Source organism: Adiantum capillus-veneris, chromosome 3 (genome assembly GCF_014529385.1).
Source record: "Adiantum capillus-veneris isolate H3 chromosome 3, ASM1452938v2, whole genome shotgun sequence".
In the NCBI taxonomy this organism is placed as follows: domain Eukaryota; kingdom Viridiplantae; phylum Streptophyta; class Polypodiopsida; order Polypodiales; family Pteridaceae; genus Adiantum; species Adiantum capillus-veneris.
The window spans coordinates 131,817,463-131,889,551 of NC_140933.1; positions in this window are offsets into that span (position 1 = coordinate 131,817,463).

Genomic DNA, 72,089 nt, shown 5'->3' on the forward strand with positions numbered 1-72,089 from the left:
TGATTTTTGATGGAGGAGATTTTGGCTTTGAACAGATTTCTAGGTTCGCCCGGGTAATATCCTTCAGCTCTAGAGAGGATGGGCTATAATAGATTCTTTCCTCTGAAATGAACCATCCTTTTTGATCTATCACTGGACGTACTTCTATGAGCTGGTATGTGGGCTGTTCAAACACTAGTTGATCCTTTTTGTACAGTTTCCCTTTTTGGTCTACATAGTGTGCATAAGAATTATGTGTACCATACAAAGCTAGCAGCATTCTGTTTGATGTGTCCCTTAGAGTCGTGAATGATTGCACACTTGTGTCAGTGGGTGCAAAATCATTTGCAAATTTAACAGTCTTTTCAACCTTTGGTGATATCTCGATACCTTGACTAAATTCATGCAAGAATTTGTTGTTCAAAGAATCAATTTTAAGCTTTTCAGGTGCTTGTGCATCTTTATGTTGATTTTGAACTTGCAATTCTTTCATTGGTGCTTCTAATGTTAATGCAGAATCATCTGATTGCATTAAAAGCGACGAGTTAAATGCATTTACATCGAGATTCTCATTTCCAATTTGCTTTGTACCTTGCTTGTTGGCATTTGATGTGTCCCTGTTGTCTGGATTTCTTGAAAAATCTTCAAAAAAATGTCCACCTTTTCGTCCACAATCTGAGCAATACACCATGATTGGTGGTATTCCAATTGGCTTTGTCATGTTGAGCTCTTCCTGAGAAGTTTCTGCTTCTATGCTTGCCTAGTTGTCAGCATCTTCTTTTAAAACACTGAGCATCAAGCTATAGAATGCTCCATCTAGACCTTTGTACCCTCTTTGGTTTGGTTCTCCAATTAGAATGGCTTCTATTGGCTGATCTATTGGATCTTCCATTACTAGCTCTCGACTATAGATCTGACCATTGTAATCCATGTACAATGACCTGATTGCATATGCACTAAATGGATGCTTGGCAGATTTGTGATTTTTGGATAAACACTTGGGTTGACTTTTTGAACTTCTATCTGCACCTCACCTTTGAGCTTGCAATACCTGGCTCCACTGAAGTCAGTGAACATCTGGGAGTTCTCTGAATCTGGCTTTACCCTGATCAATAGAATCTTGGCTCGTGTGTTGCTTTTACTTCTCACCAAGTATCAATGGCCTTCTGAATTTGTGTACAAGACTTTGTCTCCATTGTAGCCATATAGTTGTAAAATCTGGTCCGTCGTAGTTGCACTTGTGCTGCCACTGCTATTGGCTTGTCCAGCTGTACTTGAACTCTCAGATCGATTTGAGTCCATGTTGACTGGTTTGTAAAAATTGTCTCTTATCAGATTTTGGTATCAATTAGTAGAATTTTTGCTGCTCATACTAGCTTAATCTGCATTCACATGTGACTTGTCCCTGTTCGTCCAATTAGAAGCTAATTTGCAATGCAATTGCTTGCACTAGCCAAATTCTAGCATGCAAAATTTTTGAAATCTATTTGATGCTCTATTGCTTCGAATTGGTCGTTTTGCTTGCTTTTTTGGCTGATCAGATCTGCTTTGCACGGTGCGCTCAGTTTGCTGTGTTTGCTCGATGTGCGATACACTTTTCGGCTTTGCCTTTTCTATTTGTTCGCTTCTGTGCGGTTTGCCCAACGTGTGACTTTTTTTAACAGTGCTATATTTACTTTTTGACCTCGTTCTGGCTTTTTTTTGACTCTTTCTGATTTTTTTTGCACTTTCGATGACTTTCTTTTTATTTTTCCTAATTTTTAATGAAAATTTGAATTTTCTAAACTTTTTATATTTTTATGATTTTTATTATTATTATTTTATTTTTTTGGAAAACTTTTGATTTTTTTAAATTTTCTTAATAATTTACTTATTTTTATGGAATTTTTATGAACTGTTTATGATTTGTTAAAATTTTCCCTATCAATTTTAGACTTTTTTAGGAATTTTTGTGAGTCTTTTTTTAGTTTTTTTCTATTTTTGTAAATTTTTAAATGAATTTATGTTTTTTTATGTGTTTTTTTGTTATTTTTTTTAACTCTTTTTTTTTAATGAGTTTTCTATTTTTTATAATTTTCTAACTCTTTTTTTGACGTTTTATTGGGTTTTTGAACATTTTTATTGTTTTTAATGTTTTTTTTTGTGATTTTTTTTTACTAATATACAAATTAATGAAATGAAAGTGAGAAAAAAATGAAATTGAAATGAAATTTAAAGGGAAAGAAAATGAAATGAAATGAATTAAAATGAAGTTGAAACAAAATGAAATGAATCAATACAAAAGTCAATGACACAAAAAAAGCCAAAAAGACGAAAGGCTAAAGACAAAAGGCTCCACAGTTGAGGAAAGAGAGGAAGAAGACAAGTAGCTCCCTTTTCTTTTTTTCAAAAATTTATAATGTCTTTTTGTAGCTTGTGTGTTGTGTGTGTAAGGGTGGGTTCACACGTCACGAAGCACAACAACGACGATGGAAGAGAAAGAAGAAAGAAGAAGAAGATTATTTTAACGTCGTAGGAAAGTATCCCAAGAGATGTAAAGCTCTATCTGACGAGGAAAGTCCATGCGTTGAAAGGCACGCTCGGGAACAAAAAAAAAAAGCCGAATTTAGGTCAAAAATTAGCCAAAACGCGTAAAATCACTCGAAAATCCAAAAAATTGCCAAAAATTTATAAACATTATCCGAAAAATATCCAAAAAATTTCTACAAATTCTCCACACATTGAGGAATAGTGCAGCCAAATGAATTGCAAAAATCTCATCAATTCAATTGCCCAAGAATTTAATCAATAAAATCAGATTAGGCAATTAAACCGGCAAAATTAGGTCAAAATTCGACGCAATTGGAGTGTGTAAATCACTGTTTTGAGCACAAAAATGCAGCATCTAATCATAACACACATCCAATTTGCAATCAAAATTTGAATCAATCATGCAAATTAAACACTTTTTTAGGCACACACACTAAAAAATTGGCAATTTTTACCAATCTTTAGGTGCGCACACAAAAGAGTTAAACTTGTCTGATTTGCAATGTGATTTCACAAATCATTAGTTGGGCATGAGCACAACACACATCAATCATGACAACTGAAAAATCATAACGCACACATTGATTTCTAGGTGCTCAAACATGGGCAAAATAGTGCACACACACCTAAAATTAAGCATACACACACTCAATTAGAATGCACACACACTTGATTTTAGTGCACACACACTTGCAATTGACCATCCAAGCATGTAATTAACTCAATTAGACACCCAATTAGCAACCTACAATCACCAATTAGCAATTGAAACTTGTCAAATCATACGCCACTAATTCTTAAAAATTTTGGCATTACGACGACGTGAAAATGAATAATCGCAAAATTTTCAATCCACATTGCATCAACATAGCATAGCATTACATTGCATCATCACGGTGGGATCCCTACACAATTCTACATATCTCTAGATTGTAGGGAGGTTGAGAATACCACCTTGATTACCTTTCCATTGAAGATCAATTGAATGGTCGAATGCTCCAATCCTTAGTAAGTTACTAAAAATTAGTCAAATTAGAAAGGGGTTAGTGAGAAAGTAGAGTGTGCAAACACACAATTGGCAAGATATGGTCACACATTAGGGAACTATGAACACAATACTTCATGCACACACATTCAAAATCCACAAAACATAAACACACAAGTGAAATTAGCAGTGAAATTAGTGAGGGAACGCATTCGTTTATGCCACAATTACACTAGCGTAGGCCATCGTCCCCGGCAGCGGCGCCAAATGTTGGGGGTCCCATCCTTGCAATAGCTCCAATGACTATCAATCCGGAGGGATGAGCTACCCGGCTAGGGCTACTCACACGATTAGTGAGCTAATCGTGGCAACACAAATGGTTAACTCTATGAGGTGAGCTTCTCGGCATATGGAGGAGCTAAGCCTCAATGAAGGGCAATCTCCATATCCACTTCTCTTCACCTCTAATCAACCCAATCACACATACTAAGATTGCAAGATGCACACAACACTAATCCTATCATGCAACACACTAATCGCAAGTACACACACATAGATCTATCGAGCACCACACTCCAATCAAACCTACATGCATACACTATCAAAAAAGGGAAATCACACAAGATTAGAGAGGGATTAACCACTAATTAGTTAAGATCTAGTTAATCGAAGCATCACATTAGGAAAAGTTTAGACTCAAAAATGGGCCTTGTAAGAATTCTTGATGTGGCATAGCTTTCAAAAAGTGGGGATCGGTAAATTTTTTGCAAATAAGATCCAAACTTGTCGGAGGTTGGATATTTAGAAATCTACTCTTCAAATGCTATCTATTGATATATAGCATGCATGTATCGGACATTGCTTTCATGTAGATCTAGAAAAAGGTGATTTTAGATTACCGTAACGGTAACAAAACCTGGCTGATTGAAAAAAAATGGCATAACTTTCATAGAAGTCATCCAAACTTTTTGGACCTTGGCTCTTTAAAATCCATTTTTCAAGAACTTTCCAATGATAGGTCATATCATGGGGTTCTAAGCAATATTTAGAGGGGTAAAAAGGCCCAAAAATGAGTTCAAATTTTCCTAAAGTAGGCAATCATAAAAAGTAAGAGAGAGGCGTAGTGAGAGAGAATGAATCATTGATTAGTGTTAATCAAGTCTCATGAGCAAGGAGAAGCTCAAGGACTCCATAGCCACACACCTCAAGAGCTCTCACCAAAGAGTGCTCTCAACAAATGAGCTTGAGAACCCTAATTTCTTTTACACATTGCCTTATAAACCTAGGTTAAAAATGCGCAATGTCTGGGTGCCCAAGGCCTTTAGGACTCCACCACTTACTGAATCTGCTACCTAAGCACAATAACTGACCTATTCTTTATAGCTTGGAACTCCCATTCAACCCATAACACATTAAAATATTACAATGGCTTGAAATAAATTAGGAATTTACAATACGTGACCATTTTGGGAAAACGTGAAAAATGTGTAACTCTAATCTTTACTGCTTCTTTGCATTCATCCTCGATCTGCATTCGTACATCTTCGGTCTTTAGCAACTTCTGTTAACTGACGTTGACTCAGCTAACACTCCATGAATCCCTGCTACAACCATAGAACCTATTTTACAAAGAAATATCCACTTATGATAAACAAACCAGGTGGAGCATAAGTATGTCAACCTATTGGACAAAATGGTGGCATCCAAAGACCAAAACAATGAAAGAGGCCTAAATCTGAAGAACCTATGGAATTGGGTTTCTGCATGGACCAGGTACATCTAAGTCTCCAGTAAAAATACATGGCATAAGAGTCAAATTTGGGCAGTTAAACCACTAAATGAGCAAGGTGTTAGTCCCAAAGCTTCATGAAATATTCTATGTGGTCTAAGAGTCTTAGCTATTCTTAGTGTTGCTCAAGCTGGAACAGTTGAGCATAATTATGTTGTGTCGCTGATGCTAGTATAGGTGAGCATAAACTCGAGCATAAGAGTCGAAGTCTATGTGTTTCAAGTCTGGTGAAGTGCAGGAGGAAGTCCAAAAGATACTCACGTACAGAGCATAGTGATCTATGAATGGAGAATCTTCTACTTCAAAAACCCTTCTTGAAAACGTGGAAGCTATTGCAACGTCCTTTGATGTCACATGTCCTACATTTGTTCCTTGAAGCACCCCTGCATTCTTTTGTTTGATAAAATTCTCATATGTATATAGAGTGTCCCATAATTGACACTTGCATTAGACACTCTTCCTTTGTTTCTCTTAAGCACTCACCTTGCATGAACAATTACTCAAAGTCCAACTGATAAAATCCAATAAGAGCATATACCAAAGGCGCTTTTTTTCCCACCAGATTTTTTTCCTTTGGTCATCCAGGTTTTAGACCTTAATCTAGAAACACTCATCACTATCCTCTTGTATATATTCCTTCTATGTCAGTAATAAGGATATTGCTACCCATATCATTCATTAAAGATCAGAGTAACATCTGAAAATCTCCACATGTTTGTCTAGAGCAACTCTTAGCTTCATGGACAATAGAAGAGCTCCATCAAAAAATGGCAACTCAAAGAACAACATACAAAAACAATTGACAAGCAATAACAAATTTAGCAAGAGATCTATCAACAACAATCCTTAGGAGCTCACATAATGCTTCAATGTTGGTGAAATATTGCAGAGGACTTGCATTGGGGTGAACCCGATGACAAGATCCATCATAAAGTCACCAATAGCCATCTTCACTACCAAAAGTGACCAAGAAAAGGAGAATGTGCAACAACATGCAAAATTGCCTCAACAATAGAAACCAACTCACATATCAACCAGAACACATCATATATAAATCACTCAAGGAAGGGGGGAGCTTCATCAACTAGAAAGAAATTTCAAGCTAAAAAACAACCTTAAAGACAAAGCTGAAGACAACCCTAATAACAAGACTACACATGGTCGTTTCAAAGGACGGCATGAGCTAGGAAGGGGGGATTTTTGTCGGATTCAACATACGGGCGTCTACCTAGCCAAACACCACATTTTTAACATATATGTACTTTGCTATTTTTTCGAGATGGTGTAGCTACACTATGTGTAAATATGATCCCATAGTAGCAGGTTGATTCCTTGAGTTTTAATTTTGTCATGATATGTGTAAACGCCCATGTGAGCTGGCCACTAGCCATTTATAAAGACCTAGGTATAAAAGATATTAACTTTAATGTGAAAAGGAGGCTCATCTTTTGGAGAGAAGAGAGCTATGTGTATGTACGCTCAAGAGGCCAAGAAACTCCAACTTGTAATCAACATATCTTGTGATTGGATAATCCAATTTTGATTCAAAAACTTGCATTGTGTTCCTCTTCTTTTCTCTTTTAATCAAGTTAAGCACATCAAGTTTTTTTGTGGTTTTCAAACATGCGTTCGTTGGCGAGTCTAATCTTTAGTTTTGAATGCTTAAATCACTATTTTTAACGTTTTGAACATAGGAGAGTGTTATCAGACCTTAGGGTGACGTCTATGGCCTGTTCTATTATAATTTTTGTGACTTCGGTAATGATGGATCACAATCCATGTACCTCGATAGAATGCGGCCAGACTTTGTAGACTTTTCCCTTTAGGCCTAATGAAGATTGAATTATAGCTTTGTGATGATTTGAGCCCGTTTAGTCAACAAAATGGTGTGATGGCCGAGAGTGGTGAGAAAGGACATAGTCAAAAAAAATTTATCATTGAGTGGTGATTTGTTTGTTGAGTTGATATGTTTGCTTGGTAGGTTTACTTCTTGAGGACTAACATCCAAGTCACTTCCATGAGTATTGAAATTATGTTAGTGCCAAATAGCTATGCTACAGACGTTTGATTGCGGCGACACGCTCCCATCTACTCCACCACATTATGGGCAAAAGGGACTCATTGAGGGAGAGGGAGGATTTGTGAACCTTGAAATGTCTCCTCGTATTAGCCACTCCAAGTCAAGGTACCAATGGAAAGATTGTGCTTCCTAAAGCCCCATGGATTTCAACCAAAGATGAGCTTGATCGAGTGAAGGTATCCATTGTCTCTATTTGCACACCAATAGGATACATGAGATTACTAAAGGGGGCTTTCACAAAGGTAAAGAAAGGTGAAAGTGTTCAATTGTATGTGCTGACGTCTCACGATTTGCATAAGATGTTACAAGTAATTCTTAAATGTTTATGTTGTCCTCATTTAGTTTAGATCTTGAATTTTCTGTATCACTAAAACAATTTATTGTCTTAATCCTTTGACATTGTAGTTCATTTTGCTTGTGAGTATGTGTGGGTTAAGGGACAAGAAAGTGAGGGAACCTATTTTCAAACTCGGTGAGTTAGTAAGGTACATCACATCTCAATTCCACTAGAATATTCTATATGCACTACATGCACTTAGTATAATCTTCTAGATTTGTAAGCTCTAAAGAAATAGAAATAGATGCCATTCTACGATTTTCATGGAAATAGTGTGTACTTGATCCGTTCTTGTTAGTCTCTTGGTTTATGTGGTTGAGGATATAGCTATATGTGGAGTAGTACATGCATAATGGATGTTCCATTTTGAGATGAGATTTTCTGCGACTATGGGCCCATTCAAAGGCATGCATGGCCAAATGGTGGACCATGCAAGAGGCATTTGTATAGATCTCATAGTATTTGGTTTCTATTAATCCCTTTATACCTCATATGTGTTTCGATGAGGAGGATGCAAGGATGAATTCACATTTGTCAAGTGGAAAGTAAAAATTAATTTAGCATGGACATGGATCTATGCCAAGTTATCAACAATTTTTGCATCCTCACTGCAAAGATTATGAACAAGTGGGTGGACTTGCTTTAAATGGCAAAGGAAATGTGTTTACAAGAGAAGGAAGCATGGAAGCAAGCTCATGGAGACAGGAGGATACCCCCAGTTCTTCGACACCTTGCATGTTTTGCATATCTCATCAATCCCAAGTGGATCCATGAGAGATTGATTGAAGAAAAGGCCCATGGAGAGGACATCACCAAAAAAGAATGGGAGTTCGCACAAGGTTGTGTGCCAAAGGTAGAGTATTTATACACATAAACCATATCATAGTTTTTATTCGATTTTATCTTTGTAATTGATCGTATACTTTTTGTTATTCTATAGTGTCTTTCCTTTAACTCTATGTAGTCAAAGGGTCGACATTTTCCTACACATCACATTGACAAATGTCGAACCACCATGGATTGTGGCATCTTGGGCAACTTTGACACAGATAGTGATGAGGTTAGGTAATGTGGGACTATTGAAAGTATACTAAAGGTTGATTTTAGAATCTTTCATACCTACAGCTTTGAGTGCAAGTGGTTTGCAAACATATCTAAACGACATGATAATGGAATCTACATGGTGGACTCTAGTGTGGATCACACAGGGAGGTATGAAAACTTAGTTATTCCAGGCAATTGTGAGTAAGTGAGTGATTACCAAGTTTACCTTTATTTGTTGTACCATATTACCAATGTGAGTGACTTTGAACTTCTCTTCTACAATTCATCTATGTCCCATCAATCCACCAACCAAAATTTTGGTTTGTAGCTCTAGTAACACCTCAAGGAAGAATCATTTTTTCCTCCAATGAAGTGGAGACCATCGTTGACCCTCTCCCACCTACTACTGTGGATGAGGAGGAGATCGAGGAGGACGAGACCAATGAATCAAGTCCCACCATCAATCTTAGTGAGGGGGGTGATTTTCATGATGATGATGATGAGATGGAAGATGACGAACTTGAAGGTGATGAAGCCAACACATATACAAATGACAATTTAGTTTCTCTCTTTGCTGGTTTAGGAGACATGGGTTTAGATCTAGATGATGCCACTTGCAGAGATCTTTTTGAAGATGAATCATAAACATTTTATATATTTTATTCTATGAGAATTTTTTGCCGTGTCGCCCCCTTCCTGCTCTCTCTCTCTCTCTCATTGTATTGAGTATGCTAATTTATAATAATCATATTTATGTGATTGATTTAATGATCAAATGTCTTACCACTTTCTTTGTCCATTTTTAATGAAAAATATCTTGCTCTATATTTTTTTTCGTAAAATAGAAAGAAATATCCAAATTTGAATATTTTAGCTTGAAAGCATTGCATGGTAATGCTAGAGGTAATAATGGTAGTTATAACCTCTCTCTCTCTCTCTCTCTCTCACACACACACACACACACACACACACACACACACACACACACACAAAACACACATACACATACACATCCACCTTCATACATTTTTTCAATTGTGTTTCTAAAGAGTTATGGCTACAAGTGGAGGCAACATTTTGTGTTGTGCACAATGGGAGAGTGTGCTTGCTACTATAGAGTGCTTTGAAGAAGTGTTCGTTTATTGTGCTCCTTGCTCAACATCTCTTCACAACAAGAGAGACTCACCACAACTGTATAAAGCCTTTCAAAATATGTGATGAATGCAAGGGTGTAGTCGCTCAGGTGAAATATGTGTGGTGTTTGAAAATAGAGTGTGAGCCTCTTGTGTTCTATGCAAGGTTTTCCACATCGGGCCACAATGCTTGTCCTACTTACAAGGCATCATTGGTGACAAAACAACTAGATGCCTCACGTAACGTAATCTATCCAAACAACCATTGTTTCTACCTCAATACCATTTTCTTTGTCCTTTTTTATGAAAAATATCATGCTCTATAATTTTCTTGTAAAATAGAAAGAAGTATCCAAATTTGAATATTTTATCTTAAAACATTGGGCAATGATGGTAAAGGTAATAATAGTAATTAAAAACATGGTAATAACAACTATAACATGTGCGATAATGTTTAATCTACAAAGAAAATCCTTCTTGTCCCCCTCTCTCCTCTTTGGCCACCCCATTTTGGACTCTCTCACTCCAAAATGTGGTAAATGGCCACGATAAAATTTGAGAAAGTTCTACAATGTGGGCAAGGCTTGGGTAGGGAGGAATGAGCCCATATTGCAGGGCAGAGAGACTTAGTCTAGCAAGAGCTATATAAGTGTAGGTTCTTTGAGAAGCGTTATGCTATAATCCATGTCCTCACATTGGTATCACAAATATGGTAGAGAAAGGAGGATAATGTCTCTCTTTGTACTCTACAGTTTATCTCTAAATGCTAATCAAGTGTTTTCTACTTTCGAAATATCTACGCATGCCAAAAGCTGATTTTGAACAGTCTAGACATTTAGTTTATCAAAATCATTGTGGTCTCCAACTTTGTAGAACAAAGTTTCTTCAAATTCACACAAGGTTCAAATTATTATGCATATACTTATAGGTGGTCAAAAAATGCAGTTTTACCCTTTTACAATTTTGACAAAGAAAATTGATGTTTCCATAGCTACATGCAACTGCATGAGATTTCCATAGGCCATAGATGCATGCAATTGCATGATATTTCCATAGTCCATATAAGTGTGTGCTACCAAGTGGAGGAATTATTTTCTGTCCTGAAGAACTTCATGTGGTATGCAATTCCAGGTTGACAAAAAGTTTTCAATACATATATTTGTTACCCAAACTATGCTACAATATGCGTACTTCTCTTTTGCTACTATGACATGACTGATGCAATCTCTATAAGGTATCTTGATGTTTTGAATTGTTCTTATGAAAAAAAATTAATTTTACAAAAAATAAATAAATTTCTATTCAAGACAATCATATTGTTAGATCGGCAAAGTTGAGGTTTTTGAGATTGTGACCTTTTGACAAGGACAATCGATGATCCTCTACGTATATGTAAAGTGCATTCTAGTCGTTAGGCATTTCCTAGCTTCTTTTTGAAAAGGTTTCTAAAAATCAAGCAAAGATCTTTAGCTACTACAAATCATTATGCATTGTCTATCACTATAGTCGGTCGTTGCTACATCGACTACAGATGCATGCAAGGCATGCAAATGGAGTGGAGTAAAAGTCCACACAAGAATACAAGGCTTTTTCTACACTTTGATAACTACATATACCACTCTATCAAGGACATCATTTTCCAAGAAAATAGAGTTTCTAGGGAGTAAGCCTATTATCTTTGCAATGGTATGAGACATGGTCCAGAGACTACCAGTCACAAGGTATCATAACTTTACTATACAATACTAATTATTTTTGCAATGGTATGAGACATGGTCTAGTGACTATCAGTCACAAGAAATCATAGCTTTACTATACAATAGTAATTTGTGAAGTAATATCTCTATGAGAGACTTCATTTCAACAAGGATTGCCTCATTATAGATACAAACCCTAACAAGTTCATGCTTGAGCATACAATCTCTATGGTATTTACCAAGTACATGTTCTAATCATGTTAATATACCAATTGATTTTAGCATGAAGGGGTTTCTTTATTTTTGAAAAATTAAGCAATGTAAGAGATAAAAATTAACAAGAGCCATTTTGGGAGAAACCTTGTTAACTCATAAAAAAGGAGGCATCAATCTATTCATGTCAACATTTCAATAGAGGGATTTCTTAAGTACCCTATGAATGCATGTTATATAGGGGGGGTTTTAATAGTGGACACCCCATGGTTTTGTTCTTGATGGAAAACTACCTCATAACTATCAACAAGCACATTGTAGTCTTTAATGGATTGCAATCTCTTATTTGTAATCTCTCTAGGAAGCATGAGGGTAGACGGTCAAGAGTCTATATGTTTATGCACTAAGGTGAACATATGTTTTCTGGTTCATGAGAGCATAAGTGCTCTATAAAGACTTGCGCGGCATGCACAAGGGTGCATAGGTATACATGCATAGTATAGTCCTCAAGCATAACTATCTCCATGCACACACCTCCAAGAACTTTGGAATGGATTTGTGCATGAGGGTGCACATATGTTACATGCATGGCATGTTTGCAAAGAGACAAACATGGATATTTGAGTTATCAACATCAATATATGAGACATACTTCACATGTGGAGTATGACTTCTTATGGATTGTGATACTGGCATGATGTTTTATATGTGTCATGATGGGTCCTATGGTGTTAATCACTCTAGTTCTATGAGGATAATGGAAAAACTCTCTATTTAGAAAATTACATGACCAAGGTTGTCTATCAGGATATGATTATGATTTTTCTTGCAAAAGTGGCAAGATAAGAAAGGATGACAACCTTAGAGTGGTTGTATGGTAGAATCTATAGATGACTTTATGTCATATTGTATTATAGTTTTCTTTACAGCTATGGTTGTTCTTTGAGAATATAATTACCATTGAAAATATTTGTAATATTTACCTATTGTTCTTTTTAACAGGTGCATCAATACATTTAACTTAGGATGTGTTTATGCAAGGAACATTTTGATTTACTCTTGCATGGTTACATCTTCTCAAACATGGCTATTTGTGGCAAATGTGATTTTATGATGTTTATAGAGTTTTTTGGTCAAGTGGAACACACCATGAGGACGGTCCATGTGTGGCTTCCTTGGAACCTATATAAGCTAATTCACCAAACCAAAAGCGTGACTCAAATCTGGCCATGAGATTGTCATGTATAAGTTGTCAACAATTTTTTGATACATGATAGCATCCTCCAGTGATTGCCCTTATCAACTCAAAGCATAAAATTCCAATCAAAGGGTGTGGAAATAGGCTTACTGTCATGCCAAGGGCATACCCAGGGGAGGTCACGGACCTGGGTCAGTAAGTGGCCGGTTGCCAGTGTGGAATAGGGGATTCAGTAGCCAAGGGCTATATAAGGGAGGTTGGGCGGTGAATCCAAGCCAGGCAGTTCCCTGGGCAATTACACTGGTATCAGAGCTCAGGGGAGGAGGAGGCATGGAGGAGGGGAAGAAGCATGGTTGTCCATAAGAGCTAGGCATTTCACTTGTGTGGATCTCCTGCTCTCTCTATAGCACTACAAGTGTCTATGGAAGCAAAATTTTGGGGTAAGACCCAGCAGGTGATTACTAAATCACTCCATCGGCATTCATGATCACATTTTGATCTATCACAGTTGCACTTTCAAGGAAAGATGTCCGCAATCTACCACGGGGTAGTGGAAAAATCCAATTATTTTTGTACACGATCGACTATGTTAGTTACCGTTAACTGCTACTTGTTCAGTTTCTCTCACAGGTCAAGCCAAGGGGTCTAACTACAGAGATTCTAACCAACGAGTTTGGATTGCAAAGGTAACACCCAGGGTTTCCATTGCAATGTTGCTTATTTTTCATTTTTCCATTAGTGCTCCTATGCATTTGAACACGGGTAAGTGAACTTTAAGTTCAACCTTCAGGTACGCATCTAATTTGTTTTTGTTTCTTTTTTGTTTGTTTTTTTCACATCGGATGCGCACACTATGTTATCATCTAATTTTGCTCTCCAATCCATTTGGGTCGTACTGTCCAAAATCAGTTTCTGTATTATGCAGCTATAGACCCACTTGTAGGGTTTATTTGGCACATGTTGTCACATGGGATACAACATGGTCTAGGGACTCACGGAGTTCGGTTTAGCCAGTGTGGACCAAGGTTAATGAGGGTCCCTCTTACTCTTGTCGTAGAGTGTTTGCAGTTACCTCCACACACAAGTACATCTTGTACTTGTAGGATGTTCTTTTTTCAGACATCCTTAGTTGAGATATATTTCACATGTGGCGAATATGAGTCTTTGGGACTGACATCGGTGCCCATTATTTCAAGTATGTGTCACGACAAAGTCCCTAGGTGCTAGTCAAATCTATTTTCTAGACCATTTTTAGCACAATGTATCAGGAGCACTTTCAGTGGCGGCCAGAAATTGTCAGATACTTAGAAAGACTTGTTAAGGTACAAGTACTGCTAAACAACATAAACGGATGGTTGTTAATACATATAGCAAGGCTATGAGTTGTTAATGAAAAAGTTTCATTGTTTGTACCTAGAAGTGATAACTGTTTCACCTTCTTTTATTGTCTTGGCGTTTCAGCAAGGCTTGAAAATGATTGCAACGGACAATATTTATTTTCTTTTTAGAACTCTTTACATTCCTCTTTAATGTGTGCTAGGTGCATCACATTCTCCATAAGTATTGGCAAGGATGATCATGGATATACAGGTTTGGATCCGTTTTTTGCTAATTGCATGCACACTAGGTGTTATGGGCCCTAGTGTTTTAGCAAAGGCTGATTTGGAGCGGCATGCATATTCATCACATTAGTTGCTTATGAAGCATTTTGCACTATATGTGCAATATCTCTATGCCATTCCTTTTGGGATCTACCAATCACCCACAGAGGTCATGGCTCAGTTTGGGTGCTTGTGGATCTTTCAAGAAGGTGACCACGATGGTTATTTAGAACATTGTTGATTTGACAGCACTATTGTATGATATTGTGACCTCCATTACGGTGGGGGAAACACACCTCAGTATTGTTAGTTATCCAAGGGGATAGGTAGATTACATAGTGTAATCTTGTGCTAAAGGCTATGCATCAAAATTATTAGCCTTCTTCCATATACAATTACTCTTGTAAATCACCATGGAAGAAGGCTTTCTTTACATCCATTTGATGTAAAAACCAGCCCTTTGTAGCAACCAATGCAACAAATGTTCTAATTGTTTTCATATTGGAAATGTTGGTAAATGTTTCCTCATAATCAATCTTATATGTGCATATCCATTGACTACAAGTCGAGGCATGTACGTGTTCACATCGCCATCATATTGTGCTTAATTTTGAAGACCCATCTATATCCAAACTGAATAGACTTCTTGATTTTAGTCAATGACACTAACTCTCGTGTTTCATTTCCATGTAATACATCCATCACCTCATTCATTGCCTCTTACCATGTTATATTTTCATATATCTCGTCAAAACATGTAGGCACATGTATAACTATTATATGACAATCTTTGCACATGATTCCTATTACTTCGATATATGGCCCTAAACTTACTAACAAATGCCCTATTTTTAGCATGTAACCTTCTCATAATGGAGCCCTAATTGAGGGTATACCAAGCTCCTGATTAAGACTATGTTTGTTTGACCAACTAGATTCACCGTCTATATCCTCATGCCTTGCAACCTTATCTTTACCATTCATGGATACATGTGCGGGATTGTAGGACTCACATTTTCATGAAATCTTTCACTCCATGGATTTACAAATGTGGTTGATACCTTGTGAACCTTGCGGTCCACTCATCACCTGTGGCTATGCATCAAAATTATTAGCAATCACATTCTTGTTTACATCAGCCCCTATATGGTCATGTTGAAGAAAATTAGTAGAATCATAATTCACAACTATTACCATGTTGTGTGTGAAGTGTTGTGAGCTCCAATAATTTTTCATAGCTTTCATAAATCCCTAGACACTACTAGCGGCTCTTCAGACTATCAATACAAAAAGAGCAAGGCTTTTTGGACTTTCCCTCAACGTCGATATATGTGTTGATATTTGCATCAATATGCACATTGCAAACATCAAGTGTGATATTGATGCAAATACTGACTGTGATATCGATGCTCTATAAAGCCAACAAATTTTGAACTAGGCCACGAGCTCATTTTGAGCTATTTGTGATAAGAAGGAGATTCAACTTCTTTGAGTTTGCTGTAGGTTAGCTTCATCTCTCTCTCTCTCTCTCTCTCTCTCTCTCTCTCTCTCTCTCTCTCTCTCTCTCTCTCTCTCTCTCTCTCTCTCTTCATACATCTGTGTGTGTGTCTGTGTGTGCACGCGCGCGTTTGTGTGTGTGTGTGTGTGTGTGTGTCTTTGCTATGGGGTATGCACAAAGAAGGACGCACACACGCATTGCAAATCTGCAGACATAATGTAGATTTGCATACATAGAATCGAATATAAGCATGTACACACACAAAACATAGATAAATTTAAAGAAAACTAGTTTTTATAATTAATTATTAGATAAGTAAAATAAATTATTAGATTAGTGAAACCAATTAAATTTTCAAATATTTCAAAATTATTTGTTAATTAATTATAGTCATTTTGAGTATCAATGTAAGATTGAAGATTTAATTCAAATTTAAGTCATAAATTTTAAATTAAGGATTACTTTTATGTTTAAAATTTAGGATTTAAATTTTCATTTTGTTATCAATTTTTGTTAAGTTCAAAGATTCAATTTAAATTTTGAGTTTATATTCAAATTTAAATTCAAGTGTTAATTCACATTTTTGAATTTAATTTAAATAGAAATTGTAAATTCATATCTAAAATTTAAAGTTAAGTTTAACTTATAAATTTAAGTTTATATTTAGTGTTAAGTTTAAGTTTAGAGTTTAGATTTTATGATTTGTTAATTGTAATTATGTTTATATTTAGTTTAGAGTTAACATTTTGGTTAGGTTTAGGTTTTAAGTCAAGAATTTAAATTTAGAGGTTAGGATTTAGGTTTAGATATGTGCTTAGCACAACCGACAAGATGAAAAGTTGTTTTTGAAGTTCTTTTAAAAACACAAAGGAACTTCAAAAACAACTTGCCCTCTTGATATTTTCTCTATCAAGGATGCATGTGGCTTGTTCAAACCATCAATGCTCAAGTGGACAAGCCGTATACCAAGTAGCAAGCACACATGGCAAGTATGCAAGCGGATGGACTTCAAAAATGCCTTGCACACTTGGCATTTGTGCTTGCCACTTTGCATATGGTTAGCCCTTGTGCCTATTGATACTTTGGAAAAGATGGCAAACAGAAATGGCAAGTGCGCAAGCCATCTCTAAAGTATGTTTGCATTTAGGGGAGAAAAATGCATGGACTTTAGAAACGGCTTGCACACTTGCCATTTGTGCTTTTTTCTTTACATATGGCTTTCCCACTTGTCCAGTGATGGTTTGGGCAAGCCATATGCAAAGCGGTTAGCACAAACGGCAAGATGGCAAGCCATTTCTAAAGTCTGATTGTGTTTTTTCTTAAAAACGTAAATGAACTTCAAAAAAGGTTTTAACACAGTAACAATAGCATTATTGCACAAAGTAGATTGCCACTAACTATTGTTTGGAGGTGACTTATATACTTGTTTGAATCCAGAGAGTATATGTTTTGTGAGAGCAGTGTGTTGCAAGTCAAAAACCTTTAAGGGGGGAGATCCCTTAGCATTGTCATTGACCTCAAGTGAAAAGCGTATCACACACAAAATGGTTGGGCCACAATTATCTAAATTTCTTGTATGTCAATGCTCTCTAGCAAGATTTGATTTTTTTCTCTTGAGATGCAGCCAAAGCCCTAAGATTTCTACTTGCAACCCAAATTTTCTCCTTTATATAGATCTGTTGTGTTAGTTTGTGGTTGAGTAATGGATTGAGAGGTGTATTCTAGTTAGGGTCAGGTATGTTCTTTTCATTCTAAGGTTTGTTCTTGTTATTTGGGACAACATCCTCCATATTTGCATTGCAACATGATAAGAGTTAAGACCCACATCTTCTTGCAAAGAGACACACTTGATTTTAAAGACCCAACTTGAAATAAGTTAAAGATCCAACTTGAAATAGATTAAAGAACCAACTTGAAATATCATTACAAACCAGAAAAGGCTCTAAATAATGTTTCTTTATTTAATCATTAGTAGGCCGCAAGCCAAAATCAGGTACACTAGCATAACTGACATTATGGGCTCCATTAAAAAATAATAATCAAATCCCATATTTTAGGCCTACCTAAGGGATTTTTTAAGTTTCCATGGATAAGGTGCTTGTTTAGATTTCACAAAAACTCTCTCTTAGCATACATGCAATCAAGCATTTTAAGGATGTAGAATAGGCTATATATATCAAAGACTTTGGAAAAAGGAGGTGGGTTTATGCTAATGTTTTTGAGAGCCATCCATAGATAATCTCGCTTGAACTGAGCTTTGGTTTTAGGGTTGAGGTTTGGGAGATTCAAAAAATTTTGCAAGTGTTCAAGGCTCTACTTTATCCCCAATCTGAAATCCCGACATACACTCCTTGCTTGTCAAAATGCAGTAGAATACTCCTGGTATGCAAGTCAATGTAAATGAACTTGTGGTTGTACAAGAACTTCATGGTCTATAAAAGAGCATTATAGATTGGTAGAATGTTTTCTACAAGCTACTGTACAGTCCCAAACATGTGCTAAAACGCTCTAATATTAGTAGGTTTGCTTCCATCATGATGGCAAGCTTGTAATCATTGCTCAAGATGGCCTCCATTCCAAATTTTGAAGATAAGCATCTACCTTTTTCTATGTCATACAAGGGCATGGGCCATAATCATGCCACGATGCTGCATTGTGATGGTTGTTTCTTCTTCTAGTGTTATCTATAAAATTGGTTTGCTTCATGGCTGGTCCTTGAAAATCTTTGCTGCTGCGGCGGTCCGGGGCGGGCAGCAAGAGAGTCGACCTCTAAAAACCCCTCAAGGCTCCCGTGCTGCTCAATTGGGGCTAGGGCAACCACAAGTAAGAAACAACAACAACAAACCCACACCCAAATAAGTGAAGGGGCAGCACCTAGTTATGGGATGCAAACTAAGATGCAGAGAGATTTTGTCACGATCAAGAGGAGGTGCAACAAAACACACACAAACAATATCACACCAAGACACACACGAAACTGTGCAAGAGAGTGTCAGAGAAAAGGGAAGAAAGAGAAAGAGCAATGGAGTTTGTGCAAATACCTAATTGACAACTTACAAGGTAAGGTTGTATACTATCATAATATCATGGAGCTTGCATAAACTAAACCAAAAATTAGTGAATGGTAAACATTTCTAGCGCGCACACACACTATCTTAGGGTGTGGGAAACATCTTACAACAAAACCCTCTTACAACAATGTACAAGAAACTTGGCAATGAAAACACAATAACCACTTTCTCAAACAAGCTCAAATGATGGAACTTAAAAAATATGCGTCACCTTGCATTCACCAAACCATACGCCACAAGTAAAATGATGAAAATTCTAGAACCAAGACCAGCCTTTGAAGCACCAAAACCTTAGATTGTTGAAAATGAAAAAGTATATACAATAGTGGTTTTAGATCAGGCACTCACACTCTCTCATTTTGCAATGTGTAGCATCAAAGCTTCTTTTCATAGCGTATGAAGCTCACAAGGTGATGACTACACCTAAATCTCTCCTCACCTCTATAGTGTTGGGGTGTTATGTGAGAGCTTGGGGATGATTTTACAGGAAGGAGAGGACCCTGTTTATAGGTTGGAGACCCCTCATTACGATAATTGAAAATCCTAATTTACAAGCTAACAAATTAGGATGATTATTTTTTTGAATAACAAAACATTGCGGGTCTTCTTTGTCTGCTTGAGTCAAGGATGTGGGTTCAAAAGAGAGCATTATTGATGGTAGATGAGGTGAAAGTAGAGTTTTAAGGAAGGAAGGGGAGAGAGAGAGAGAGAGAGAGAGAGAGAGAGAGAGAGAGAGAGAGAGTTTTTAATATGTACATTTCTTGAGGTGAGGTGTCTTTTATGGTAAGGTCAATGAATATTTTGTGTTAGTATGTTAGTGGTTAGCGTTAGTAATCACTAAAAAATTAATGATATATCAAAAATGGGTAGAATGTGGTGGATGGTTGAAGTAAGATGGTTGAATGAAGTGAGGGAATCCTTGTGATGGTGAAGCTTGAAGAAGTTGTGGACTTACTTGTGTAGGTTCTCAAAAATGAATGCCGATCCCCTTCTTCTTCTTCTCTTCTTACGTCGTCTCCGCAAAGGTTGAACCCCATGATGAAAATACCGATGTTGGTTGATAAGAATCTCCAATTAGAAAGATTAAGGATGGTTTTACATGCTGAATTTTATGTATGTAGAGAATACGTAAGAAGGAAATATAATTTGGAGGTAGTAGAGAGAGACATAGAGATGGTGTATGTACATGTAGAGTTCATATGAGAGCTTTGGAGGGAAGAGGGGAGGTTAATGGTGAAGAGGGTGAGAGAAACCATCAGGTTTGAGTGAGGGATGGAGAGGAATGTATGTGTGTGTGTGTGTGTGTGTGTGTGAAGTGTGAAGGGAGGTAAGAGAAGACTAGGGTGACTTGTGAAAAAAAATGGGCAGACTGGGGTCCACCATAAAATTCATATCTCACCGATGGTAGCTTCAAAAATTATGCAAAAAATTGAGGTGATTATGTAGCTTGTGTTCTACATTTTGTTTGTTGGTTACTTCTTCAAATTCCGAGTAGAGATAGGTATCAAAAATCTCACCAAAAGGCCTATTTTTTATGCCTACAAAAGTCTTCTAGTGGCCCATTCCTTTGTTGAATTTGCACAATGCATCCAAGAGTGAGCCCCTTTATGAGTCACATCATGATACAAAGCATCCGAGTTATCTTTACACATGCAAGGAGGAGGATCATTCGTGAATAAAGAAATATATACATGGTGGGACTAATGTATGGACTATTTATGGAATTTACCTTAAAGAGCACATGGTATTTGAATTATGAGTACATAATAAAAAATAATGGAATAATTATGGATATGGAAAAAGATATTCGTATCATATGATATGGTCTCTCTTTTGTATTATTTTGGGTGAAAGAGGAAAAAGTATGCAAGTAAATAAAAATTATATAATAAAAGTGACTAAGAAAGTAGAAGCCAATTTTTTTGTTTTCACAAGGGTGAGGATAAAAATGTGGGGGTGATTTGTATGAAAGAAAATATTTATGAGATTAGAGGATGTACACATTGGTAATAAAAACATACTTATGGTGCAAGAGGGTGAAAGAAGGCATAATGCATAGGTGTAATAAAACACATACATAGGTAAAAATATTTAAATAAAAATCAAAATAATTGTAAAAATCTCTATATTTAGGCCCTATATACACTGAAATATTTACACCCAAATGGGCCATAATATATATTTTTTATTTTTTTGCTCAACTAGCCCAATGACTAGCTAGCTGAGGGTTTTAAAGAGATATGGGAAAAGTCTCCTATCTCACAGATGCCTATGTACAACGAAAAGGTAGGGATATCCACAATATTTGGGTGATTTTGGTAGGGTGAGGTACCTCACTATGGCAATTCTAGATAGCCAAAAAACGCTTATCATTAGCCCTTCCCCAAGATGATGATACATCAAAAGGCATCTTTTCCAATGAAAGTGGTTTCAATATCCGGTGATCTTTGTTGTCTCATTGTGATCTTGTTTTGTATCCTATCATCATATTTTCTTGAGCTGCACACATGCGTTGATTGACAATATTTACATGATGGTGTAGATCTTTGATCATGGTTTTGGTCCGATAGTAGAATGAGACTCAAGTAGGGCTTTAGTCAGTACCCATTCACCTTCTTAGGATGCTCCTTGCTATCTAAATCCATGAGATGATAGTAAATTGAATTAAATGATTTTATGACCACATACGGACCTTGCCATCTGGTGTTGAATTTGGCATCAAACCTATTGTCAAGCCGATTGTCATACCTTAACACTATCCCATCTTCCTTGATACCCTTGTCCTTGACCTTCTTATCAAGATTCTCCTTTGCTTGCATAGCTTTCCTCTTGTAGCACTCGTAAGCTGCTTCTATTTTCCTCTCAAGTTCGACTAAGGTAAGAATTTGATCTACCCATGTTTCTTGGTCATCTTGTGCCCCTTTGCCGTGAAGCCGCATGGTTGGAATGTTAAGCTCAATAGGCTGCAAGGCCTCTTGACCATAGACCAAGTGAAATGGTGTGAAGTAGATGGATTCCCTCTATGTGGTTTGATGCGCCCACAAGGCACCATCCAAGAAGTCATCCCACAACTTTGTCTTGTTTTGCACCATCTTTTTAATGATGCGTACAATAACACCATTAGCCTTTTCCACCAAACCATTTGAATTTGGGTAGCAGGGTGTGCTATGATGATGTAGAATGTGAAGCTCTTCACAAACTTCCGTGAGTAAACCCTTCCTGAACCCTGGACTATCAAAAAAAATCTCAAAAGGTGTGCCAAATCTACAACAAATATTACTATAGACAAACCTGCTCAACTGTTTTCTCATTTACCTTTGCCACACTTTGTGCTTCTACCCACCTAGTCATGTAATCTACAACCACTAGAATGTAGAGTTTACCATTTTTTGTTCTAGGTAGAGGACCCATAGCATCAATGCCCCACTTTTCAAAGGGTCCATTTGCAAGCACGATTTGCCTTGGACCACATACCAATCTTCTATTCCCATTTACCTGACAGTTGTGAAAACTTTTACACCAATGTTGGACATCCACATGCAGAATTGGCCAAACATACCCCCCTATGTGGCATTTAACCTCGCATGTCATACAGTTTCTTCAAACCTTCTTCTACCTTTTGTAGATGCAATGATTTAGAGCTATATATGCAAAAATCATCAATGAACACCCTAATTGACTTTTGAAAGAATGCTTGAAACACCACGTTCATGAAGCGCTGGAAAATTGCAGGTGCATTTGTCAAGCGAAATGGCATGACTCTGAAAGCATAACAACCCTACGGAGTGATGAAGGTTGTTTCAATTGATCCTCTTGAAAGTAGCCCAAGTAGCCATCATACACAGTGTACCTCTCATGACCACCTACCTCATTTATTATCTCATCTTGAAATGGGAGGGAAAAGTGATCTCTTTTTGTTGCCTCATTAAGTGGACGGTAATCCACACACACACACTCCACTTACTATTCTTCTTGGACGTGACAACAACAGGAGAGACCCACTCTGAATTCTCCATTGGATAAATGAAACCTGCTTCCAATAGATTTCTTACCTCCTTGAGTAGAGCTTGATCCTTGATAACTCCTAGCCTTCGTAGCTTCTGAGCTTTAGGTGTGGCCTCGGGCTTTCACTCAATCTTGTGTTGAACAGAATCTACTCCATGTACATCGGTGTAGTCTTTAGAAAAAATCCTAGGAAATTTCCTTAGCACACATTTGAACTCCTCTCTTTCTTCCTTTGTAAGTGTTGTTGATAGCATACCTTCTATCATCCCTTCATCTTGCAAATTTTGGTTCTCTTGAGAACCTACCTCTTCCAAACCTTGACAAGAGGTCTCTTGGTTGTTTTGCTTAAACCTCACCCCCATCTCTTCAATGGAAGACTTATTCTTCCATAGTGCTACTGCTACTTTGCTCCTCTGAGGTGTTATCAATCCAATCTTCCTCCATCTCACTTTGAGATGATTCTTTGTGGAGCTCATCTTGACATTTCTCCTTCATGTCAAAGACAATCTTCTTATGATTTTCATTCCTACAAATCAACTTTCTACTTTTCCAATCCTGCAAAGATCGCATTTTCATTAGCCATGGTCTTGCTAGGATAAATGGATAGCCACTTTCCTTGGTCGACATGACACAAAAATACACTGTCTTCTTAATGCCAAAGGCCTCTGCATTTTTTTTTTTACAAATGCCTAAGCACCCAGCCTTGCTATTGTTTTCCATTTTTACTTTGATTTCAAGTGTCTTATGGATGTGCATTCCTAGTCTTTGCATGAGTCCTTCTATCATGATACAAATTTGTGCACCCCCATCTACTAGACCTTTCCTAACCAACCTTCCTTTGATGTAGCAATCTAGCACAAGTGTAATATACTCATTCATTTCAGCTTGTGCAATTTTTACAACAGACACACTCTCTTTTACCTTTCTCCTAGTGCTAACTACCTTCATCGAATTCCTCCTAACTTGTAGACATAATCCAAGAAATTGAGGCCATGAGATATCAGGACCCTTACCTTTTGTATTCCAACAAGTTGTATTGAGCCATACCATGTCCAAGAGGTAAGTCTTGGAGGTTAATATGACATCTAGTCCTCTTGGCTTCCTTGGTCTCCTTTGCCTTCTTGCCTCATCCATGGTTACTTTATGATGTGACTCCTTCTTTCTCCTTATCTTTTCCACGACCATGCTTAATGCCATTTGATTCCATGTCTACCTCATTTGAATTTGTCACCTCTACAACATGCACATTTGGATCTGGCAAAGTTGAAGCTCCCTCCACTCCTCGTGGAGGTGGTCTTGCCCCATTCGGTCTTTGTAGAAGCCTTGGTTGTTGACTAGTTCCTTCTCTTGCATTCATCACTGGGTAATTCAAGTTAGGTCTCCTTGGCTCCCCACGGGGCCAAGGACAATTATCCCATGTTTAGACTCTCCGCAATTCCAACATTATAGAAGTCTCCTAGGTCATGGCTCTTGCTCCTCATCTTTCTTTGTTTGTCCCTTGGGACCTACATTTTGTGCAAAATGAATTGACAAGTTGCTTAAGGATTCATTTAAATTTTCAATTACCTCAAATGTTACCTTAGGAATCTCTCTAGATGTTGATGCTTGCAATTTTTCCTTGGGTCTCGGACCCTCTATTAGAACCTCTCCCCTTAGATACTTGAGTTTTCTATACTTCTCAACAGCCCTAGTTTCAGCTGCATCAAAGGTAGTAGGTGCACCCACCTCAACTTTTATCTTGAGTTTGGAAAAGAGATCAGCTATGAACCTCTCCTTCTTTAGGAACTCTGCACCATCACTAGGGTTAACAACATTTCTCACCCATACGGCCAAAAGACATAAAAACTCTTGTTTGTACATGTAGTAGTTATTTAAGTCTTTTTTGTTTGTGAGAAACGATGCCTTGCCATAGCTTTTGAGTGTTTTGGGGGTCAAATAAGTATTTCTTGAAATGATCAATGACTTCCTTATAGTTTCCCTTAACCTCATGAGATAGAGAATCAAACTAAGTGCTAGCATCCTTCCTCAGAACTACCTCAAACATTTCTAAGCATGTCTCATCTCCTATCACTCTTTTTATGTAGCCAGGCTCTCCAAAAAAAGAGAGGATATCCTGACATTTGGCGTTGGGCCTCCATTGAATCAATTTCAAAGTGACAACACGTTTCTCTTTTTCTTTCTTAAAAAGACTTACACTTGAATGATGTTTTCTAAATTGCAATTTATTCTACAGCAAAATCAAAATATGAACATCAAATTATCTATGATAGTCAACAAGAGGTTGGATGACAGGGTTTGGAGACGCGATAATTTCTCCTACTCTTTGGGCACCAAACATGAACACCATACGTCGTTGAAAATAGATCCTTCTACTAACTGCAACGTTTACTCTAATGTGAGGAGTGAAATGGAAGGAAAAACCTCTATTCGTGGGCCATTATCCATGGTCTATACATGACCTAATGCTTAAAACAAAAAAAAAAAATAGACGCCCAAACTAAGGTTGTAGCATTTATCTCAGCCATCCTAAGAGGGCCCAAAATTCTACGAATTACTCGTTGAAATTTTAATTATGTGCTTACAATGATATGCAGCTTTTGCCTTGCAATGAGAACAAATGGGTCATACAAATTTTTGTGATTCATGCAAGCTACTTGATTACTCTAAATGTTGAGTATTCACAACAACATGCACAAGTCCTCCTCAGTAGGAGCACAAAAATTGAGACGGTCCGGGACAGTCAACAAGAGAGGTGACCTCTAAACACCCCTCAAGGCTCCCCTGTTGCTCAATTGGGGCTGAAGGGGCACCACCTAAATATGGGATGCGAACTAGGATGCAGAGAGATATTGTCACGATCAAAATGAGGTGCAAAAAAACACACACAAACAATATGACACCAAGACACACACCAAATGGTGCAAGAGAGTGTCAAAGAAAAGGGAAGAAAGAGAGAGAGCAATGGAGTTTGTGCAAATATCTGATTAACAACTTGCAACGTAAGGCTGTATACTATCACACTATCATGAAGCTTGCATAAACTAAACCAAAAATTAGTGAATGGTAAACATTGCTAGCACACACACATTGTCTTAGGGTGTGGGAAACCTCTCACCACAAAACCCTCTTACAATGAGCAAGAAACTTGGCAATGAAAACACACTTACCAGTTTCTCAAACAAGCTCAAATGATGGAACTTAAAAGATACGAGTCACCTTGCATTCACAAAACCACATGGCACAAGTGAAAGAACGATGATTCTAGAACCAAGACACGTCTTGAAGCACCAAAACCTTGAATTGTTGAAAATGGAAGAGTATATACAATAATGGTTTTAGATCGGGCTCTCACACTCTCTCACTTTGCAATGTGTATCATCAAAGCTTCTCTCACACCAAGTGTGAAGCTCACAAGGTGATAATGACACATAAATCTCTCCTCACGCCGCCTATAGTGTTGGGGTGCTATGTGAGAGCTTGGGGATGATTTCATGAGAAGGAGAGGGGCCTATTTATAGGTTTAAGACCCCTCATTAAAATAATTGGAAATCCTAATTTACAAGCTAACAAATCAAGATTATGATTTTTCTGAATATCAAAACATTGTGGGCCTTCTTTGTTTGCTTGAGTCATGGATGTGGCTACAAAAGAGAGCATTATTGATGCTAGATAAGGTAAAAGTAGAGTTTTAAGGAAGAGAGAGATAGATAGATAGAGAGAGAGAGAGTTTTTACTATGAACATATCTTGAGGTGAGGTGTCTTTTATGGTTAGGTCAATGGCTATTTTGTGTTAGTATGTTAGTGGTTAGTGTTAGTAGTATCACTAAAAAGTTAATGATATACTTATAATGGGTAGAATGAAGTGGATGGTTCAAGTAAGATGGTTGAATGAAGTGAGGGAATACTTGTGATGGTGAAGCTTGAATAAGTTTTGGACTTACTTGTGTAGATTCTCAAAAATGACTCCCGATCCTCTTCTTCTTATTCTCTTCTTATGTCATCGCCGCAAAGGTTGAACCCCATGATGAAAATGCCAATGTTGGTTCATGAGAATCTTCAATTAGTAGAGATTAAGGATGGTTTTTATGTATATAGAGAAGACATAAGAAGGAATTGTTTGGAGGTAGTAGAGAGAGGAATAGAGATGGTGTATGTACATATAGAGTTCATATGTCAGAGAGCTTTGGAGGTGAGAGGGGAGGTTAATGGTGAAGAGGGTGAGAGAAACCATGGAGGTTACAGGTTTGAGTGAGGGATGGAAAGGAATTAGAGTGTGTGTGTGTGTGTGTGTGTGTGTGCGGAAGTGTGAAGGGAGGTAAGAGAAGACTAGGGTGACTTGTGAGAAAAAAATGGGCAGACTAGGTTCAGCCATAAAATTCATATCTCACCAATGGTAGATTAAAAAATTATGCAAAAAATTGAGGCTGATTATGTAGCTTGTATGCTATATTTTGTTTGTTGGTTACTTCTTCAAATTCCAAGTGAAGACAGACGTCAAAAATCTTACCAAAAATCCTGTTTTTTATGCATGTAAAAGTCTTCTAGTGGCCCCCTCCTTTGTTGAATTTGCACAATGCATCCAAGAGTGAGCCCCTCCATGAGTCATATCATGATACAAAGCATCCAAGTTATCTTTACATATGCATGAAGGAGGTTCATTTACGAATAAAGAAATATATACATGGTGGGACTAATGTATGGACTATTCATGGACTTCAACTTAAAGAGCACATGGTGTTTGAATTATGAGTACATAATAAAAAAATATGAAATAATTATAAAGATATTGGAATCATATAATATGGTCCCTCTTTTGTATTATTTTGGGTGAAAGAGGAAAAAGTATGCAAGTAAATAAAAATTATATAATAAAAGTGACTAAGGAAGTAGAAGCCGGTTTTTGTGTTTTCACAAGGGTGAGGATAAAAATGTGGGGTGATTTTTATAAAATAAAATATTTATGAGACAAGAGGATATACACATTGGTAATAAAAATATACTTATGGTGTAAGAACGTGAAAAAAGACATAATATACAGGTCTAATAAAACACACATCTAGGTAAAAATATTTAAATAAATATCAAAATAAGTATAAAAATCCTATATTTAGGCCCTATATACACTAAAATATTTACACCCAAATGGGTCATAATATAATTTTTTTGTTTTTATTTTTTATTTTGTTGGCTCAACTACCCCAATGACTAGCTAGTTGAGGGTTTTAAGGAGATATGGGAAAAGTCCCCTAACTCAACATGCTTATGTACAATGAAAAGGTAGGGATAGCCACAGTATTTGGGTGATTTTGGTAGTATGAGTATGGCAATTCCGGATAGCCAAAAAACGGCTATCACTGCATAGATTAGATCTTTGAAAAGAGGACAGCCATTGAGACTTGTTGTACATTGTCATAGCACTGTTCACAAAGTTAAGATGCATGCAGGTGAAATGTGGAGAGCTCACCAAGCAAGTGCAAGATATGAGGGTAGGTAGTTGCATCCAAAGGCACAACCTCTAAAGTTCGCATTGAGGGCTAAACAATTGATGAAGTATCTACATCCTCTTCAGTCTTAAGGCATTTAGATTATCCTTCTCCTTTATCTTTGCTCTTCAACTTTGAATGTAGCTATGAAACAAGCTGCATACGCTCATTGATTCCTAGCTTGGTTTTGATTTTTGGATGAATCGTACTCTCAAGACTTCTTAGACTTGGCTTAACAATTGCTTCATTGTGTTGTGCATAATATTGTTCGTGCAAAGTGTTGGGTCAAATGCTGAGGAAAATGCAACACACAACCTTGCAAGGTAGTGCTCCACAAGCTCAATCACAAAATCATCAAACTTTGACTAAAGTGGATCAAAGATACAACAGGTACAATCCTTTGAAGTGAGATAGAGGTAGAGAATAAGAACATCACAAATGATCTTGTGATGTTGATCTAATATCTTCATCTCTAACATGGCTAAAAATGTACGAAAGAAGAATCAAATAAAATATATGTAAAAAGTATATAGATTTAACTAATATGGCTATAAGTGCATAAATATAAGAACGAATAATGATGTAATATGCTTATTCACGATTGTAAAACAATGATAGCCGTCTCTGTAGTGCAATATGGTGGTTAGCAACAATTAGGGAGAAAAACAATTATTTGACCTATAACTCCTCTCTGCAATGTGAGGTGGTGGTCAGCAATAGCCAGGGAAAAGGAATCTATTAAACCTAATCCCCCCTATAGTGCAACACGATGGTAAGACATAGCCAGGGATGAGGAATCTACAGCATGCTAGCCACTTCCTATAATGAAATTCAAAGGTCAACAATAGCCAAGGATGAGGAATCTAGAACATCCTAAGCAACTCCCTGCGGTGTGACACGAAGGTCGGCAACAACAACCACAAACAAGTAATCTATTACACCTAACCCCTTCCTATAGTGAAAAACAGTGGCTAGAAATAGAGAGTTACAGGGATCTATTAGGCCTGACCTCCCCTGTAGTGTGACATGGTGGTCAGTAGTAGCTAGGAGTGAGTAACCTAGCTATATTCCCTAAGCCACTCCCTACAATGCGACGTGAAGGTTAGCATAAGCTAGGGATGAAGCATCTATGTTCTACCCCCCTTGCAGTGCGACCCAAAGGTTCACATAGACACGGGCAAGTGTCTAAGCCCTATCACTCCCTAAAGTGTGACGCACAGGTCAACACATCCAAGGACGGTAATCAAACCTGGAAACTGACTCTGAGGTGCAAGCAATGATCTACAACAAATGGGCTAGGCAAAACTGTTAGATAAAAAAACATACTTGAAGCTTGAGTGTAATGTACCCAATATTTTTCAATAAAACTATTTCATTTACTTTGCAAATATTTAAGGTTTGAATTTTGTTAAGTCATAAAGCATTATGATCGGATCGAAAATCGGATTCTTGAACTATTAATGGTCCTTACTCACTTGCAAAAAAAAGATTGATATGGAAAACTTAAGCCTCAAGTCTATTTCAAAAGATAAGAGTTGACCCTCAAAAAGAATGAGTATTTTTAAGAAAGAGAGAGGAAAGGAAGAGTATGTTTTAAAGAAAAAGAGTAGAAGGAGTATTTTTAGGAAAGGAGGAGTAATTTTAGAAAACTAAGAGGAAGGAGTCAAGTTTAGAGTTCTTGTCTTGGAAGCTAAGCTTCTTTTAAAATTAGAGAATCAAAATCGCATATTGAAATGCTTCATTCCAAATATATATATATATATATATATATATATATATATAGATATAGATATAGATATATATATATATACATATATATATATATATATACATATATATATATATATATATATATATATACATATATATATATATATAGATATATAGATATAGAGAGAGAGAGCCGTGAACATGTGCCAACTTATCTTTCTGCTTTTTGCTATTCTTAGCATTGTGCTTTTGGCTCTTGAAAGCCTATATAAAGGGCTCTCTTCCCTCACTTTCAATACACAGAAACACAAAAGTTCTAAGAAGCGGAAGCTCTCTTGCCATAACATTGGAGCTACCCTCTCTCGCAAAACCTCTCACCTTCAACCCATCTCCATCTCCAACTCCCTCTCTACCATCATCGTGTTGCCCTTCGGATTCTTGAGTTTTATTCACTCTTTTTCTCTTCTCTATCTCGATATGATGGGCCCAAAACGGATGACTCGAAGCTCGAAGGATGCTCCATCTCCAAGGAAGGTGCAAAAGAAGGTATCATCCACTCTAATCATAACTCAAGCGGAGGTATTGACTCCACAAGAAGTTGAAGCCGGCCAACCTCCAACAACAGAGGAGGTAATCAAACATGTCGCTAATCTGGTAAGACAAATTTAAAATTTTGTGTTGCTATTCATGTTGACTTGGGAATCTAAGCATAGCGATTCCCTTAAACCCTCCAAGAAACGTGATTCTATCAAAAGAAACAAACATATGTTTTCATAGACTAGTGAAATAACTATTTGATACATTATCACTGTTTGCTAAATTATTAGTGTTTGATAAGTTGTTACTAGTTGATATGAAGAGTTCGTTGATCATGTTTGAAGAATCATTTAAAGAGAAGAATTATTGAAAGAATATCTTTTGTTCCTTGCAGGTAGTGAGATGCCTTGCAGTTAGTGAGATGCCTCACGGTTAACGAGATGATCCCGCAGTAATGGAGATTAAGATAAGGTTATCCGCTCTCTTTTTATTCCTTGCGGTTAGCGAGATGCCTCTCGGTTAGCAAGATGCCTCGTGGTGGTTAGCGAGATGCCTCATGGTTAGCGAGATGAAAATGTTGCACGATTCGCTAACCCAGTAAATAAATCCTTTGCAAAAGCTCTGTTGGTTAGACAGAGAAAGTCCGTGGGTAGCGACAAACTCATAAGAAATTGGATTTTTTTTTTTTGTTGGAATATAGAATTGTCTTCATTACGCCTTCTTTGAATTGTTTTGGTGTTGTTTGAAGGGCTATATAAAAGAACCTATGTCTGGAATTCATAAAGGAACATTGTTTGTATATGTAAAATAGTGTGATAGTAATTAGAAAACAAGCTAAAAAGCGTGAGTGTGGGGTGGAAAGTGGGGGATGGCTCAGGTTGCCAGTCAAGGATGGGTGGTCTCGATTAATCGAGAAAGTCTCCACTTCCTCTTATTAAGAGAAGAAAAATTAGAGACTCATTGTGCAAGAGTCGAGAAATCATAAATATACATACCCTTGAAAGCTATGGACCAGATTAGTCGAGTACTTTTCACAAGATTATTAGTTAGTTAAGTATAAGTCTCATAACAAACCTATGATTTATGTATGGCGGTCATGTCTCTTAAACGTGGGAAAAAAAGCATTGTTTATGGATTCTAAATATGTTAATGGGATTTCATCTTTATGTTATAGAAAATAGCTTCCATTTGAATCCTTGATTTATCAACCTGGCGGCCTGTGGAGTATGCCCCTTACAACCACAATCACTATGAATAGAAGACTTCCTCTCTTCTATTGCTCGTATCTCTACTTCATGGAAACAGAGTAGAGTCTTGTCAATGGAGCTTGAGAATAAAAGAAGGCCATCTATCAAGTCGCCCCAATCTTTTGGGGTTGGGGACCTCACAACTGGTATCAGAGCCTACGTTAATATTTAATTGGCTACTTCAAGCTTTCACGTATGTATGGTTTTCTATACCTATTACCCAACTCACAGAGATATTACAACATGTCAGTTGATGTGTATCATGGTGGGGGTTGAAACTTATATTGTATTCTCTTATTGAGAGATTTTTCTAGATACTTATATGACATTTTGATGTCTTTATGAATAAAAAGATTGAATTGTTTTTCTTCAAAAGAAAACTATATGACTGGTTAAGTCATGTAAGTGACTTTTTGGTAGATTGGATAAGCCATGACTGGTTAAGTCATCTGATTGAGATAATCATGACTGGTTAAATCATGTGCTTGAGTTTTGATGGACTGAATAAGTCAAGATTGGTTAAGTCAGGTGATTGAGTTTTAATGGATTGGTTAAGTCATACGATTGAGCTTTTACTGGATTGGTTAAGTCTAAGTTTGAAAAATACTCTATTGATTTGAGTTATTATAAACATTAATGTAGACTCAAGAAAATCATCAAATTACTTTGACATTGGAAATCCCTCAAAATGATGCTATTTACACGGAAATTTAAGAAAAAAATTGTTGCTCAAACAAATACAACCACCTTCTTTTAGAGGAGAGGGTGTTGATATTGATAAAGATGGAGAAGTATGGATTAAAGCTATGGATGTCTGCTGCAAAGACACCACCCTTTTGGATGTAACGATGGTCAAGCTAGTATTAAGAGTAGGAGTACCCTCACTTTTCCTCAAGATGAGGAGATCTCGAATCCCTAAGTTGGGGAGATTGTAATGTACACAATATTTTTTAATAAAACTATTTCTTTAAATATTTAAGGTTTGAATTTTTTCAAGTCATAAAACATTAGAATCGTATCAAAAATCGGACTCTTGAACTATTATTTATGATCTTTATTCACTTGGGAACAATAGGTTGATATGGAAAACTTAAGATTCAAAAGACCATATTAGGTAAAGTGGGAAAATCCCAATTCCCAAGTTGGACAACTTTCAATATATCATGTACAAAATATAGAGATTTTGTCAAAAATTTGAGTTTTCTTAAGGTCTCATTCCACTTTATGCACATACAATACACAATGAAAACAACTAAAATACCATGGTTTCAATCAATTGGATTATTAGGAGATGAGTATATTGCATCCATTATCGTTGTCTATGTTCTATTGTCCTACCTACAACTTATCTCAACATGGAGAGCTTGGTTTCTAGGTCCACCACTTGTCCAAGTTAATGTAAAAGTGACTCAAGGTTCACAACTTGTGAAAGCAAGGATCCATTGAGGAATACAATCCACTTGGCTATTTTTCCTTAATTTATTGCATGTGACATTCAAGCAAGGTCCACTTCTAATCTATAAATTCTTAATTTGAGGCATGGGGCATACATAAAATATGTAGCATATGCTCTATTGTCTCATAGGAAGGTTGGTTTCAAGGTGCACTTATCCATGCTAGCCTATCTTGGAGAAATGATGGAGCTTGCTTCTCTCCTTGTTTCAATGGAGACTAGCTTGGACAAGTGGTGGACCTTTGCTTCTCTCTATGTTTCAATAGAGTTAGCTTGGACAAGTGGTGATCTTAGAACAAAACCCCCATGCAAAACATATCATGGGTATTCCAAGTGATTAGAAAGATTACCATTTAAGATATGACCTTATAGGTTGGACAATTGGAGCTTGGCTTGGAGAAATGGTGGACTTTTGATTCTCTCCATGTTTCAATGGAGCCTATCTTGGAGAAATGGTGGAGCTTGCTTCTGTCCATGTTTCAATGGAGCCTAGATTGAACAATTGGTGGACCTTTGCTTCTCTCTATGTTTCAATAGAGTTAGCTTAGACATGTGGTGGCTCTTCAAACTAAACCAACTACTATCAATGTTTCCTAGCTTGGACAAGTGGTGGAGTGTTTTTCTACTCCATGTTTCAATGGAGCTTAGCTTGGACAAGTGTTGGACCTTAAAACAAAAACCCCATGTACAACATAGCATGGATTTTCTAGATTTCAATGGAGTCTATATTTAACAAATGGTGGAGCTTGTCTTCATCCATGTTTCAATGAAACTAGCTTGGACAAGTGGTCGACCTTGTAACAAACCCCCCCATGTAGAACATATCATTGGGTTTCTAAGTGATGGGAAGGAATACCATTCAAGATATAAACTTATAGCTTGGATAAGTAGTTGACTTTAAAACCAAATTCATCATAATACAATGAAATACAGGTCAGCCAATTCCTAACTTGAGACCAAACCTCCCATGCTATTAGAGATAATATATTGGATAAGTGGTGGAACTTCTATTATTTTCCCATGCCTAGTTTAGACAACTGGTACACTTTGCAGCTATAAAGGTTGGACGAGTTGTGGAGCCTTGTTTCTATCCATGTTTTAATGGATCCTAGCTTGGACAAGTGGTGGACCTTGAAAAAAAGCTTCCATGTACAACATATATGAGGTTTTCCATGTTTTAATGGAACCTAACTTGGACAAATGGTGAAGCTTGCTTGTCTCCATGTTGATTTTGGAACTACCTTAGACAAGTGGTGGAGCTTTGCTTTTCTACTCTTCATAATACAATGAAGTATAGGTTGGTTACATGGTGAATCTTAAGGCCAAACCTCCCATTTTACTAGAGATGATAGGTTGGACAAGTGGATCAACCTTCTATCATTTCTCCATGACTATATTGGACAATTAGTAGACCTAACATCTCTCTATGTTGTCTAGAGATGAGCTTGGACAAGTGATGGACCCTGCTTCTCTCTTCCCTTGGTTTACTAGTTTGAAGACTCAGTATATATACTTTCTTAGATCTAGCTTGAACAAGTGGTGGACCTTGTATCCACAATCTTAATTCATTACAAAAAAGTATATGAAAAAATAACATAGGAATCTTGCTTTGAAGGTCAAGCAATTAGGTTACAAATGCACATAATAATATATTTTCCACCCATAATAAAAGAAAGTTAAATATGTTATTACCAAATTGACAAAGGTAACGTCCAAGAATTCTAGCTTTGCATCTTGTCAGATCTAATCTTCATCAAGGCGACATGCATGTATACATCAACTTTCAATCCATTCAAGAATACATGCACTTAGATTCCATAGTTTTGTTTTCAAAGTCTTTTAGGTTCTAAAACTCTTTCACATAAAGTATGTAATGACAAAATTCTTGAAGCAAACATTTGTGCCCAAGAAAAAGATCCCTCTCACATATTTAAAGTCCATGAATTCTCTGATCCACACTTACAAGTTTTATTTTGATATCAAAGATCAATTCTCTCATAGTTACAAATAAATGCAACCTCGATATGAATTGACAAAAAATGAATTTCTTTTACTTTATGACCCAACATAGGCCCCAATCAAATAAAAAATGAGTCCCCAAAAATTTGGGTGCACTCTAGCAATACATCAGAGTCCCCTTACAATAGGATGCACTCCAATAGTACATTGAAGTCCCCTTAGAGTAGGGTGCACTCCATTCAAGTCTTCATAAAATTGACACACCTTTGTTTTTTTTTTTTTCAAATACTATATCAAATTATACAAATGTTGAAAGATACACATTAGAATAAAAAAGGCATCTTATGGCCATATTTATTCAATGCTTTCGTGTTGACAAGTACACACAAAGGACATAATTTGTCTCAGAATCACTATACTGATTTACAATTGTGTTGTATGTATAGACTCTCTTATCTCTTACATACAACCATCCTACCAACCATGGAATTATGGTTCTCTGCAAGAAGTTTTGAAGTTGCTCGGAAGTTTGCCTCCACATCTTTGGAAATATAAGATATGTCCCTGGCATGTTCCACATCACCCTATATGGAGTGTCATAAAAAATTAAGGTATTGTTTGCATCCAAATCCTCAAATATTACTCAAATTTTTGTGATGATATTTGGATTTTGGCAATTTTTGTTACTCATAAACACCTTGAACTTGGTATACTGCTCAGGAAAACATTTTTGTGTGATGCGTTGCACCCTTGTTAAGTTATAGAAACTCCATATCCATAGCTCAAAGTATTCAGCACAAAAATCCAAAAAACTTTGTGCGTCTGGTCGCACCACATGATAAACTTTATCTTTATCCTCCACAAGTCGCATGTGTTGAACCCAAGATGGCATAGAATCTCCATGTTTCATTTCAATTGTCTTGAGAAGTAACCCCTCTAGATCCAAGATTAGTACTCTTTTGATGTCCTTGAAAGCAAGTGGTAGGTGATAAGGAGGTGATTCATTCCTTGAACAAGGTCTTGGAGGAGGTTTGATGGGTAATTCAATAGTTTTCTTCAATTTATGCCAGCATATAGCCAATCCATTTTTCTGTAATGGTTCTGAAATTAAAGAACAAGAACACTTAATGCAAACACAACAATAGACATGAGTTTTACATTGTCTACCCTAAGGTTTTATTAGATACCAAAATCCATCTATGATCTACTCATTAATAGAAAGAAAGTCAAATTAAAATCCTGACTCTTTTTTATGCTACACTCTCTCTTAGTCTCAATACCATGGAGTTCAACTAGACTTAAGTCACTAATAACTACTACTTGTTGTTAAAGGTATGCTTGAAGTGCATAAGGCTTAACCAATGCTCTAGTGTAGAATGGGTATTTAGGTCTCAAGGTCTACCACTTATCCAAGCAAAGATCCATTTAGATATGGAAACCCAATTTTTCTTAAGATAATGATATAGAGTGGACAAGTGGTGAATCCTGTGACCAAACCACTCATGCTACTAGGGATAATAGGTTGGAAAAGTGGTGGACCTTGAATGTAAACCCCCCATGTACAAAGTATCAGGGGTTTTGGGTATTTCAATGGACTCTAGCATCTTGGAGACATGGTGGAGCTTACTTCTCTCCATGTTTCAATGGAGTCTATCTTTGAAAAATGGTGGCACATCATTCTCTCCATGTTTCAATGGAGCCTAGCTTGGACAACTGGTGGACGTTTGTTTCTCTCTATGTTTGAACAGATTTAACTTGGACAAGTGGTGGACCTTGGAACAAAATCCCCATGTAAAACATATCATGGACATTACAAGTGGTGAGAAAAAATACCATTCAATATATAACCTTATAGGTTGGACAAGCGGTGGACCTTAGCACCCAATTATTATTAATATAATGACATAGAGTGGACAAGTGGTGAATCTTGCGACCAAACCTACTAGGAAAAGTAGGTTGGACAAGTGGTGGACCTTGAATGCAAACCCCCCATATACAAAATATCACTCATGCTACTAAGAATAATTTGGTATTAAGGTCCATGTTTCAATGGAGCATAGCTTGGAAAGGTGGTGGACCTTTGTTTCTCTCTATGTTTCAATAGAATTAGCTTGGACAAGTGGTGAACCTTGGAACAAAACCCCCATGTAAAGCATATCATGGGCATTACAAGTGGTGAGAAAAAATACCATTCACGGTATAACCTTATAGGCTGGACAAGTGGTGGACCTTAGCACCCAATTCCTCTTATTATAATGACATAGCGTGAAAAAGTGGTGAATCGTGAGACCAAACCTACTAGGGATAATAGGTTGGACAAATGGTTGACCGTGAATGTAAATGACCCATGTACAAAATATCATGGGTTTTGCGTATTTCAATGGAGCCTAGCATCTTGGAGACATGGTGGAACTTACTTCTCTCCATGTTTTAATGGAGCCTATCTAGGAGAAATGGTGGAGGTTCCTTCTCTCCATGTTTCAATGGAGCCTAGCTTGGACAAGTCGTGGACCTTTGTTTCTCTCTATGTTTGAATATGGTTAGCTTGGACAAGTGGTGGATCTTGGAATGAAATTCCCATGTAAAACATATCATGGGAATTTCAAGTGGCGAGACAGGATACCATTTAAGATATAACCTTATAGGTTGGACAAGTTGTGGACCTTAACACATTGTTCTTCTTAATATAATGACATAGAGTGTACAAGTGGTGAATCTTGAAACCAAACCACTCATGGTACTAGGGATAATAGGTTAAACAAGTGGTGGGCCTTGAAATAAAACCCCCTAGAGTGTTTCAATGGAGCCTAGCTTGGAAACATGGTAAAGCTTTCTTCTCTCCATGTTTCAATGCAGCCTATCTTGGATAAATGGTGGAGCATCATTCTCTCCATGTTTCAATGGAGCTTAGCGTGGACAAGTGGTGGACCTTTGTTTCTCTCTATGTTTGAATAGAGTTATCTTGGAAAAGTGGTGGACCTTGGAACAAAACCCCCATGTAAAACATATCATGGGCATTACAAGTGGTGAGAAAAAATACCATTCAATATATAACCTTATAGGCTGGACAAGTGGTGGACCTTTGTTTCTCTCTATGTTTCAATAGATTTAGCTTGGACAAGTGGTGGACCTTGAAACAAAACCCCCATGTAAATCATGTCATGGGCATTACAAGTGGTGAGAAAAAATACCATTCAAGCTATAACATTATAGGTTGGACAAGTGGTGGACCTTAACACCAAATTCCTCTTAATATAATGACATAGAGTGGACAAGTGGTGAATCATGAGACCAAACCTACTAGGGATAATAGGTTGGACAAGTGGTGAACCTTGAATGTAAACCCCCCATGTACAAAATATTATGGGTATTGGGTATTTCAATGGAGCCTAGCAACTTGGAGACATGGTGGAGCTTATTTCTCTCCATGTTTCAATGGAGCCTATCTAAGACAAACAGTGGAGGTTCCTTCTCTCCATGTTTCAATGAGCCTAGCTTGGACAAGTGGTGACCTTTCTTTCTCTATATGTTTTAATAGAGTTAGCTTGGACAAGTGGTGGACCTTGGAATGAAGCCCCCATGTAAAACATATCATGGGCATTACAAGTGGTGAGAAAGGACACCATTTAAAATATGACCTTATAGGTTGGACAAGTGGTGGACCTTAACACATAGTTATTCTTAATATAATGACATAGAGTGTACAAGTGGTGAATCTTGAGACCAAACCACTCGTGCTACTAGGGATAATAGGTTAGATTGGGGGCGGACCTTGAATGTAAACCCCCCATGTTCAAAATTATGGATTTAGGGTATTTCAATGAGGCCTAGCTTGGAGACATGGTGGAGATTGCTTCTCTCAATGTTTCAATGGAACCTATCTTGGAGAAATGGTGGAGCATCCTTCTCTCCATGTCTCAATGGAGCCTATCTTGGAAAAGTGGTGGACCTTTGCTTCTCTCTATGTTTCAATAGAGTTAGCCTTGACAAGTTGTGGGTCTTGGAACAAAACCCCTTTGTAAAACATAGCATGGACATTACAAGTGATGAGGAAAAATATCATTCAAGATAAAACCTTATAGGTTGGAAAAGTGGTGATGGACCTTGACAAGTGGTGAAGGATACCATTTAAGATATACCCTTATAGGTTGGACAAGTGGTGGACCTTAACACCCAGTTATTCTTAATATAATGACATAGAGTGGATATGTGGTGAATCTTAAGACCAAACCACTCATGCTACTAGGTTTAATACATTAGAGAAGTGGTATACCCTGAATGTAAACACCACATGTACAAAATATCATGGTTTTAGGGTGTTTCAATGGAGCCTAGCATCTTGGAGACATGGTAGATCTTGATTCTTTCCATGTTTGAATGACACCTATCTTGGAAAAATGATGGAGTTTATTTCTCTCCATGCTTCAACGGAGCCTAGCTTTCACAAGTGGTGAACCTTTGCTTCTGTCTATCTCTGAATAGAGTTAGCTTGGACAAGTGGTGGACCTTTGCTTCTCTCTATGTTTGAATAGAGTTAGCTTGGACAAGTGGTGGACCTTGGAATGAAACCCCCATGTAAAACATATCATAGGCATTTCAAGTGGTGAGAAAGGATACCATTTAAGATATAACCTTATAGGTTGGACAAGTGGTGGACCTTAATACATAGTTCTTCTTAATATAATGACATAGAGTGTACAAGTGGTGTATCTTGAGACCAAACCACTCGTGCTACTAGGGATAATAGGTTAGACAAGTGGTGGGCTTTGAAATAAAACCTCCCATGTACAAAATAAAATGGGTTTAGGGTATTTAAATGGATCCTAGCTTGGAGACATGGTGGAGCTTGCTTCTCTCCATGTTTCAATGAAGCCTATCTTGGAGAAATGGTGGAGCATCCTTCTTTCCATGTTTCAATATAGCCTAGCTTGGACAAGTGGTGGACCTTTGGTTCTCTCTATGTTTCAATAGAGTTAGCTTGGACAAGTGGCGGACATTGAAACAAAACTCCCATGTAAAACATATCATGGGCATTTCAAGTGGCGAGAAAGGATACCATTTAAGATATAACCTTATAGGTTGGACAAGTGGTGGACCTTAACACATTGTTCTTCTTAATATAATGACATAGAGTGTACTAGTGGTGAATCTTGAAACCAAACCACTCATTCTACTAGGGATAATAGGTTAAACAAGTGGTGGGCCTTGAAATAAAACCCCCTAGAGTGTTTCAATGGAGCCTAGCTTGAAAACATGGTAAAGCTTGCTTCTCTCCATGTTTCAATGCAGCCTATCTTGGATAAATGGTGGAGCATCATTCTCTCCATGTTTCAATGGAGCCTAGCGTGGACAAGTGGTGGACCTTTGTTTCTCTCTATGTTAGAATAGAGTTATCTTGGAAAAGTGGTGGACCTTGGAACAAAACCCCCATGTAAAACATATCATGGGCATTACAAGTGGTGAGAAAAAATACCATTCAATATATAACCTTATAGGTTGGACAAGTGGTGGACCTTAACACCCAATTATTCTTAATATAATGACATAGGGTGGATAAGTGGTGAACTTGAGACCAAACCTACTAGGGAAAATAGGTTGGACAAGTGGTGGACCTTGAATGTAAACCCCTCATGTACAAAATATCACTCATGCTACTAGAAATAATTTGGTATTAAGGTCCATGTTTCAATGCAGCCTAGCTTGGAAAAGTGGTGGACCTTTGTTTCTCTCTATGTTTCAATAGATTTAGCTTCGACAAGTGGTGGACCTTGGAACAAAACCCCCATGTAAATCATGTCATGGGCATTACAAGTGGTGAGAAAAAATACCATTCAAGCTATAACATTATAGGTTGGATAAGTGGTGGACCTTAACACCAAATTCCTCTTAATATAATGACATAGAGTGGACAAGTGGTGAATCATGAGACCAAACCTACTAGGGATAATAGGTTGGACAAGTGGTGAACCTTGAATGTAAACCCCCCATGTACAAAATATTATGGGTATTGGGTATTTCAATGGAGCCTAGCAAATTGGAGACATGGTGGAGCTTATTTCTCTCCATGTTTCAGTGGAGCCTATCTAAGACAAACAGTGGAGGTTCCTTCTCTCCATGTTTTAATGAGCCTAGCTTGGACAAGTGGTGGACCTTTCCTTCTCTATATGTTTTAATAGAGTTAGCTTGGACAAGTGGTGGACCTTGGAATGAAGCCCCCATGTAAAACATATCATGGGCATTTCAAGTGGTGAGAAAGGATACCATTTAAAATATGACCTTATAGGTTGGACAAGTGGTGGACCTTAACACATAGTTCTTCTTAATATAATGACATAGAGTGTACAAGTGGTGAATCTTGAGACCAAACCACTCTTGATACTAGGGATAATAGGTTTAGGGTATTTCAATGGAGCCTAGCTTGGACACATGGTGGAGATTTCTTCTCTCAATGTTTCAATGGAACCTATCTTGGAGAAATGGTGGAGCATCCTTCTCTCCATGTTTCAATGGAGCCTATCCTGGACTAGTGGTGGACCTTTGCTTCTCTCTATGTTGCAATAGAGTTAGCTTGGACAAGTGGTGGGTCTTGGAACAAAACCCCTTTGTAAAACATAGCATGGACATTACAAGTGATGAGAAAAAATATCATTCAAGATATAACCTTATAGGTTGGAAAAGTGGTGATGGACCTTGACAAGTGGTGAAGTCGGATACCATTTAAGATATACCCTTATAGGTTGGACAAGTGGTGGACCTTAACACCCAGCTATTCTTAATATAATGACATAGAGTGGATAAGTGGTGAATCTTAAGACCAAACCACTCATGCTACTAGGTATAATACGTTAGAGAAGTAGTATACCTTGAATGTAAACACCCCATGTACAAAATATCATGGTTTTAGGGTGTTTCAATGGAGCCTAGCATCTTGGAGACATGGTAGATCTTGATTCTTTCCATGTTTGAATGGAACCTATCTTGGAAAAATGATGGAGGTTACTTCTCTCCATGCTTCAACGGAGCCTAGCTTTCACAAGTGGTGAACCTTTGCTTCTCTCTATGTTTGAATAGAGTTAGCTTGGACAAGTGGTGGACCTTTGCTTCTCTCTATGTTTGAATAGAGTTAGCTTGGACAAGTGGTGGACCTTGGAATGAAACCCCCATGTAAAACATATCATGGGCATTTCAAGTGGTGAGAAAGGATACCATTTAAGATATAACCTTATAGGTTGGACAAGTGGTGGACCTTAATACATAGTTCTTATTAATATAATGACATAGAGTGTACAAGTGGTGTATCTTGAGACCAAACCACTCGTGCTACTAGGGATAATAGGTTAGACAATTGGTGGGCCTTGAAATAAAACTCCCCATGTACAAAATAAAATGGGTTTAGGGTATTTAAATGGATCCTAGCTTGGAGACATGGTGGAGCTTGCTTCTCTCCATGTTTCAATGAAGCCTATCTTGGAGAAATGGTGGAGCATCCTTCTCTCCATGTTTCAATATAGCCTAGCTTGGACAAGTGGTGGACCTTTGGTTCTCTCTATGTTTCAATAGAGTTAGCTTGGACAAGTGGCGGACATTGAAACAAAACTCCCATGTAAAACATATCATGGGAATTTCAAGTGGCGAGAAAGGATACCATTTAAGATATAACCTTATAGGTTGGACAAGTGGTGGACCTTAACACCCAATCCCTTTTAATACAATGACATAGAGTGGAGAAGTGGTGAATCTTGAGACCAAACCTATCAAGCTACTAGGGATACTAGGTTGGACAAGTGGTGGATCTTGAATGTACATCCCCTATGTACAAAATATCATGGGTTTAGGTTGTTTCAATGGAGTCTAGCATATTGGAGACATGGTGGAGCTTGCTTCGCTCCATGTTTCAAGTGGTGGACCTTCAATTATTTTCCCATACCTAGTTTAGACAACCCATACACTTTGCAACTCTAAAGGTTGGACGAGTGGTGGAGCTTTGTTTATTTCCATGTTTTAATGGATCCTAGCTTGGACAAGTGGTGGACCTTGGAAAAAAGTCCCCCTTGTACAACATAGCTGAGTTTTTTCATGTTTTAATGGAAGAGAGATTCGACAAATGGTGGAGCTTGCTTATCTCCATGTGGATTTTAGAACTAGCTTGGACAAGTGGTGGAGCTTTGCTTTTCTACTCTTCATAATACAATGATGTATAGGTTGGTTACATGGTGAATCTTAAAGTCAAACCTCCCATCTTACTAGAGATGATAGGTTGGACAAGTGGTCAACCTTCTATCATTTCTCCATGCCTATAATTACACAATTAGTAGAACTAGCATCTTTCTATGTTGTCTAGAGCTGAGCTTGGACAAGTAGTGGACCTTGCTACTCTCTTCCTTTGGTTTATTAGTTTGAAGACTCATTATATATACTTGCTTAGATCTATATAATTATTCATTAGTTAGGTTACAAGTAGGTATGTAATTTGTTAGCCTCAAGGGACTTTGAATATTGAATAGTAAGAAAGTCAAGTACTGGTTTGAAGATCTTTTTCTTATCTAAACTAGACTCTAACTCAATAATAAGTTTCTTAAGTTCCACGAATTGTCCTATCTAGGCTCCAAAAGAGTCTTAATTGGTTTGTGCTAGATTCTAACTTCCTTGATGGGGTAGAATCCTAGAAAAATGAGACACTATAAGTTTTACCTTAGCTCAAATGGATTTTCACTTAAACTAGACTGCAATTTGGCACTCTAGTATCTTTGTCTCGATGGAGTTTAACACTAGATACATAGTAGTGATATTTAAGCTTCATGTCTCTTCACTTGATCGAGATATGAGACCATACTTTCAAGGTCACCACTTGTCTTACCTAAAGACCAATGTGAGACATGGGAGCAAGAAAGCCATCCGATATTGTTTTAAGGACTATTACATAGACAATCAATAACTTAAGTAAAGCAAAAAGACTTGGATCTTTCACAATTAATAACTTAAGTAAAGCCAAAAAGACTTGGATCTTTGACAGTTTTTTTCAAACTAGAAAAGCACAATCTCATGCTAACAAAACTATAAATCACAATTGAAAGTTTTGAACAAGAAAAAGATCAGCAATCTTAATAAGAAGGATACTTTTCATTTCATTTGATGATTACAAACTAAAATAAAGTCTCTCAAGAAATTGATAAACAAAAAATGTAGGTGACTGCTTCATTATTTTGAGCAAAAATATCAAAATCTCTATTGATTGAGCTCCATCTAGTAGTTTCCTTTGTAAGATCCTGCAGGAAGGAATAAAAAGAAAGATTTGTTAGATACCATGCACATGAGTGTTCAAGCATGTGTATCAAGAATATATGACATGTCACTAGTACCTTAGGGTTGGTTTCTATCCAGCCTTAGAAGATTGTTCTCAGCTTTCACCCTATTTATATAAGCCTTTGCTGTGGTTGCCTTCAAAACTCCTTTTGTGTTACAACCCAATTTCCTAGCTAAAGTGGTCAACTGTGACGCCTTCATTCTTTCAATGGGTGTACGCTCCTTTGCCAAGATCTCTTGTATTTGGTCTCTTCTCATTTCATTGCGGTGGCTTGTGTCACTTGCATCTTCAATGATAGTTTCATCTCTATCACCTTTTGCACGTGGTATTATTCTTGTAAAGAACACGCTAGCTGACCAAACATCATTTTTCTGCTTCCAATACTCCATGATTTGTTTGTATTCACTATCATTTGTCACTATAGGTTGTCCATAATGATTAGAAGCAATTAAATCACGCACATCCCTTCTCTCATCAAGCTGAATCAAGTATGGCAGTAGCTCCTCCAAGAGCATATTGTCAACCATCTTCTCAACATCAAATTGTGGTGGAAAAATGCAATTGTTTGCTGGTGAAATACATCCCTTGTAAGGAGACTCATCAATAAGCACTGTTCTTTGTGGATCACATTCAAACCCCATGGCAATTTTGGCTAGAGGCTTGAACATTGCCTCAACGTTTGGATTGTCGGGTCTAAACAATTTTTGAGTTTGAGCGATGTAGCAAACATCTTGCAACCAAATTGCAAAGAAAGGCAATGTATCCTCAACTAAGTTGTTTAGTGCTGCAAGGATTTGATACACATTATTCCTAGTAGCTGTCGACCAAATTGCAACATTAAACCTCTGTAAAACAGTCTTCAAGAATTGGATGCAACCTGGCCTGAGTATAATATATCTTTTTGAATCTATTTGCACTGAGTTGTGGTGTGAGGATGGTTGACGGGAAAGTTTCAACAATAGACCATTGAAATCCAATATAATTGTAAGCATGGATTTCTCAACATCTACGCTACATGGCGTAGTACCAATTGGCAATAGCTCGTGAGTAGACTTTTCAGTCTCTTTTGATGTATGTTGCATTTTTGAAGCATCGATTTCTTGGTTCTCATTATTGGAAGCTTGCTCAAGTTGCACAACACTATACTCTGTTATAGAAATATCATCCATCTTGGGCACTTTAGAAACCATAGAATCTATGGATTCTATAGTTGTTGACTGAACCATAGGAGCATTGTCCATCCAAGTTTGTGAATCTAAGAAAACACACACACAAATGGTATCTCAAAACCACTAGAATTTTATTCACCATATTTATAAGTAGAACTCCTAGTAAGAAATTTATTTAAGGTGAAGTCGTTGTTAGAATCCTTGCAACCATTTTCAGCATTCGTACACAAAACACCACTTGTTTAAAATACAATCTACTAACTCAACATTTTCCATCCTACACTTTATTAAAGATGAGTACCTAAAGTGAAAACTAAAAGCCACCCTTGTTGAGGAAACATGGATACAAGGTCAACCAAATGTCCAACCTAGACTACAAGCAAACAATTAGAGATTTGGCTTAGATTTGGATTCAAAGGCCACCACTTATTCAAGTAAGATAACTCCACTTGTTTAAGATAGTAATGTTTGAAGCCCCACCACTTGTCCAACCTAGACATTGATTAAATTTTGGTAAGATTTATCACAAATCTAGAGTAGAATCAAGATTCTATGGCCAAGGTAGTCAAATAAGTTAGACAACACACAAAGCATAAGAGCACTCTAGATTCTCGTTGAGAATAAACTAAACAATAATCAAATGTTATATTCACTTGAGATTTCATCCATGAAAAATGAAAATGATGCATGTACTTGAGATTTCCATCCATGTACAATACTTTACAATGTCAAGTAAAGTTATAGTCAGCAAACAACTCTTCTCCTGCTTCAACTTGACAAATAGTCTCAATGCATACATGGCCATATTCTTCTGGCTTGATGTGTGAAGAGGTGCATTTATGCCAAGGTGGCAAATTTGGATCAAATGTATAGCGTTCGTTGGGATAGAAATTTGTACTGTGAGAACTATTTATATAGCCCGACACCTTTCCTTCTTCTACACAACCAATAATGTATGATTGATCTTCCTCTTCTTCTATGTTTGGATCCTCTAGAAGAGAATATTTATAAGCTCTTGGAAATATTTTGCATATCTTTTTCCAGTCTTGAAATCTATACTTATGCCCTACATAGTTTAGAATAGTCAAACCACTTTCCAGGGTAGTATGCACAAATAGCCCATAACCAGCTCCTTCAATACATGAAAGTTGCACTTCAAAATCCACACCGTTAATATGGAAAATTACATCTTTGGGAATAGGAAAATTTGGTGTCCCAAAAGGATCTTCATGCCAATCATAGTGTGAAATACATCTAGTTTTTATATCACTTAACTCCTTTGTGTCTGGAAAAAGAAGAAAATATTATGCATAAAATAATGACAATATCAAAGAAAGATATCATTATTTTATAGTCCAATAGGTCCATTGTATGGAAGACTTAGAGTGCCTCTTACATGGTGCCTCCAAGGTTTCCAAAAAATAAAATCATTGGAAAAAAAGGCCACTGTGTCTCCAATCTATTGCCCATTTGAAGCATAGAGAGAACCAAGATCCACCACTTGTTCAAGCTAGACATGGAGCATTGACACAAGATCCAACACTTATCCAAGAACCCTATAGTATATGTGGTAACATGGGATGCATTGATGCAACAAAAGTAGTCTAGCCTCCTCATCCATCTCTTTTTTCTTGTAGCCTAGAGGGATTAGTTTCAAGGTCTATCACTAGTCAAAAACTACACATAGAACATTGATACAAGGTTCCACCACATGTGAAACCTATCATCTCTAGTAGCATGGATGGTTTGATATCAAGGTTCACCGCGTGTCCTACCTATACTCGGTTGTAGCATAGAGATTCTGTTTTGGTGGTACTACACTTGTCCAAACTTGGCTTGTTGTTGATATCTGGAGGTAATCAAGGGTCCTCCACTTGTCCAAGTTAGGCATATAAAACAATTGCAAGGTCCACCATGTGTACAACATATGATTGATTATAGCATGCATGGTCTTATTTCATGGGCAACCATCTTCTCTCCAACATGTGTCCAACCTCGGCTCCATTGAAGCATGGAGAGAAGCAAGGTCCACCACTTATCAAAGCTATTATTTTCTCCCAGTGCTTTCAAAACCCATAATACGTTGTACATGGGGGGGAAATTCTTTTTTCAAGGTCCACCACTTGGCTAAGATTGGATCCATTTAAACATAAAGAGAAGCAAGCTCTACCATTTGTCCAAGCTAGGTGCCATTGAAACATGAAAACCCATAATATGTTGTATATGGGGGGTGTTTTTCAAGGTCTACCACTTGTCTAAGCTATGGTCCATTGGAACATGGAGAGAAGCAAAGCTCCACCACTTTTCTAAGCTAGGATCCATTGAAACATGGAGAGAAGAAAGCTCCATTGTTTGTCTAAGCTAGGCTCCATTGGAACATGGAGAAAACAAGCTCCACCACTAGCCTATTATTGCATAGAGATTCTAGTTTGAAGGTCCACCACTTGTCCAACCTTGACTTCATGTATGGAGATAATCAAGAGTGCAATGCTTCTCTAAGCTAGGGACATAAAAGAGTTTCAAGGTCCACTACATATACGATCTATGATGGGTTGTAGCATGGGAGGTTTCATTTTAAGGTTGACCACTTCTCCAGCTGCGCTTGTCCAACCTCAGATCCATTGAATCATGGAGAATAAAGGTCTACCAACTCTCCAAAATAGGCAAGAAAATCTCTATAAAATCCATGAATTGTTAATATATACTATGCTGTGGAGTTTTGTTTGAAGGTCCACTCCTTATCCAAGCTACAATCCATTGAAGCATGGGAATAAGTAAGATATATCTCTAGTCCAAGATAGGATCCATTGAAACATAGAGAGAATCAAGGTCCACCACTTGTCCAAGCTATGCATGGGTAATTGATATAAGGACCACTACGTTTTCACCTATACTGTGCTCTATCATGGATGGTTTCATATCCCACCAATTTTCCAACCTATTCAGTAGGTTGTATTATGGGGGTTTGGTTTCAAGGTACTTTACTTGTCTAAGGTGGGTTCCATTGAACCATGGAGAGAAACAATGTCTACCACTTGTCCAAAATATGCTCCTTTAAAACATAAAAGCAAGGTCCACCACTTGTCCAAGCTAATGTTTCTCTCCATTGAAGCATGGAGAGAAACAAGGTCTACCACCTGTCCAAAATATGCTCCATTGAAACATAAAAGCAAGGTCCACCACTTGTCCAAGCTAATATAACAAATGGGTGTTGGTTACAAGGTGTACCACACTTGTCTAAACTAGTCTCCATGCAAGTTCCACCACATGTCCAAGCTATATGAGCTTGGTTTGAAGGTCTACAACACCTCTTGAAATTAGGATCCATGTAAGGTCCACCTTTTGTCAAGCTATGCCTTTAGTGAGTACTAAAATTAAGTAAATTGCAGTACTTAAATACCTTTCCAAGCTCATTAAGATTTTGGTCTCTAAGGCCACCACCACATGTCTAATATATGCTCTAATTGATTACTTATGCTAGTTCTCAAAGTCCAAACATAAGCTCCCTTCTAGCAAGGTTAGTTTAAATTTAGGCTCCAGCACCTGTCTAAGCTAGGTTCAATTTATGAAGCATCACCATTTAACCATGCTACGATCTAATATATCATATCAAGGGGGTATTGATAAAAGGTCCAAAACTTATTGAGTTCAAGCTCTTAAGTAATTAAGTCTTTGTGAGTATTAATTGTTATAGTTTTAGTCTAAAGATCCACCATTCAAAAACTCAAGTAATTTACTATTTACATTCAAACCTTGAATGCTTGAGATAAAAAATACAAACTCAATCAATACTATATAAAGCAAAATCTAACATTAAGAGTATCAAATCAGTAACAAGAAACACTAACATGCACAAGAAACTCAAAACATACGTGTCTCCATTTCCAAAAAGTCCTCCATTGACAGAGGATGTTGTTGTTATTGTTCTTCTTCTCTTTGTGGAGAGCACTCCTCTGTAACAGGCACATTGTCGTCTGATTGCGAAGTGGATTGTTGAAGTCCAGCCCATTTTTCTATATCTTCATGAGACTTAACAAAGTCTAGAATCATGGTCTCCACGTTTTTTGCCTCCTCCACACTATCAATTAAGCATATAACTTCTTTTTTCTGTTGTATTCCTTCTTGTGCAACCAAGGAGCCATCACCAAAAACATCAACAAGCTTGCGGTCTTCAAAACAATATGTATGAATGTAGTGCTTGACCAAAGCTCTTTTTTTGGCCTCCAAATATTGCAAATGTGACATATCATTATCTGCTACTTGAAGAAGAGAACAATCAATTGGCATGGGATGTTCCTTTGATCTTCTTCTCAGGTCTTTAAATGCATTGCCTTGTCCCAAGAAGGCAATAACTGTTAGGAATTGAATTGCTCCTTTGCAAGGAGCTGATGGAAAGTGATGCAATGCACCACAACAATGGTAGCTCAGATTATCTCCCATGGCGTGAAAGGGACATTGAATTTTTGTGAAGTTAGTGAAATCCACAAATGCAAGAAAGACAAATCCAGGATCTGTTGACCCTCCAGCAATAGCCAAGATCCCATCCAAAGCATTGTTAAATGTCTCCTCACTCCACTTCAAATTGCCTCCAACGTTTTTTGTCATATCTAAAACACATAAGCCAATAGGCACTTTATTATTGAAGTGGCGCATCAAGTAGAGATTGCCTTCCATTTGTAGGCTCACCACATAGATTGACCATGGCAAATCTCTAGGCTCAGTTTTCTCCTTTTGAAGGTGAATTGCCCATTGCATGTATTTTATTGCTCCATCTGGAAAAGCCATTTTCTTTGTTCCACGCGTCAAACTAGATCTAATCCATTCCTCGCATATCATTAAAATTGTTTTATAAACAACATCATTGATGTTATACATTTTGACCACCTCCTCCCAGTCTTTACATGGTGAAGACTCATTCAAATTGTTGAAGCCTTCAAGAAGTGCATCTTGAATCAATTTGTCTTGCTTCAACTGCTTGATTTGATCATACATGTCAGTTGCATCACCATCCTTTGCACTCTTTGACAGTAAAATCTTCTCATCTCTAATCTCTTCTTGAATAGTCTTTACCTCTGATTCCTCAAGGCCACAAAGGTATCTAAATATAGTAGTTGGGGGTTTCTTATTCTCCTCTTCTAGCCTTTCAATGATTTCTATCCATCAATCATAAATTAAATCAGAGTACGTGACCATGTGTGCCTGTTTAGCAATCCAACTTGCTGCTGCACTCATTCTTGCCAATCGAAGAAAAGCCTAAAAAGAAATAGAGAAATAATTAAACTATTGAGCAAGATTTGTTAATTAAACACTATCAAAAAGAAAAAGAAAATAACTTACATCCCATCCGGCACGAGATGCATGTCCCTGTGCAATTCCACTTGCTGCCTTTGGTGGTCATCCTCAGAAGATCCATTAACTCCGTAAATGTCTCAATATTTGGTTGTAAGGTTGCTTGACATATAATGCCTGAGCCTCCTCATTTGCAATGGCAGATATAGCAGTTGCAACAAATGGAGGAGCATTCACAACAATGCGAGCCTTTCTAAATTTATACACGCTAATCAGTCTTTCAAATATCTCTTTGTTGTTTTGTTCATTGTGAAGCAAAACTTTTGCAGCATAGATTGAATGCTACCCATCAAGAATCCAATAATGATAATCTTTAATTTTTTGCTCCTCTACCTCTTCTACTGCCAAAGGAGTCCCCTTCTTTGATTTTGCATTTCGAACAGGCATCAAATATGCACATGCTGCAGGCTTGGTCGTACTTCGTGAAAATCCAAATAACACACTTTCAGCATGTTTTTTATCCATAATATGTGCATTATAGTGATCACGAGCAAGCCAACAATTTTGAATAGGGATATCAAATTCCCTATATTGGAAAGAAAAATAGTTTATGTACTTATTCATTCCACCTGTATCTTTTTCTTGTCCTTTCATGGCCTCAGCTTCTAAAACATCTGGATCCACAATTCTCATCTTTGACATTGAACCCTCTATTGATGAGGATGCCAAAGATGCCTTGTCTACATCCAAAATGGAACTAGTTTGCTTAGCTGCTACTTTCTTCACTTTTGCTTGCTTCTTTGTGGATGGTGGTTGTGAAGCTTTCACCTTTTTTCGTTGTAGTGTGGCAATGATGGATCTTTGAAGTTGATCTGCTGTGATATTTGGATTTGATTCTGCAAACTTCCATCCTCGAGAAAACATTGTCTCTTCTTTGTTTTTAGACATGTGCTCCAATGCATATGCTCCTGGAGATAGTTGAAATTCTAGATTCATTGGAACTAGAATGTCAATGCATTCCACCTCCGGATGACTATCAACTACAGAGACAGATGCTTCCACAACTTGTCCAACATCTTCAAACAAGCTATCATTCTCCTTTTTGGCAATAAATAGATGCACCTTATGAAATTGTGCACCCTCTATACCATGTATGTCCAAATACCATTTCCTAAGATCATTGCAAGTATAGTCAACTGAGACAGCAACCCTTGCAACCTGTTTTTTTGGAGCCATCTTTCCTGAAACAAAAAAAAACAAATGTTATTTTAACATATACTTTTTTGTAATGGATTAAGTTTGTGTGAATACAAGGTCCACCACTTGTTCAAGCTCGATCTAAGCAAGTATACATAGTGATCTTTTAAGCTAGTAAACTAAGGGAAGGGAGAAGTAAGGTCCACCACTTGTCCAAGCTCAGCTCTAGACAACATGGAGAGATTCGAGGTCTACTAATTGTCTAATATAGGCTAACTATATTGAAACATAGAGAGAAGCAAAGGTCCACCACTTGTCCAATCTAGGGTCCATTGACACATCAAGAGAAGGATGCTCCACCATTTGTCCAAAATAGACTCCATTGAAACATGAAGAGAAGCAAGATGCACCATGTCTTCGAGATGCTAGGCTCCACTGAAATACCTTAAACCCACGATATTTTGTATATGTGGGGTTTAAATTCAGGGTCCACCACTTGTCCAACCTATTATCCCTAGTAGCATGAGTGGTTTGGTCTCACGATTTACCACTTTTCCACTCTATGTCATTATATTAAGAAGATCTGGGTGTTAAGGTCCACCACTTGTCCAACCTATAAGGCTATATCTTAAATGGTATTATTTACCACCACTTGGAATGCACATGATAGGTTTTACATAGGGGTATGGTTCCAACGTCCACCACTTGTCCAAGCTAACTCTATTGAAACATAGAGAGAAGCAACGGTCCACCACTTGTCCAAGCTAGGCTCCATTGAAACATGGAGAGAAGGATGCTCCACCATTTGTCCAAGCCAAGTTCGATTGAAACATGCAGAGAAGCAAGTTGCACCATGTCTCCAAAATGCTAAGCTCAATTGAAATATCTTAAACCCATGATATTTCGTACATGGGGGGTTTACATTCAAGGTCCACCACTTGCCCAAGCTATTACCGCTAGTAGCATGAGTGGTTTTGTCTCAAGATTCACCAGTTTTCCACTCTATGTCATTATATTAAGAATATGTGGGTGTTAAGGTCCACCACTTGTCCAACCTATAAGGCTATATCTTAAAGGTTATTCTTTCTTACCACTTGGAGTGACCATGATAGGTTTTACATGGGAGTTTGGTTCCAAGGTCCACCACTTGTCCAAGCTTACTCTATTGAAACATAGAGAGAAGCAAAGGTGTGGCCACCACTTGTCTAAGCTAGGGTCCATTGAAACATGGAGAGAAGGATGCTCCACCATTTGTCCAAGATAGGCTCCATTGAAACATGAAGAGAAGCAAGCTGCAGCATGTCTCCAACATGCTAGGCTCCATCGAAATACCTTAAACCCACGATATTTCATAGATGGGGGGTTTACTTTCAAGGTCCACCAGTTGTCCAAGCTATTATCGCTAGTAGCATGAGTGGTTTGGTCTCAAGATTCACCAGTTTTTCACTCTATGTCATTATATTAAGAATATCTCGGTGTTAAGGTCCACCACTTGTCCAACCTATGAGGCTATATCTTAAATGATATTTTTTCTCACCACTTGGAGTGACCATGATAGGTTTTACATGGGGGTTTGGTTCCAAGGTCCACCACTTGTCAAAGCTAACTCTATTGAAACATAGAGAGAAACAAAGGTCCACCACTTGTCCAAGCTAGGATCCATTGAAACATGGAGAGAACGATGCTCCACCATTTGTCGAAGCTAACTCTAGTGAAACATGGGGGGTTTACATTCAAGGTTCACCACTTGTCCAACCTATTAACACTAGTAGTATGAGTGGTTTGGTCTCAAGATTCACCACTTTTTCATTCTATGTCATTATATTAAGAATATCTGGGTGTTAAGGTCCACCACTTGTCCAACCTATAAGGTTATATCTTAAGGGTTATTCTTTCTCACCACTTGGAGTGACCATGATAGGTTTTACATGGGGGTTTGGTTCCAAGGTCCACCACTTGTCCAAGCTAACTCTATTGAATCATAGAGAGAAGCAAAGGTCCACCACTTGTCTAAGCTAGGGACCATTGAAATATGGAGAGAAGGATGCTGCACCATTTTTCCAAGATAGACACCATTGAAAGATGAACAGAAGCAAGCTGCACCATGTCTCCAAGATGCTAGTCTCCATAGAAATACCTTAAACACACGTTATATTGTACATGGGGAGTTTACATTCAAGATCAACCACTTCTCCAACCTATTATCGCTAGTAGCATGAGTAGTTTTCTCTCAAGATTCACCACTTTTTCCCTCTATGTCATTATATTAAGAATATCTAGTTGTTAAGGTCCACCATTTGTCCAACCTATAAGACTATATCTTAATGGTTATTCTTTCTGACCACTTGGAGTGACCATGATAGGTTTTACATGGGGGTTTGGTTCCAAGGTCCACCACTTGTCCAAGCTAACTCTATTGAAAGATAGAGAGAAGAAAAGGTTCACCACTTGTCCAAGCTAGGCTCCATTGAAGCATGTAGAGAAGGATGCTCCACCATTTGTCCAAGATAGGCTCCATTGAAACATGAAGAGAAGGAAGCTGCACCATTTCTCCAAGATGCTAGGCTCCATTGAAATACCTTAAACCCACAATATTTCTTACATGGGGGGTTTACATTCACGGTCCACCACTTGTCCAACCTATTATCCTTAGTAGCATGAGTGGTTTGGTCTCAAGATTCACCATTTTTCACTCTATGTCATTAAGTTAAGAAGATCTGGGTTTTAAGGTCGACCACTTGTCCAACCTATGAGGCTATATATTAAAGGGTATTTTTTCTCACCACTTGGAATGACCATGATATGTTTTACATGGGGGTTTGGTTCCAAGGTCCACAACTTGTCGAAGCTAACTCTTTGGAAACATAGAGAGAAGAAAAGGTCCACCACTTGTCCAAGCTAGGCTCCATTGAAACATGGAGAGAAGGATGAGTCCCCCATTGTCGAAGATAGGTTCATTGAAACATGAAAAGAAGCAAGTTGCACCATGTCTCCAAGATGCTAGGATCCATTGAAATACCTAAACCCATGATATCTTTTACATGTGGGGTTTAAATTCAAGGTCAACCACTTGTCCAAGCTATTATCCCTAGTAGCATGAGTGGTTTGGTCTCAAGATTCACCACTTTTCCACTCTATGTCATTATATTAAGAAGATCAGGGTGTTAAGGTTGACCACTGCTCCACCAACCTATAAGGGTATATCTTAAAGGGTATTCTTTGTCACCACTTGGAATGACCATGATATGTTTTGCATGGGGGTTAGGTTCCAAGGTCCACCACTTATCGAAGCTAACTCTATTTTTCTCATAGAGAGAAGCAAAAGTCCACCATTTGTCCAAGCTAGGCTCCATTTTAACATGGAGAGAAGGATGCTCCACCATTTGTCGAAGCTAACTCTACTGAAACATGGGGGTTTACATTCAAGGTCCACCACTTGTCCAAGCTATTATCACTAGTAGCATGAATGATTTTGTTTTAAGATTCACCAGTTTTTCACTCTATGTCATTATATTAAGAATATTTGGGTGTTAAGGTCCACCACTTGTCCAACCTATAAGGCTATATCTTAAAGTTTGTTCTTTCTCACCACTTGGAGTGACCATGATAGGTTTTACATTGGGGTTTGGTTCCAAGGTCCACCACTTGTTCATTCTAACTCTATTGAAGCATAGAGAGAAACAAAGGTCCACCACTTGTCCAAGCTAGGGTCATTGAAACATGGAGAGAGAAGGATGCTCACCATTTCTCGCGATGCTTACTCTATTAAACATGGGGGGGTTTCATTCAAGACACCACTTGTCAAGCTATTATCGCTAGTAGCATGAGTGGTTTTGTCTCAAGATTCACCACTTTTCCACTCTATGTCATTGTATTAAGAATATGTGGGTGTTAAGGTCCACCACTTGTCCAACCTATAAGGCTTTATCTTAAAGGTTATTCTTTCTTACCACTTGGAGTGACTATGATAGGTTTTACATGGGGGTTTGGTTCTTAGGTCCACCACTTGTCCAAGCTAACTGTATGTAAACAGAGAGAGAAGCAAAGGTCCACCACTTTTCCAAGCTAGGCTCCATTGAAACATGGAGAGAAGGATGCTCCACCATTTCTCCAAGATAGGCTCCATTGAAACATGACGAGAAGCAAGCTGCACCATGTCTCCAAGATGCTAGGATCCATCGAAATACATTAAACCCACGATCTTTTATAGATGAGGGGTTTACATTCAAGGTCCACCACTTGTCCAAGCTATTTAGTAGCGCGGGTGGTTTGGTCTCAACATTCACCACTTTTATTAACAATATGTGGGTGTTAAGGTCCACCACTTGTCCAACCTATAAGGCTACATCTTAAAGGTTATTCTTTCTTACCACTTGGAGTGACCATGATAGGTTTTACATGGGGGTTTGGTTCCAAGGTCCACCACTTGTCCAAGCTAACTCTATTGAAACATAGAGAGAAACAAAGGTCCAGAACTTGTCCAAGCTAGGCTCCATTGAAACATGGAGAGAAGGATGCTCCACCATTTGTCGAAGCTAACTCTATTGAAACATGGGGGTTTTACATTCAAGGTCCAACCACTGTCCAAGCTATTTTCCCGCTGGTAGCATGAGTGGTTTTGTCTCAATTATTCACCAGTTTTCCACTCTATGTCATTATATTAAGAATATGTGGGTGTTAAGGTCCACCACTTGTCCAACCTATAAGGCTATATCTTAAAGGTTATTCTTTCTAACCACTTGGAGTGACCATGATAGGTTTTACATGGGGGTTTGGCTCCAAGGTCCACCACTTGTCCAAGCTTAGTCTATTGAAACATAGAGAGAAGCAAAGGTGTGGCCACCACTTGTCTAAGCTAGGGTCCATTGAAACATGGAGCGAAGGATGCTCCACCATTTGTCGAAGCTAACTCTATTGAAACATGGGGGGTTTACATTCAAGGTCCACCACTTGTCCAAGCTATTACCCCTAGTAGCATGAGTGGTTTTGTCTCAAGATTCACCAGTTTTCCACTCTATGTCATTATATTAAGAATATGTGGGTGTTAAGGTCCACCACTTGTCCAACCTATAAGGCTATATCTTAAAGGTTATTCTTTCTTACCACTTGGAGTGACCATGATAGGTTTTACATGGGGGTTTGGTTCCAAGGTCCACCACTTGTCCAAGCTAACTCTATTGAAACATAGAGAGAAACAAAGGTCCACCACGTGTCCAGGCTAGGCTCCATTGAAACATGGAGAGAAGGATGCTCCACCATTTGTCGAAGCTAACTCTATTGAAACATGGGGACTGTTTACATTCAAGGTCCACCACTTGTCCAAGCTATTACCGCTAGTAGCATGAGTGGTTTTGTCTCAAGATTCACCAGTTTTCCACTCTATGTCATTATATCAAGAATATGTGGGTGTTAAGGTCCACCACTCGTCCAACCTATAAGGCTATATCTTAAAGGTTATTCTTTCTTACCACTTGGAGTGACCATGATAGGTTTTACATGGGGGTTTGGTTCCAAGGTCCACCACTTGTCCAAGCTTACTCTATTGAAACATAGAGAGAAGCAAAGGTGTGGCCACCACTTGTCTAAGCTAGGGTCCATTGAAACATGGACAGAAGGATGCTCCACCATTTGTCCAAGATAGGCTCCATTGAAACATGAAGAGAAGCAAGCTGCACCATGTATCCAAGATGCTAAGCTCCATCGAAATACCTTAAACCCACAATATTTCATAGATGGGGGGTTTACTTTCAAGGTCCACCAGTTGTCCAAGCTATTATTGCTAGTAGCATGAGTGGTTTGGTCTCAAGATTCACCACTTTTCCACTCTATGTCATTATATTAAGAATATCTCAGTGTTAAGGTCCACCACTTGTCCAACCTATAAGGCTATATCTTAAATGATATTTTTTCTCACCACTTGGAATGTGTATGATATGTTTTACATGGGTTTTTGTTCCAAGGTCCATCACTTGTCGAAGCTAGATCTATTACATATATATTATACATACAATATTCAACTAGATTCCCTTCCTATCATGTCCAGTAGCATGGATGCTCTGGCTTTAAGGTCCACCACTTGTCCAACCTATACTCTCTTATGTAAGGGAGATCTCGCTATAAATTCAAAACCTTCCCACCTAAATTTAAAATTCAAAATCTTATCGCCTAAATTTAAAATATCCCTCCCAAATTTGAAAATTTCCCGCCTAAATTTTAAAATATCCGCCCAAATTTTAAATTCAAACTTTTTTATAAAATTTAAATTTTACACTTAAATTTAAAATATTCCACACGAATTGATTTTAAATTCAAGTTTACCACAAAAGATATCATTATACCACTTAAATTCAAAATATGCAAACCTCAAATCATAATATTGTACATAAATTCAAACAAATTCAAATTAACAAGCCTAAAATGATTTTACTGGTTGCATAGATATGAATTTATCACCTAAATTATGTCACCATGTTAGAGAGAGTGGTTAGATAATTTGAAATAAGGTTCACCACTTGTCCAACTAGATACCAAGAAGGACTGAGTGTACAAGGTATTGTTTTGGATGTCCTTATAGTCCACTGGTCTCAAGGTCCACCACTTGTGGTAAGGGTCACCAAAAAGTGTATATATCATCCAAAGAAATACACGTATTTTTGGTCTACATGTCCTAGTTTCAAACCATTTATGTCCATTAGGTGTATCACTAAACAACACTACTTTTTTTGAGAAACAGAAGTTACAATCATATCTACAAATGGTATTAGAGAAAATCAGCTCAGCATACATCCAGAACTCGCTACAAGAATCGACTTTAACAGATCACGCAATTAAGTCTTCCATTCAAGTTTACTAGTATTACAATGTGTTAGTTATTTGTGATATTTATGTATGTATATATACTATGTGTGCATATCGTAATTAAGTGTAATTGGTGTATCTGCATTATGTATGAGTATTACAATGAAATAACACAAATATACATACATACACATAGATAACAGAGACGCACACATACATGAGCATGTATTTTCAAGAGAGAGATAGATACAAGATACAGAGATAGATAGATAGAGAGAGAGAGAGAGAAATACCTGTTTTCTAGAGAGAGAGAGAGAGAGAAAGATAACAGATTTCACTGTGTTTATGTATGTGGAAGAGAGGAAGACGATGTATGGAATATGTGCACGTATTTTCAAGAGAGACACAACAAGATAACAGATTTCACTGTGTTTATGTATGTGGAAGTGAGGAAGACGTGTGTGTGGGAATATGTGCATGTATTTTCAAGAGAGAGACAACAATGATAACAGATTTCACTATGGTTATGTATGTGGAAGAGTGGGAAGACGATGTGTGGGGATATGTGTATGTGTGTGGGATACTTTTAAATATGTATCTCTGTCTTTTGACGAGAGAGTGTGTGTGCAAGAAGAGTACAAAGAAACCATCTTCTCTATATGGAGAAAGACAGAGAGTGGAGAGAGAGAGAATACTGTTTTTTCTCTATTCGTGAGGTGTGCAATGTCTCCTGAGAAGAAGTTATGCCCGATCCCGCCCTTCTGGAAAGCGTTGTGTACGCTGCTATTTCTTTATCTTGTGCGCGAACTTTCAATCCTCTGCGCTCCACCTGTGTGTTGTGTACGATGCCGGGGCTTGCTCCTCTACGCGCACGTATACTCCAACTGTGTGCGATCCGTGTGCGTCTTTATGTGTGTTTGCTGCGCCTGTGATTTCTCTCCGGGGTGCTTGCCCCGGAACCTTGCCCCGGAAAACAATTATCCCAAAAATCAGCCTCCCAAGCCCACCATCGAGAGCGCTATATTCCACATCCCCATCAAGAGCGCTACCCCCAAACCCCACGTGGAAGTGCTGTCTTGTCAACCCCATTGTGGCATTGCCGTAAGACCCCGCATCTGGAGTGCTAAATGGGAACATTTCTTCATTAGTGAAATTTTGAACATAAATTATATTTAGCATATACTTAAATATAATACAAATATTAACATATTAACTATACTACTAATTTACTATAGCAGTTCTAGATTATGTCCCCATACTATATTTAAGGTTCCAAAGGTTTGGCCTTATGGTCCTAGATTTAGCCAATGTGGTCAACACATATAGGACCAAGTGCACACTGTGCCACAAAACTTTGCCACCACTTCACTTGCCAAAGTTTAGGCTACATGGGTCAATCCTAAGTTTCCAATGTTCTTATTATGTCACCTTTTGCCTCGTGGAAAACCTAGGCTTGTTTTCACATACTCAGGCACTTCAAGCCATAATAAATTTTCATTACTCTTCGGCAACCCTTTTGTTCAAGTCTTTGAAAAAAACGTTGTGTTTTAAGGCCACCCTAAACCATTTTCATTTAGGGTGTCTCTAAAACTAGCTTTTTGGCAATTCGAGAAGAAAATTGGTCAACGTTTTATACTTAGTTTTAACCACTTGACCAATTCAAATATTGGAAAGGAAGGTCTTGTAATACTTTTCTTTGGACATCACACATTAAAACTAGGTCCCTCACTTGTCCACAAGCTAGCTCTAATACAATAAAGGGCTTTTGGTTTTCAAGATGCACCACTTTCCCAACCTTGATTCCATTAAAGAAGCTAGCTCTACTTAGACATTTAATAGCAAGGTCCTGTAGCAGTTCACATTGAACATTTTCCATGGCAGCTAGGTCCACCACTTATCTAAGCTATGCTCTAATAGAGTAAGGGGGTTTTGGTTTCAAGATTCACCACTTGTACAAACTTGATTTGGGAAGCAAGGTCCTATAATAGTTTTCTTTGGACATTCACCATTTCAACTAAGTCCACCACTTCTCAAAGCTATGTTCTAATACACTAAGGAGGTTTTGGTTTCAAGGAGAACCACTTGTACGACTTTGTTTTTGGAAGTAAGGTCTTTACATAATTCACCTTGGACCTTGGACATTGGATACTACAAATAAGCCCACCACTTGTCCAAGCTATCCTCTATATATAGCCAAAGGGTTTGGGTTTCAAGATTCACCACTTTTCCAACCTTTCTTCCATTAAAGAAAGGAGGGGCATTATAACTAGGTCCACCACTTGTCCAAGATATGCTCTGATATAGAAAGGGGATTTTGGTTTCAATAATCCACCACGTGTTCAACCTTGCAAGACTCAAGGGATACTTGGACATTGGAAATCATAGTCCTATAGTAGTTGATAGGTGGCAGTGGGTATTACAACTAGGTCCAACCTATGCTCTCATATAGCAAAGAGGCTTCGCTTTCAAGGTGCACCACTTGTTCAACCTTGCTTCCATTAAAGAAATGAGGGGCTATGTAAACATTGGCAAGCAAGGTAGCATGTCCTAAGGTGTTTCACCTTGGATATTGGGCATTATAACTAGGTCCACCACTTGTCCAAGCTATGCTCTGATATAGAAAGGGGATTTTGGTTTCAAGTTCCACCACATGTTCAACCTTGCAAGACTCAAGGGATACTTGGACATTGGAAAGCATAGTCCTATAGTAGTTGATAGGTGGAAGTGGGTATTACAACTAGGTCCAACCTATGCTCTAATATAGCAAAGAGGCTTTGGTTTCAAGGTCCACCACTTGTCCAACCTTGCTTCCATTAAAGAAATGAGGGGCTACGTAAACATTGTCAAGCAAGGTAGCAAGGTCCTAAGGTATTTCACCTTGGATATTGGGCATTATAACTAGGTCCACCACTTGTCCAAGCTATGCTCTGATATAGAAAGGGGATTTTTGTTTCAAGGTCCACCACGTGTTCAACCTTGCAAGACTCAAGGGATACTTGGACATTGGAAAGCATAGTCCTATAGTAGTTGATAGGTGGCAGTGGGTATTACAACTAGGTCCAACCTATGCTCTCATATAGCAAAGAGGCTTTGCTTTCAAGGTCCACCACTTGTTCAACCTTGCTTCCATTAAAGAAATGAGGGGCTATGTAAACATTGGCAAGCAAGGTAGCATGTCCTAAGGTGTTTCACATTGGATATTGGGCATTATAACTAGGTCCACCACTTGTCCAAGCTATGCTCTGATATAGAAAGGGGATTTTGGTTTCAAGTTCCACCACATATTCAACCTTGCAAGACTCAAGGGATACTTGGACATTGGAAAGCATAGTCCTATAGTAGTTGATAGGTGGTAGTGGGTATTACAACTAGGTCCAACCTATGCTCTAATATAGCAAAGAGGCTTTGGTTTCAAGGTCCACCACTTGTCCAACCTTGCTTCCATTAAAGAAATGAGGGGCTACGTAAACATTGTCAAGCAAGGTAGCAAGGTCCTAAGGCACTTCACCTTGGATATTGGGCATTATAACTAGGTCCACCACTTGTCCAAGCTATGCTCTAATATAGAAAGGGGATTTTCATTTCAAGGTCCACCACGTGTTCAACCTTGCAAGACTCAAGGGATACTTGGACATTGGAAATCATAGTCCTATAACAGTTGATAGGTGGCAGTGGGTATTACAACTAGGTCTACCACTTGTCCAACCTATGCTCTAATATAGCAAGGATGCTTTGGTTTCAAGATCCACCATAATTTCCAACCTTGCTTCCATTAATATAGCAAGGAGGATTTGGTCTCAAGGTTCACCACTTGTACAACCTATGCAAACCTTTTTCATGTTGTAGCATGATTTTTTGTTTGAAGAGTATTTTTCTATAACTATGGATTTAACAATGTAATCTTTTTCACTTACAGGATGGACTTCGAATCTGGGGAGAAAGTACATATGATACTTGACCATGAAATTGTTGGTATTGGTTGTGTGTGTAGAACAGATCCATATTCCACTTGTGGTGGTACAAAGATAGGGCAAGGAAATGTCTCCATACTAGTGGAGGAATGCTTGAAGGATGCGGTCCTACCTTTTCCTACAATGGATACTTCATCTCTCCAAGGATCATTATGGAGTGCTGTTCAATGGTCAAAGCTTCTTTTGCAACCTTTTGTATTAAATGGGAACTTAATTGATCCACATGACAGCTACAATGGTGATGAAGAGCATGATCATTCTGATCCTCTAGTTACAGATGCAATACCTATGACAAGCCCAGAATTTGAAGCAATGATTCGAGAGTCTTGGAGAAATCAGAGGCTCCTTTTAAAAGATGACACAATGATGCAAACCATGAATGAAGGGACCATCTTATATGTATTTCCACATGATTATGTCAACTTTTAGGAACTTGGTCCTGATTATGTGGGTGTGGGTATTGAAAGAGAAAATGCAAGCATTGATGATGTGGTTGAAGTGGGTAGCATCACTTTGCTAAAGTGGCCCATCAAGCAGAAAACAATGTTGAATGGGAGCCCATTACAATGCTTTGTTCCTATTGATGGCATGCATGCTACATATGACGATGTATCCAATGATGACAATATTGGAAAAAAACTTGATGGGAGTAATGTTGTCTAGTTGTCAAGGAAGAGACGATACACTTTCATGAACAGTACTCAAAAATCAAAAGCAGCACCAGCTTCGACTTTTTACCTTTCAAACAAATCAATTCAAAGGGTATCATGCATTGATTGTTGTGCACAAAAATGTTGCCAGTTTGCAGATCTTGATATGGTGACAAGGTTACGACAACAGTTTTGGGGAGAGTCTCAAAAATCATGCACTAATTATGTTTATGATGTTCTTTCTATATGTTATCAGAAAGATGAGAAGTCACGATACCAATTCAGGCTAAATGGCTCTATTGTTTGTTGTAGAGCATGGTATGAGCTACATGGAATACCAAAGACATCATTTTATCGATACAAGGAGAACTTTGAAAATGGTGTGCGCCAATATGTACATGGGAACACATGTACATTGAGAAGGGGACTTCAACATACTAGTTTAGCAAGAGCACTACTAAATGAGTTTGTGGAAAACAACTCTGAGAAGATGCCACATAGAAGTAGAACACTGCTAGATGGCTCAAGAGAGACTCAATTGGTGATTCCATCAACATACAAACAAGTGGATATTTTATGTGAAATCAACATGACACTTGACCAAATGGGCTATGAGAAGAAGCTATCCCAATCTTCTTTTGGTAGAATTTGGAACAAAGAGTACCCACATGTCACTTTAACAAAGACGAGTGAGTTCTCTAAGTGCAATATTTGTAGCTCAATCAAGGCAAGGTTAGAAACTAAACCTTCTCTTGAAGAGAGAGCTCTTCTCTTGAGGGAGAGAGAAGTTCACATGGCACAACAAAAGAGTTGCAGAAGCCTATATTATGCATGGCGCACATATTCAGAAACTCAACCACAAAATATGTATGCATAATCCATGATAAGATGGATCAAAAGAAGACTGCCATTCCTAGATTACGCATTGTTCCTAAGGGTGTGGATTCAGGATATAATCTACAGGTGGCATTGATTGGCATGATCACTCATGGACATGGAGAAGGTCATTATGGACACTTTGTCTTGAATGGTTTGTGGCCAGCTGATCCAAATCTTACAATTGGATCAATTTCTAATTGTTTACATAACCTAGAGAGGATAGATAAGCATCCTCTTGGTGATCTAGTAACAAATGGACTTCCAAGGAGCAATATTTCACTACTACATGCTTTGAACTCAAGGGATGCTTTGGACTACCATAACTTGAGTGATGGAAAAGAGCCCATTGTGCAGTCGTCAGAAATTGCAGAAGAGAAATTGGGGTCAACATTTCGTAGATTTCCAGAGAACTTGTTGCTACAATTGGATAATTGTGTAGGGGAAAACAAAAATCGATACTTATTTGACTATTTGTCAATGCTTGTTGCAAGGGGTGTTTTCAAAACCATCCAGCTGGGATTTTTAATGGTTGGGCATACACATGAGGACATAGACGCCATGTTTAGTAGGTTTTCAGAGAAGTTAAGAGTTACACAAACCTATACTTTGCCACATTTGATGGATACATTACGAAACAGCTCATCTTCATCTCCAGCTCTATTTTTTCTCACAAAGATCCCCGATTTCAAGCAATATTGTGATGGCTATCTTTGTGATGGACAAGACATACTTGTTGGACATTCCATACCGCTTCAGTTCAGGTTCTTTATGCAGGATGAGACACCAATGATGCAATATAAGGCACATGTAGGTGTATCAAGTTGGAGTGGAAGTATTCACCTTTGGAAAACAGACACAGAAGGCAACCCAATGTTACCACATGGAGATCCACCTCTGGTACAAATGGCGGAGTATGTCAAGGCCCACGAAGAAGTCATTTTGGGGCTAAAGAACTATATAAAATTTTGGAAAAATTTAGGGAATGGTTCAAGTATTCCGCGATATTATAGACCCATGATAGATTATTGGAGTAAGGTAATTGAAGAGATTGGAAAAGCAATCATATCTGAGGGAGTCTTGTATGAAATGTTTTGGCCAAAAACTCAAGAATATTCTCACCTACAAAGCACTACAATGAATTTGCAAGAAGGAGCAGAAAGATTCCTAGGCCTTGAAGAGTTGAACGATCATTTTTGTGGGCCTCAACGAGATAGGCCAAGGGAAGAGTTTGACCCTATGTCTGATGTGCACCAAGGTGACTTTCTTATGCTTGTTCCGAGTGACATAGAAATCTATCCAGTGTGGCTTGCAATGGCTTTATCTGACATTGATAATGAGCCTACATCACCAAACTACAGAAAACTCTTGATTCAATATTGGGCACCTTGCGCGAGAAAAAGTGGGATGACAGATACTCAAGCTTACAGTAATTGTTGGAAGGGTTATTGGGCTGTCAACTATAAGGACCCACAAGTGTGGGAAACTGTGGATGCAATTGTTTGGTCCTGGAGACCCAACAAAGAAGAACCATTTTCTAGAATAAAGATTCGAGAAAGGCATGCTCTAAAAGCCAAAGAAGGCCTCACTCGTGCACATCAACCACACTTGGATCAAAGTTCAGATATGGTATCAAATGTGGAGCTTCTATTGTGACTATACTAGTCAATTTGTAAAAAAAATCTTTTTTGTATCTTCCTTTGTTTTATGTAATTCATAGTTATTATTCAAATCCATGTGTTGTACATCCTCTTGACTTTTGGTGTTTATCAACACCACAATCCTATGAGAGTTTCACTTTATTTACTAACCACACACCTCAATTTTTCCCACTTTAAGTGGAAAATTCCCAAATTACATGAATTTAGTCTATTTGAAGATTCCCATAATGTGAGATTTTTACCAAAATACCTAATATGGTCTTTCAAGTCTATTTCTTAAGAGTTGACCCTCAAGAAAGGAGTATTTTTAGGAAAGAGAAAGAAAAGGAAGAGTATTTGTAGAAGAGAAAGAGTATTTTTAGGAAAGGAGGAGTATTTTTAGAAAAGAAAGAGGAGGGAGTCAAGTTTAGAGGTCTTGTTTTGGAAGCAAGCTTATTCTAAAATTAGAGAATCAAAATCACGTATTGAAATTCTTTATTAAAAAAAAAATAGAGCCGTGAACGTACGTGAACTTATCTTTTTGCTTTTTTCTATTCTTAGCATTTTGCTTTTGGCTCTTGAGAGCCTATATTAATGGCTCTCTTTCCTCATTTTTAATACACACAAACAAAAAAGTTTTCAAAAGCGGAAGCTCTCTTGCCATAATGTCGGAGTTACCCTCTCTCGCTCAACCTCTCACCTTCAACCCATCTCCATCTCCAACTCCCTCTCTACCATTGTCGTATTGCCCTTCGGATTCTTTAGTTCTCTTCTCTCTTTCCCTCTTCTCTACCTCAATATGATGGCCCCAAAAAAGATGACTCGAAGCTCAGAGGACGCTCCACCTTCAAGAAAGGTACAAAAGAAGGTATCATCTACTCCAACCATAACTCAAGCGGAGGTATTGACTCTACAAGAAGTTGAAGCCGTCCAACCTCCAACACGGGAGGTAATCAAACATGTGGCTAATTAGGTAAGACAAATTTATAATTTTCTGTTGCTATTCATGTTGAGTTGGGGAGCTAAGCATAGGGATTCCTTAAACCATCCAAGAAACGTGATTCTATCACAATAAACAAGCATACCTTTTCATTTGATAAATTATCACTATTTGTTAAATTATTATCGCTTGATAAATTGTTATTGTTTGATAAGTTGTTATTGGTTGATATGAAGAGTTGGTTGATCATGTTTGAAGAATCATTTAAAGAGAAGAATTATTGAAAGAATATCTTTTGTTCCTTTCAGGTAGAGAGATACCTTGCAATTAGCGAGATGCCTCGCAGTTAGTAAGATAATCCTGCGGGATAGCAAAGATTAAGACGAGTTTAATAGCTCTCTTTCTATCCCTCATGGCTAGCGAGATACCTCATGGTTAGTAAGATGCCTCATGGCTAGCGAGATACCTTGTAGGTAGCAGGATGCCTCACGATTAGCGCGATGCCTGGTAGTTAGCAAGATGGAAAGGTTCATAATTCACGACTAGCGAATAAATCCTTTGCAAAGGCTCTGTTGGTTAACCCTAAAATCTATGGACACGATTAGTCGGGTACTTTTTACAAGATTATTAGTTAGTTAATTATAAGTCCCATATCACTCCTATGATTTATGTATGGCGATCGTTCCTCTTAAATGTGGAAAAAAAGTGTTGTTTATGGATTTTAAATATGTCAATGGGATTTCATCTTTATGTTATAGAAAATAGCTTCCATTTGAATCTTTGATTTATCGACATGGCTTGTGATGTATGACCCTTACAACCACATTCACGATGGATAGAGGACTTTCTCTCTTCTATTGCTTGTATCTCTATTTTGTAGAAATGGAGTAGGGTGTCGTCAACGGAACTTGAGAATAAAGGAAGGACATCTATCAAGTCATTCCAATCCTTCTGGTGGGTAGAGGACGTCACATTGAGAGAGAACAAAAATTACATGCTAACTGACAAAGAGGCATATGCATGAGGAGGAACTACAAGGGAGAGAAGAGCAAGGAGAGTTGGAAGGTAGCAAGTAGCAGGTAGGATGTAGGAGATGTAGTAGGAGGTAGGCGTAGGTGATTGTTTGAACAAACTGTTGTTTGCACCTCCACTTGTATATATTAAAACACCAATTTGATAAAAATATATTTCAACCACAATACTTTTAATACAAGTATACACATGTAATACAAATATAAGTTGTACATGAAGGCGGATTGTATGTACAATTTTTCATATACGGGTGTATTTATGCAGCTTGGGTTTTAAAGAGAAAAGTGGCAATGCAACCAATCCCAAAAATCCTATCGGTCAACATGCTTCAAGTTCAATCTCTATATTTTTCTTAGGCCTTAGTTTAAGATGAGGTAGGGACACATGATAAATGGCAAGATGGTCTTGATATGAGGATAACAATAACCTTGAAGGATGGATTCAAAGTCAAGTCATTAACAAATACATGTTCCATCATAAATGAAGTAAGTTATTCCCCTTACAAAAAAGCAACAACCCAACCCTTGGAGTATTGAAAAGATAAAGTGAAGATGTGCCATAAAGAATTTACTCAAACCGTGGACATGATCAACCTGAATATCTTTGTGTACAAATTTCCTTGCCCACATACGTTTATCCGCATTCCACATGATCACATGAATGAAGATATGGTACTAGGAGTTCCATGGATGCAAGCTATTCATGATTGCAATGAAATGGTCTTGGAATTGACACTCAAAGACGAGCAGTTAAAGTACCATTTACTTACAACAAACAGGAATGGAAAGCAAATCTACAAGCTTCAAAGTCGGCAAGACAAAGTCCAAGTACAACACCACTGTGAGCGGCTCATCCATCCTCATAACTTAGGCATGGAAGGAACTAGGCAATATTGGGTACCAAAGGCTCAACTACAAGCAAACCCTAAGCAAATTTGGGTACCCAAGGAGCAATCAAACAAGTACAGTACCTACATATTACCACAACCAGCTCCACATCCCAAACATAGCAATAAAGTGTCACCACTAAAGACCAAGTGGGTGTGGGTGCCAAAGAAGTGGCTTGAAACAAAGCAACCAACCAAATTGATTTATAAGTGGATACCAAAAGTCAAGCCAAAGTCAAAGAAACCGACCAAAACGATTTATACATTAGGAAATTTTGGAGGTCATTTGGAGGGCCTTCTAAGAAAATGTATTTTTCGCACTCTCTCTCTCTCTCTCTCTAGAAAATATGGCGAATAATAGAGGTGGGTCTTTCATGGTAAAATTTCAAACAGTGTACTTTAAGTATATTCTTTACTCTTCTGAACATTCGTTCGTAATGATTGAGGGATAATCTTCTTTTCAGTTGCATTGAATGAACCTCGTCACCATGGAGGGAATGAGGCTAACATGGAGGGACGAAGGTGCAGCCGCCTATTCACTTTCCATTAAACTTGCACATTTGGCTAATGGCGCACTCCTCAAATGTGACAAATGTTACGCAAAAATGAGCCAAATATCACCTTCACATTGATTTGGACAATGAGTACCAACCATTGATTAAGCGTAGTAAAGGAAACACACATATACCTCCCCTATCCATAGACACGCTCAAAGCTCAAGGAGCTAAACACATAGATATCTGGATGAGAGGCTCTCTCTATCCTAAGAATCCAATGACTAATGCGTCTCCACCGTTTTTGTCAATCCTACAAGCTTATTGACCTTTGCTGGTGATGGAGAAAAGGGCCTTCTGGGTTATTGTAAATCTCTTACAAGGGAAGCTGAAACTTATAAGGGCATTCTCCAAGCTCAACAATGTGAGATTGTTCATCTTTCACATTTACATTCTACAGATCAGGTTACCATTTTGCAACACAAAACAGAGATACAAGAACTGAAAGGAAAGATACAAAGTTGTCAAATGAAGGACACCATCTTGGGTGGTCGTATCTGAAAGAAGAAATTGCGCAATCCTGAAACATTACAGGTTGTAATCAGAGGTCTCAAGAAAAGAATCCGAGCATTAATTAAGGTGATGCTTCTTGGTTGGCTAAATTGTCTTAGTTAAGTAATTTTTTTGTTTTTTCTTGTTATACATTGTTTCATGTGCCTAAATAGTGTTAGCGAAGTAAATTTTATGTTATTTACTTATGCATTTTCTTCATGTAGAGATTCAATCTATCCTGACAAGGAAAACATTGACCCCAAAGACAATCTAGGAAAGAGATTGAAGCCACTTATAAGTAGAAGCCTTGGAGCAGATATAGTACATGACAAGAAGTTTAAGGTCCTACAACGAAATGTAGTGGACCGCTTTATTTTAGAGAACTCAGTGCCTGCAAAAGAGATACAGGGCACACTTGATTCACTTGGTGTAAGAAAAAGAGGATATTCAGCTATACAAAAATCTGTCTCATCCATCTTTGTTAAGAAGGGTATAAAATCCAAACTTTTACCATCAGCCTCAAGTGTTTGGAAAGAGAGGCTTCAGCTTAACGCCGCACAGGGAGAATATCTTGGACAGCCCTTTCATATTAAAGCAACTTATAGTGGCCATGGAGCAAACATGGCATATGATGAGTTCAATAATATTTTTATGGACCTGCAGATGTTGCAAAAGAGAATGGTGGAGTTTTACAACATCACATTTGAAGAGTCACGAGGGGTATTACATTTTGTGTTAAAATTGGATGAGTGTGAGCTTGTTAAAGAGAAAAATCTAGAGCATGTTACTATTACTTTAATGAATAGAGCCCTCTCAAAGTGTCCCAATGATGATCCTTTGTATTTTAGTGTTCAATCAGAATCTAACATATGGTGGCTTGGTGCGTTTGAGGTAAGAGAGAATCTCAGCTAAGCTCAAATGTTCACATCTACTTAAGTCTCATTTATTTTGTGTTGCAGGTAAAGAAAAAAGAACATGAGATTCTATATTGGGTGTTCCATCAAACTAATGTTCCGGAGGTGATTAATCGACAGACTAACCAGGGAGAGGTACTACGTCTAGATGGAAGGGGAGACTTTCAAGTTCAGTGGCATCTTGCAGGTGACCTCAAAACATTAAAGTGCATGTATAATTGTGGAATGGGTGCAATGGCAAAGTCGCCTGCAAAGGTCATGGACCCAAAATGGTGGAGAAAAGCTCCAACACGTCACATTGAGGACCTTGCTTTTCGACCAGTTTTGCAAATACCACTTGTGAATGTCCACATCTGTACAATGCATGCCCTTTGTAGAATTGTGGAGAAATTGGTCTACTTATATATCGGGTTTTCTTGGAAAATCAAGAACTCAATAGAGCAACAAGTGGCCCTGCAATGCTTAGAATTGGTACTGTCGGATATGGGGCTTCATGGTGGCAATGTGAAAATCCAGCGGGATGAAAAGAGATCAACTGCTAAGAAGGATGTGACATGTCCCATGCAAACCATCCATCGGTGGGGTGAAGGCACGGAGGTTTTTATCTAAACCCCAAGGAATATGAGATCCGAAGCTAACAAAACATTAAAAAATATATAACACATCTTATGTTAGCAAGGTAGAGTATCAGAGCTGGAAAAAGCTACATATTGCAATCAAAGATCAAGAACCAACTACTTGTAACGCGAAGGCTGAGGTTTGGCGATCAACAGACATCCTATTTTTGATATGCGACAAAGATGACTGGTCACAAGGTGATTTAAACAA